This window comes from Cygnus olor, chromosome 23, assembly GCF_009769625.2.
Source record: "Cygnus olor isolate bCygOlo1 chromosome 23, bCygOlo1.pri.v2, whole genome shotgun sequence".
Lineage (NCBI taxonomy): Eukaryota > Metazoa > Chordata > Aves > Anseriformes > Anatidae > Cygnus > Cygnus olor.
In genome coordinates, this window is record NC_049191.1 from 6,696,206 (window position 1) to 6,765,779 (window position 69,574).

The following is a 69,574-nucleotide window of genomic DNA, read 5'->3' on the forward strand; positions in this document are numbered from 1 at the left end:
ACTCAGCTGTAAGCCCCTGAGATGTCTGGTTGGTGAGAAACTGTGGGCCAGATGTTACTGTGCTAGAAGAAGGTGGCCGAGACCTTGGGGGAACGATGGTCAGAAGGGGGACAGCCCCTCACGTGCATCTCCCCATCTCCGGGGGATTCCTGGGGTCACCCCAAAGCAGCACAGGACCCCGCTGGGCGCTGAGGTGGGGGACAGCCTCCCCCTGCTGGGAGGGGAAGCTCCAGTCCCAACCTCTGCCCCTCCGCTCTCTCCCACCCTCACACTGGGAGGTTTGGGGCTCTTTTGACTCGCACTGTGTTCATTCTGCAGGAACTGAGGGAGCCTTGAGGCTCCCCTGGGACTGGTGCGGGACCTCACGACGCCTGTGGCAGAGCACATCTGCCAGGAGCCCCGGTGGCTGGGATGCTGGTGGCAGCAGCGGGGACCTGAAGCACCCGCTGAGGTGATCAGGGGTGGGTTTCTCAGGACCCCTTTGATCTGGGACAGCCACAGCCCATGGGAAAAAGCAGAGGCTGGGAGCAGAGCAGGGCTGGGGGCTCGGGTGGGTGCCAGCCCCAGCCCCCCCAGCCAACCCCTCCGTCCTGGCGCTCGATTCCCTGCGCTGCTGGCGCTGGAGATGAAGGCTGGGAGGAGGGAGAGTCCCTCTTCACTCAGGTGCTGCAGAAACGTCTCCTTCGATGATATTTCACCTTACCTCTCCTTGCCACATCTGTCAACTTCTGCTAATTACCGAGTTTGCTATCACCCTCCACACTGATGTGAAGGGTAGGAAAAAGAGAAAAAGGAGGTTAAGGGATTCTACAATTATAAATGATGTCTGGCAGGCTAAGGTACCATATAATGCATTATAAGCACTTAAAAAGCTAACCCATTCTGTCTTCTTTCTTTGGCATAAATAATGGCTTTTTTATGAATAAATCATGCAGCCAAGGTCTCTGAAAATAGCAGGAACCTGGAGCAGAATGTCTCCATCCTCATTTTTGCTAGGACAGCAGAGAAGTCAGCAATCCACTCCATCACCGCTGATAAACTGGAGCGAGCGCAACTCCCAGTAATGAAATAGTGAGATAAAGTTTCGGGAGGGTGAGCGGGGCAGGGGGATTTTTCTGCCAAAGCACCGATCGCACCCGGGCTCCAAATGAAGCATAATGGACTCTTAGGAGATAAGCATTTTTTCCTGCCCCATGAATAAAGCAAGACCTCGTAACTCATAGGCAGGCAAAGCTGCCAGCAACTTAAAAGTGCTTCCTTCTGCTTCTGGTTTGTGTTTCCTTTTAATGAAGCTCCTCCGAGCCGAGGGGGGGCTTAGAAGTGGGGCTGGAAGCGCGCCCTGCCTTTGCGTGTGTGCAGTCCGGCTGGCGGCCGGCACCACCCGGCCCTCGGCACCACGGCTCGCAGCCGCAGCGGGGGGCTGCCAGCCTCGAGGGGGGCAGCAGTGCACAGGGGGTGCTGCATTCCCCCGGCTCTCTGGGGGTGGGCACGCAGGTGTCCCCCTTGCAAACCCTGCCCGGCTCCCTGGATGGGGACATCCCTCTCTGGCCACCTGCAGGGACGGGGGCATGGCACGGTGCTGGGGGGGATCTCGTGCCCCCCTCCTGAGCCCCAGCTCCGGGTGCCTGAGGCCCCGCAGCCCATGAGGAGCCCCCAGGCGGGGGGACAGCGGTGCGGGTCCTGCCCTGTGCCTGGAGGAAGGTGGCACGGTGGGGAGTGGGCACAACCCCCAGGATGCCAGGTGGGGTGGGGACATGGGTGTCACCCCTCGGCTCACACCCGGACAGGAGCAGACCACGCTCCCTTTGGGGACAGTTTTACTGCTGGCTTCACTGCCCCAGGACTGGGGGACGTGTGTGCAATCGAGTCCTTGCCATGCAGGGCAGGGCAGCTGGCCAGGAGGAGCAGTGAGAGGGGCTGGTGCTCGCCGTGCGGAGCAGGTTTGCTCCTACCGCAGGTGCTCTGCAGCTGCCAGGTGTGTTCGTGGCCAGGGGCTGTGCACCAGAGCTGCATGCACATAGGGGCTGAACACCTAGACACAAAGCTGTCTGCCAGGAGAGGCTCTGCCTCGAACACCTGGCTGTGGCCTCACAGCCCCCCGAGTGGTGGTGGGTTTGGGAAGGGCAACGCGCTGCCCCTGGACCAGGCACGTCACCAGCACTGCTCCCCAGCCCTGTGCAGGCAGCGCTCTGCGGCTCCACATTAAAGTCTGCGCCGCGGCACCAGCACAGGGCAGCCAGGAAGGCCACGAGCCCGCAGACTCACTGGCTATTAATCAGCCGGCCACAAGCCCCGAAGCCTTGCTCTCAGGACTGTGGATTAAATTACGGCGTGGTGAGGAGCCGGAGGGCACCGGCCCCGCTGCTGTGGGAGCTGGGGCTGTGCTCGGGGCAGCGCTGAGCAACACTGCCACAGCCAGCATGGGCTAAGCTGCCCTGAGAGGATTTGGGGTCGATGGAGGGAAAAAACAGTGGAAAAAAAACGGTTATGAAAATGCGTAGGGCCATACTGAGCAGGGACAAAGCCTGGCCTGTGTCCTTGGAGAGGGACGGGGACGCAGCACTGCACGCTCACACTCCCCAGGGGCCAGCAGAAGCCTGGCAGGGACAGCAAACGGGCACCGAACGGCCAGACCTGACCCGAAGGAGTCTAATGTCCCTGCATGGGTGTCCCCGGGGTGCCTGTGTCACTGCTGCTCCTGGCAGGCTGTGTCTGTCCCTGCACAGAGCTGAGGGGCCCTATCGAGCCCCCCCGGGACGAGCAGCACCCGCTCTCCAGGGTCAGGATCTGGTCTCAGGGGACACCTCACCGTGCCGCAGGCCCTGCACTGCAGGCACACAGCGCTGCCGGCACCGGGTGTCAGCCAGGCTCCGGATGGAGCTCGACGGGCTTCGAGCTGCCTCTGACCCCGCTGGGCTTTCCCAGCAGATCTCTCCCTCTCTCCCTTCTGGCCCTCACTGCGGGGGAATTCAGGTTTCCTGGGGACAGCCCAGCGGGAGGCTCCTCGCTCCTCCTCCGGGTCTCCCAGCCCACAGCTCGCTGTCAGCAGCGCTCGCGGCGTTCCCATGCCGAGGAGGCACAGGGGAGGCTGCAGCAGCGGAAGAAGCTCGCCTGCCCTCCCGCTGCCTCCTCCGTCCTGCCTGCGCACGCAGCCCCTGGGCCAGGTGGTTGGGTTGCTTCCTTGGGCATAATTCAGCAAAAGCAGCTTGTGATGTTTCTCCTTCTCCCTGGGGTGGGCTGCTCATTTTTGCCCCATAAGACAATGCCCTCTTTGAAAAACAAAGAAATTATAAAGTACATATGAACATATGGTAACATATATTCTAGGCTGCCTATGTGGCCAATTTTCTGTATGTTACCATATGGTGCCGCGTATTTAGCAAAAATATAACTTGACTGTTTCTCTTTCCATATGGGGATTCTTTTGCCTTAATTAATAACATTGAGCAAAAACTCTTTCTAAGGTTTCCAAGATTTCTGCAAGGGAATATCTTATGACAGACACATGCTCCTGAAGGCTTTCCTCCTCGTTTGTCTCTAGCCTTCTGTCCTCATCCTCTTCCACATGCTTCGAGGGCGGCTGTGGATACATCTGCCCACGGGATGCGGATCTGCGCCCAGCCTCGGCTCTGCCCTGTGTCCCGTGGGTGCCCGTGGGCACCGCTGTCCCCTCCCCAGGGCCTGGCACTCAGCCCCGGTGACAAAGCAGTGCCGTGCCTGGGTCCCCTGGCTTGCCCAGGGGCTCTGAGGAGCCGAGCTGACGACGCACAGGGGTAGCAGGGAGGCCGCTGGTGCAGCTGAGCGAGCATTCGTGGCCACGTGGAGACTGCTGTCTTCAAAGAGTAGGAAGCAGCACACTTCTGCAGCTCTCCAAGTAAGCCTCTCAAGTGCCAGTTATCTCATGCAATAGCAAAATGTGTCAAAGCATCCTCTCAGGACAAGCCTGCCGCCAGTGCTGGTGAGGAGGAACCAGTCCTGGCTCCACCGTGGCACCCCGGCTGCCATGAGGATGAAGACAAACCTCTCCCCGGAGCTGCCTCCCACCGGCTCACAGGGCCCTGAGGATGCTCTGCTCTGGTGCTCTCAGCCTGCCCCGACTTCCCTCCTCCTGGATCCACGAGGCCGATGTCCCCGTGCTGCTGCCTGGTGCCACCGGGCTGCGGGAATGGGACAGGGCCATGGAGACCCCTGGCTGGGCGTGAGGGAGGTGGGGGCACCCGGCCTCCCTGCCCCTTCCCTGCTCAGAGCCCAGCGCAGCCCCCGTGGAGGTGTTTTTGTGGCAAAAATGAAGGCTTTGGGGTCAGTGGGAAGCAGGACCTCCTCGCCGGGCTGCCCTGGGGCCCTGGCTCCTCACATCCCAGCACTCTGCCTGAGGAGGTCACCAGGGGCTCCTCCAACCCCTCCTGCCCCTGCCCCATACATTTCCCCTCCTGCTCCCCCACAGCGCTGTGGGATGCCCACAGGCCCACACGGAGGCCTCCTGGTGGGGATTATTTGTGAACCCCATGGAGGGCAGGGCCTGGGCAAGGATCACGGAAGGGCATCCTCTTCCCAGGCTGCAGGAGAGGCAGCTGTTCTTGTCTCTTCTCAGGCAGAAGGAAGGGCTCTCATGGACTTTGCGCTTCCTACAAGGTCTCAAAGGTCTCCCTGGGTAGCCGGGGAAGATGTGTGTGCAGTGGCCACATCAGTTGGTGGGTTAGCTCCTGGTCTCAGCCTTGCTTGCCATCCCCAGAGCTTTCCTCCTCATGACACTAGGCTTAAATCCCGCTCACACTTAAATCCCACCCAACTCACAGCCATCTGTCGTCCTCTTGGTGTCCACCCCAAGTCCATCCTGGCTGAGGGTCTCCACAGTGGTCCCTGCAGCCTGGGGAGTGAGCAGAGCTGTCAGAGCTGTGTTCCCAGGAGCCGTGGGCGCAGCACCCCACTGCCACGGCCGGGGGAGCAGGGCGCCGCCAGCACCTTGCCTGCAGCTGCTCCCAGCTCGGCACCGTGCAGCTGCTCACAGTCCTCCTCCACCATTTCCTCCCAAGCCTCAAAGCAAGACAGGGGGTGGGACATGTGCAGAGCATCTTCACAGCCAGATGGAAATTATCAATAGCCCGAGAGGGGACCGCTGCGTCCTGCCGGGGACTGCGCGTGGTCGGCGGCCCCTCCGTTTGCAGCAGGGCTTTGAGCTCCTGGGAAGGCACAGCCACAGTCAGGGCACCAGGGCATCATCGGCCAGCTTCCTAAATCTGTGTGGTAGCTGGCTGCATCCCCACATGCCATGGCAGAGGTACCAGTGGGACCCGGGGATGCCCCTGGGAGCAGCCTTGCAGGGAGGAAGCCACCGCCCAGAGGCCTTGGCTTCTGCACTGCCACTGAGTTTTGGTAAGGCACACACGGGGGTTTCCAGGGCCCTGGGAGAAAAGTGGAGGTTGGCCCAACATTTTAAAAGGGGAAACAGGACGACGCAGGTAATTACAGGTCTGTCATCCTGACATTGATCCCAGGCAAAATAAGGGGATGGCTGATATGGAATGCAATGAATAAAGAATCAGAAAGGGTGATATAATTAATGCCAATCAACAGGGATTTATGGAAAATAGATCCTGTCAAACCAATCTGATGTCTTTCTTCCTGTTTTTTGTGTTTTTTTTTTCTTTTTTTTTTTTTCTTTTTTAAGTGGGTTTACATGTTTCCCTGGTGAGGTAGTGGGGTTCGCTGAGGACACTGGTAACAGCAGCAGGGCACCTGGGCTACAGAAACATGGGGGGCTCAGGTGAGATGGTGCTGGACTGAAGCGCTCCCAGGTCGGGCAGACACCGCAGGCTGCTCGTGGTCCCACAGGGGACTCTTCTCCTCGGCAGGTCCCACCGGCTGTCAGCGTCCCAGCAGCGCCCGCTGTGGTCCAACCATGGTGTAAAGTCCGGGCAGGGACCCTGGGGCTGACAGCCCAAGCGTGAAGGTGCTGCTCGTGGTGGAGGTGCATCTTGGCTTTGTGTCTCTGGAGCAGCAGGAGCACCAGTGACACAGAGGAGCTGGTGCTGTGCCCCTGCCACGTGCTTCTGCTGGGCACCCTGGGGTCCCCATCCCTTGTGCACTAGTGGGAGAGTGGTGCTCGAGGGCAGCCTCGCCTCTCGCTGCACGCGGAGGTGCTGCAGCACTCCATGGGACACCACAGGAGCTCATGCTTGGGCATTCAGGCCTGGTGGCCTCTGGTTTGGATCAAATCCTTGGTTCAATCCTGATTGCTCAGGCCTCGGTTCTGCCCCTGGCTCCTGCAGACTGCTGAGCTCCCCCTGCCCAGCAGAGAGACCCGCACCAGCTGGCTCACGGCCATCACCACGTCCCCGCCAGGCCCTGCAACTTCTGCGGATGCCATCAGCAGGCACCTGGAGTTGTAGTGCAGGGTTCCTCATGGGGCACCCTGGGCAGCTTTGCCTCAAGCACAGTTTCCTATGGAAAGCTGTGAGAAGAACGCAGCCCCGTGTGCCCTCCAGATAACACCATGGGTCTGCTCCTTCGCGCCCCCCCCAGCCGTTCAGCCCCTTGTGACAAACAGGTCCCCAGGGTGGCACTGTGTGCTGTGCTGGAGCCGGGCAGCACAGGGACCCTCGTGCCACCAGCACCGCCTCGTCCTGCAGCTGCCCCAGGCACAGACCCCATGGGGCAAGCCCCTGTGTCCTCCTGCTGCTAGCTGGGGGAGGCCCTGTCCTCCACAAAGCCAAGGCAATCAGGGTCACCACTGATTGTGTTCTCTGATAGGAAAGTCTTTAGCCCTTAGCTGATACATAGCTGTGACCTGGGGACAACACCGGACCCACCAGAGCAGAGTGGAAGATGCTCGACCAGCAGCCGGTGGGGGTGGCTGAATGTCACCTGCCTCAGGGGCTCGGAGCAGTGGTCCAGGTGGCCTGGCCCATCCCTTGGTCTGCCAGGTGCTGCCCTCCCCGCACAGCCCATGGAGAAACCATCTGGAAATCTACCTGAGGGGAGGGCAGGAGGATGGGCACCGGCTTTTGGAGGGGACCTCTCCCTCAGCAGCAATGTTCTGCTTTGGGCCTCTGAGGACCCCTTAAATAGGTTTTAGCTTCTCCAGCCTGCTTGGAAGAGTGGCGGGGTGGCTCGGGTGGCTGAGTCCTGCTTTTGGGGACAGCTGAGGGGTCTGGCAGCAAAGACCCATCCCTGAACCGGGCCGCAACGCCCCAAGACCCTAAATCACTGCCTAAACCAGGAGCTGCAGCTGCTTGGGAAGTTTCAGGAAATTTTCCTGGGGCAGGAAATGAATTCACCCACCGAAGGGGAAGTTCCAGCCCAAACAGCCCAGGCAGCTGCACAGAAAGGGATTTCTGGGGCTGCGCCCAGGGAACCCCCCGTGGGGCAGCGGGTGCAGGGTGTGAGCATCCCCGTGCCCTGGGCAGGGCAGGGCTGGCTGTGACACTGCGAATGGCCACCAGCCTCAGAAAATATTGGCAAATTCAGTAAATGGATCTATTTACAGGCTGCCACGGAGTATCTCCAGAGGCTTCGGCCAGCGAGGACTGCCTGGACCCCCCCCACAGCCCAGCGGGGGGACAAGCCCTGCTTCCGCAGACATCACGGCTTCTCTGTGGGTGTCCCCAGGTCCCTCCAGTCCAGCACAGTCCCCGCCATCCCAGCCCAGACACACATAAGCACTGAAGCCAGCAGCCCAGCCTTGTAATATTTAAAACAATTTTATTCATGAAAATATGCTGTACAATGCACTATACACAGTTCTTTACATTGCCACATACACAAACTCTAATAGCACAACCAAGAAAGTTACCATTGCCTACGATAGATGCGTGGTGAGAGATGACGCCTGTCAGAGACCCTCCCCCCCAGTCTGTACAGTTATAAATACGAGGGAAAGGACGGACCGAAGCCGCCATATGAAGCAAACCAGTGGGCCCCCCCAGTGTCCCCTCGATGCTGGCTCCTGGCTCCGGGCAGGGCTGGGGCTCAGTGGGCGCTGGGCTGGGAGCAGCGGACGCTCCCTGCCCCATGGGCTGTCCTGTGGGGCAGGGATGGGGCTTGGAGGACAGGAGGGGCTGCCGGGGGGGGGCTGCAGCCGGGCGAGGTGGGAGGCGATGGGCTGGTGCTTGGGGAGCTGTTGGTGGAGATTCCAGAGCGAAACCCAGCCCCGATTTCCATCTGGCAGCAGCGCAGGCAGCAGGGTGCTGGGAGCATCCAGGCTCACCAGGGCTCTGCCAGCCCCACGGGCATCACCAGCTCCCCCCACGCTGTGGTCCAAGCACCCAGGTCCAGCCCATCCCCGTCCCCTCCACCCAGAGCCCCCCAGCTCCTGCCCACCCCTCCCCGGGGTGCTTTCTGGGGGGCCCACTCCCCGCCGCCCACTGTCCCTCACACTGCACCGCACGACGACTGTACACACGACGCTTACCAACACGACTCCACCGCACACACGACAACCCCACGGTCACGAACCACAAAGACAGCTTCGCAATGGGACCTGCCCCGGGGGTGCACGCCCGGGGCCACCGCGCCGCGGGGCAGGGGGAGGCGAGCGGGGCTGGGGCTGGGGGCTCTTCTCTTTCTGCTGGTGTGGACGGGGGTCCCTGGGCACGGGCATCCCCGTCTGCAAACGCCCGCGTGCCGGGTGCTGGTGAGCTGCTGGGTGTGCCCATCATGCAGACACCCCCCATTTCTCCCCTGCTTGGGGGGCACACGGGGCAGGACCCCCGCTCTCTCCCGTGGCAGCCCCAGTGCCTTCCCTGCCTCTCCTCACCAGCTCCTTCACACCCCCATGCAGAGCTGGGGGGCCGGGTACTATATAGCCATTTGCAATCGCAATCGGTTTCCGATGATTTAAATATGCCTGAAACAAGAGGTGGTGTATAAAATGAATGATCCTGACCCAAAGAATAATTCTTTTTAAAAAAGCATTCAAGAAAGATTATATATAATAGAATATATTAAATTCTGTACATGATCAAATAATGTAAACATAATTAATTAACCTGTAAGAATGTCTTTAGAGACTATGCCCGCCGTGTGCCCAGGGCGGAGGTGAGCGGTGGCATGTGGGGCTCCCCTGGCACACTCTGCCACAGACCTGGGGCCAGGATAGGAGCAGGGGGTGCCCACCCACGGGTCCCCCTGCCCCAGCTCCGAGCATCCGTGCTGTCCCTGTGGCTCGGTGGGACCCAGCACTGGCACCGCGGTGGGAAGGGAAGAGCCGGGCTGGGAAAACACGCTGGTTCCGCACAGCTGCCCTCGCTGCTTCCCAGGGGCAGAGCGTACAAGAGAGCCTGCAATGCCCAGGAGGAAGACAGATCCCACGGGCCAGAGCAGCGGCTCCCACCGCCCTCTCCTCCGAGCCCCTCCATCTCCTCTGGACTGTGCTCCTGCCTGGCTGCCCTGCTCCAGAAACCCCACTGTGCCCGGGCTCAGCAGGGCAGGACGCAGCGGTCCAAGGGCTCAGCCCTGCTCCATTTGAATTGTGGTCCCTGTCCCCACTGAGCACCAGCCCCTGGCAGACTGGTGCACCGGGGCTGACCTCTTGCTGACTCCTCCGGCCCCTCTGCCCAGACCAGCTCTCCACCATCTAGTTCCCGGGGACAGGAGCTCCTCCTGAAACCAGTAACAACCCCAGGAGCTCCTGTCCCAGCTGTGAGCCCCATGGCACCTCCCTGAGCTCTGCCTACGGGGCCAGCATTGTGGGTCACACTGGCCTGGGAACCTGGGGAGGGGAGGGCAGGGTGGGCACTGCTTTCCCCCTCTCACACACAGGCAGAAACACAGCCAGGGTGACCCACACCACAGCCCCCCCAACTTCTGCCCATAGCCCTGGCATCCAACACCGCAGCTGAGCCAAGACAGGACGTGCAATGGGCACAGCCCCTGCTGAGCACGCGCTGCCCCTGGCCTCCCTCCTCTCCCTAAGCTCGACCCTTCCTTCCAATGCAATAACTCAATGGCAAAAGAGTGCACGAAATCAAATAAATACGCCCCCCCCTCCCCGACCCTGTGACTCCCCCTGGCCTGCGCCGGCACAGGGCACGCGGCTAGCAGCACATACTCTGGCACGGCCACCACGGCACAGACCACACCAGTGACCGCAGTTCTGCAGCTCAGCTACGGCACTGCAGTGTGACCGTGGCACTGCAGCATGACTGTGGCATTGCAGCACGACAGCAGCACTGCAGCGTGGCCGTGGCACTACAGCACAACCATGGCATTGCAGCATGACCGTGGTACTGCAGCATGATCGTGGCACTGCAGCACCACCACAGCACTGCAGCATGACCACAGAGCTGCAGCGCAACCATGGCACTGCAGTGTGACCATGGCAATGCAGCATGGCCATGGCACTGCAGCACAACCACGGCATCACAGCGTGACCATGGCATTGCAGCATGACTGCGGCACTGCAGTGTAACTGTGGCACTACAGCATGACCTCTGGCTTGCACAGTGCACATGTGCTGCTGCAGCTTGCACACCCTTCCCTCCATCACCAACCCTTCGTGTTGCTCGGTAGACAAACCTGCCAGAAGCGCAGCAGCGGAGGGGGCCTGGGCACGCGGGTTGCACTCAGGTCCCCAGAAGGGTTTGGGGAGTGATGAACTCCCCGGCCTGGGGCAGGCTCCCTTCTCCTGACACTTCAACTCGGAGGACTTGCTTCCTAAGGTGGCTCTGAGAAAAGGGTCCCCTTCTGGAACATGACGCGCACGGAGCAGGTCCCTGCACCACCAGCTGTCCCTGCTCCACCACCCAGCCCCAGGACCTCCAGCACAGGGCCGAGCCAAGCCGGCACCGGCGTTCGGACCCCCTGGAGAGGGCTTCCCCCCCTGCTCCCCTGCCCGCCCTGGGACCGCCTGGCTCTACCACTCCTGCCTGCCCCGTGTCCCCTGGTGCCGCCATGCCCATCTGGGGCCGGGCCCTGCCCCATCTCAACGTTTGACCCTAGGGTTTGTGTTTCATCGCAAGTTTGACCCGATGGCTCTAGCCCATCTGAACAAATAAAGGCAGAAGAGAAAGGAAAAAAAAAAAAGTTTGTCTCGGCGTTCCCCTCGCGACGTCTCGGTGGCGGGCGCCTGGGTGGGCGTCACCCAGGCACCCAGCTCTGGTTCGTGGGCTGCGGGCCCCCGGGCAGCGCGGGCACGTTGAGCGCGTTCTGCGGCGGAAGCGCCGAGTCGAAGTTGAAGTCCATCTCATCGCTGTCCATGAAGTCATTCAGGATGATGGACTCCACGTCACACTCCAGGCTCCCATTGAACATGTCCAGGTCCAGGTCTGCTGGGAACCTGTCTTGGCCCAACACGGGGGGGTGGACGGCCCCCGGGTAGGGGCCCTGCAGCGAATCCAGCAAGCTCATGTGTGCCCCTTGGTTAGTAGCGTAGGAATGCAGGTGCCCGTGGTGCGGCATGGCCGTCATGCTGCACGTGTCACTGGGCAGGCTCATAAGGCTGACAGGATTGGCTAAGGCACTGGTGTTGACCGCAGGGTGGTGGCTGGCTGGTGACGGGTGGTACAAAGCGCTGCTCTTCATGAGCGAGGCCGAGTGGGCCGGGTAGGAGGACAAGCCCTGCTCCCCGCCGCCGCACAGCAGCGGGGTCTGTCTGTGGCCACGGGCCGGCACCATGGGGCCGGCCTGCGGCAGGGGCAGGTCCCCTGGGACCATGCTCTCCTTGTGCGTGTAGGAGATGGAGGAGAGCAGGTCCTGCAGCGAGGCGTTCCTGTAGGAGCTGACCGGCGAGAAGGTGGCTTGCTTGTTCTCCTGGATGGTCTGCATGGGCAGGCGGCGCATGAGGCTCATGGCCGGCTGGCTGTAGATGGTCCCGCAGTACGTGTTGGTGGCAGCCCCCATGCTGGAGCACTTGGAGTTGAAGGTGAAGCTGGAGCTCCGCTGCCGCAGGGCGGCCGGGGGCAGCTGCTGTGAAGGGCTCATGCTGTAGCCGTCCTGCAGGTCCTCCAGCAAGCTCTCCCCGAGGCTCTCGTTCAGGCTGATGGTGCCGGTCAGGTCGGTCAGCCGGGGCAGCTCCACAGAGCAGCGGGCGCTCAGGGAAGGAGACATGGTGCTGGAGGGGCTGGGGTACATCAGCGGGGAGGACGGCGTGCCATCGTCCTCCTCCAGCTCATCGGGTTCGTGGTTGGACATGATGGGCGAAAGGCGCCCGCTCAGCGTGCTGGCCGAGGAGTTGGCCCGCGTCCTGAAGTCCGCCCAGGCGTCGTACTCGTCGCTGGCGTGGGACGCGGGGCTCTCCGACCACTTGGCCTGCTGGGAGGACGGGCTGTCCTCCCCGCGCTCCTGCGTCACCTGCAGCTGCTTCTTCTTGCTGGCCTTCCCCTTGATGCGCAGGAACTTGCTGTTGTTGTCCATCGAGACCGCCCGCCGCCGGGGCGTCTTCCCCGTCTTGCCGCCCTCGGGGTTCAGCATCCACCAGGAGCTCTTGCCCGTGCCCTCGTTCTGCACGCGGATGAAGCGGGTGTGCAGGGAGAGGTTGTGCCGGATGGAGTTCTGCGGGGACAACAAGCAGAGGGGGCGGTCAGACATGGCTGGGGGCAAGGGCAGCTGGGGGTGGGGAACGTGGGCTCCATCCCCTGGGTCTGTCTGGGCCGGAGGGGCAGAGGCAGCTGCAGCAGGGGCAGATTCAGGTCCCGCACTGCACTGAAGCCAGTGAGGTCTGCATGGGGATCCCACTCTTCTCCATCCCTCCCATCCCCACCGCCCACGTGCCCAACAGAGCTCAGCAGCACTCCCAGCCCACGGGGAGCAGCAGCAGCAGCAGCCACCTGCTGTCCCCACCACCATGCACCCTGCAGCCTCACCAGCTCCATCAGCAGAGGGACACCCTCCACCTGCACGTCTTTGGGTGCCAGCCCCCTGCACCCTGCCCAAGGCCACTCCCAGCAGTGAGAGGCACTGGTGCTACAGCAAGGGGGCTCTGCAAGCCCAGCTTCATCCCCCCGGGGCTGGCAGGGAGTGCCGTCCCTGGGCACGCTCTGCCCGCATCTGCACCACGCGGGGTGACGGGTCGGGTGGTCCTGGGGAGCTGCCTTCCTAGTGCCGGGCAGGGGAGGAGAGGGGCCAAGGACATGTGCTGATCTTTGCAGCCCCCGGGGAGCCACTGCAGCTCCCTGCTTTCCCCAGGAGGATGGAGGGATGTGGAGGGGGAAGGAACCAAGGTGCTGGGGAGAAAGTTTGGTGCCGTCGCCAGCGTACAGTGGAATACTAATGAAGAGGCGAGTGAGCTCCAGCCTCATCTATCATATTATGTAATGGCTTACTTCTCTGCACTTCATTTATTTGGAGATTGCTCCCAGGCTGGCTCCTCGCCAGCAGCCACCAAATCCAAGTCTACAGAAATCAATCTCGCGCTGACTGATTAAGCCGTGTTTAGAACTAATTGCTCCTTCGTGTGTGGGGAGAATAAATTACGGGCTTTAATTTCACATCTTTAAAATGCAACTGCAGGTATGGGCTAGCCATTAACCCCTTCCTGCATGGCCCCACGCACAGCTGGGGAGGGGGCAGGCAGTGGCTGGGACAGCTCGGGGACAGGCTGGGAGCGGCGGTGTCTGCCCGCACCACCCACCAGCACCTCCAGCTGCAGCAAAGCGAGCGCAGCAGGGAGAGCCCCCCCTGCCCCCCCTGCCCCTCCCTGGGGACACCTGATGGCCCAAGCCCCCCTCCGTGTAACCGCACCGCAGTGCAAACTGCAGGGGAACGAGGCGGAGCACGTGGCTGTCACCAGGTTTGCAGAGCCAGCAGCCAGCTCTGCCCCGCAGTGCCACCTCGCACTCAGGTGTGGACACCCGGGGATGGGGACACCCGAGGATAGGGACACTCGGGGATGGGGACATGGGAGCAGGACCGGCTGGGTGCTCCCAGGGGTCCCAGCACGGCCCCGCTCCCGCCCTGCCAGGCAGGTGATGCAGCAGCCCTCGGCTGAGGGCAGCTGCCCTGCACAGAGCAGGGACAGGGGCCAATTTCTGGGGTCCTTGCCTTCTCCTCAGCTGGCTACGGGGGACAGTCAGCGTGGGGGGAGTCAGCGTGGTGGACTCCCCAGCTCCTGCCTGCCTCCCGCTCTCAGCTCGGGGCAGGACCTCCGGGGGCACCTGCACCACCCGTGCCCAGGCTGGCATCAGGCAGGGACCCGGCTGGACGGAGGAGGCTGGCGTGGGGAGAGGCGAGGCTGCTGCCTCTTCTGCAGCAGAGCTTCATTACGAGCCAAAAGACAGCAGCAATTAAGCGTGAGGCGCAGCGAGTCCGGCTCTCTCCTCATTAGCACCCCGACACGCCGGGCCCTGGGTGCAGGGCGCAGGGCAGGGGCAGGCAGGAGCTGATTAGCAGCGGTGGGCAGGGAGCTGCTGCACCCACGGGCAGGGAGCTGCTGCACCCACCCCGCTGCCCCCGCCACCCCACTGCCACCCACGGCACCCAGCCCCGGGCCTGATCGCCTGCCCCGAAACATGGGGCTCAGCGGGGCAGGGACGTGCAGGGGACATCGCAGCCTGCAGGGCTGGCAGCCTTCATGCCAGTACCTGCCTGGGGCATACTGGGGCTCTGGCAGGTTTTGGCAGGGTGCGGGGGTGCACGCAAAGGCCGATGCCATTCGCAGGGACCCCACTGTGCCTCCCGCACCGCTCTGCCCTGCTTTGTCCTGCAGTCCTGTATCACCTCTCTGTCCAGCCTGCGCCCCCTCCCTGTCCCCACATGTGCCCACCACACCCCAGACCATCCAACACCTCATGCCCCTTGCCAAGGCTCAGCATCCTGTCCCCCAACAGCCCCACGGCGGAGGGCAGGGACCCCCCAGCCCCACGATGGACAGCAGGTACCCCCCTCACAGCCTCACGGCGGACGACAGGGACCCCCCATCTCCAAAGCTCATCCGCAGCATGCCAGGGCTCCCCCCGGCCACAGCAGCCCACCACCATCTCGGGCAGCAGCCTGAAGGGGCAGGAGGTGCCCTGGGCTGTGCACCTCGCTGCCCAAACGCTGCAGGCAGCCCCAAGCCCTATGCACCCCGGGGGGGCGATGCCGGAGGCTTCCCCAGCGCCGCAGAGCCCCGAGCCCGGCTGCTCCCTGCGCCCTGGTCTGGGGCCGGGGGGGGGGGCGGGGGCTCCCTTGGAGCACCCTCGCCCCCTTCTCTGCCGAGCCTCATTGTCAGGGGAACAGGCAGTGTGAAATCGGTCTGATTAGCAATTAGTCCCATTGTAAAAGGATTAGCCAGACCCCATTGTTTGGATGAGTGACTCGACTGGCAATTTGCATCTGGCAGCGCTGGGAGCGTTTTCCCCGCGTCCTTTTGACCGGCCGGGGGCTGCCTGCGGGGGGCCGTGCCCGGCACTACCCGGGGGGCTGGGGGAGACCTGGGAGGGACTCCCCTTGCAAGGGCCCCCAGCACCCAGCTGCTCCCCACACCCCTGTGCCTGCCCTGCATCCCCTCCAGCCTTGGGGGGCTGCAAGCTTTGGGGTGCGGGGGGGTGGGAGGCTGACATCCCATTGGGGTGCACGGGGCATGGCACGAGTGCAACCCAAGCGAGAGCAGGAGTGCACAAGGCCCAGCTGGGCACAGGGCAGGCACCACCAGGCAGGGCCCATAGTGCCGAGGGTGCCACCCCGTGCCCCCATCCCCTGCCCCGCAGTGAGCCGCTGGAAGCCAGTGATCAGCACCTGGGAAACCCAGCGGAGACATCGGCTGCATTGCGGCACCCCGAGCCATGCCACGGCCGTGCCAAGCCCCTGGGAAGGGCTGAATCCGACGTCGTTTGGGGTGCCCACCCTGCAGGGCCCCAACTCGCTGATCCCCTGCTCCCCCCCCATCATGCCCACCCTGCCCCATCCCTGCCTCAACCCACCCGCAGCACACAGATTTTGGGCGCTTTCCCTGACGGAGAGCTGGGAAGCAGGCATCCAAGGGACCTCTCTGGAGCCACCTGCGAGTTTCTCTGCGCCAAGAGCTTAGGCAAACTGGGGCTCATCTGCGACATGCTCACGTGCCCTGTCCCTGCCACGTTCCCTGCTCCTGCGTGCTGTCCCCAGCACCATCCCTTGGCCTGCCACCCTTCCATCCATCAACTGGGGACATTCTGAGCAAAACCTCAAAAGCCCAACACCACAAAAACCCCAAATCCAGTCCCTGTCCTGCATGTCCTGCACCCTCCTGTGGCCCCACACGCTGGCCACATCTGCCCTGGCTGCAGCTGCAGCCCACTAATGAGCCCGGTGCCTGGCGGGGCCCCACACGCAGGCTAACGGGAGGAAGCAGTGTAGGGCCACTAACGAGCACTCTGCCGCCCGCTCTCCGGCAGCATGAGTGTGGCTCTGGGGGTTAATTGATGCTTATTTACTCCTCACACACAAAAATTGCCAGTATTGGAGGAAATATTTGCGGGGGCAGAGGCTGCCAACAGCCTTGATGGTGCCCTGTCCTGGGGGGATGCCACGCAGGGGTGACAGAGAGGCTGGAGGTGGCACAGGGCGCTCGCTGCCAGGTGACAGCAGCACAAGACATCGTCCTCACGCGGGCGACAGCACAGCCCACACGCACCAGCACTGAGATGCTGTTATTCCCAGGGCAGCCACCAACCTCCTGCCACCATCCCCTGGGGACAGCCAAGCCCCACTGCCTGCTGGCAACGTCACCGTGCCCCCCGCTGTCCCAGCGTGGGCACGGCCCCTGCGCTCAGCCCACCAGCCCTGGCACCGCCGCAGCGCATTCCGCGCACGGCCCACGCCTGCCTGGCGAGCAGATGGCAGCGGCACGGTGTGGCAGCGCCACGTGCCAGGGGGTGGCAGCGCCCCTGGTGCCCGCGGCACCTCCCGCCACCGAGCACTGCCAGGTGCCGGCAGGGAGCGGGGACGCCACCCCTGTCACCGCCGGTGGTGGCTCTGCGGCACCACGGGTGGGGGAACCCAAACTTTGCCTCCTGCCCAAGCTGCCAGCAGCACCGGCGGCAGGAGGGAGGCAGGAGCGGGGCGAGGTGAGGCAGAGAACGGAGCAGCTGGGGTGGGGATGCTTACGGGGGTCTCATGCCCCCGGTGCCACCCCAACCAACTCCTTGCAGGAGGCAGGGAGCCCAGTGGAGGCTTGCCCTCACCAGCCTGGACAGAGGCACTGCTCCCTTCTTCCATAATGAATTTTCCAGCCTCTGCCCCATTCTCCCAGTGTCCACCTGCTGGGAGCTGGCAGCCCCCCGGCTGGTGGGACGCAGCACAGCTGCCTGTGCCCCATGCTGCCCCATAGCAGCTGGCGCTACTGCCCCATAGCACCCCCTGCCAACTGCCCCATAGCCACACAGCCAGCCCCCGATGCTGCCCCACAGCACCTCAAGCTGTGCCCCACAGCTGTCTCTGCAGCACCCTACAGCCACCCCCCGCAATGCCCCATAACACCCCCATGGGGACCCAGCGCCCTCCCCAGCCCATCCTTCCCCCGAGCACCGCTCCTGCAGCCGGGCAGGGCAGGGGGGCCCAGGGGGGGCCGGGCGCCCCCGGGAAGGGCACTGGGGGGGCAGAGCGAGGCCGCCAGCCTCCCCGGGGAGCCCCACACCGTGCGGGGGCAGCCGCCCACCAGGGGGGTCTCGCCGGCGGCTGCCGAGCGGAGGCGAGCGAATTCGGGTCAGCGCACCGGCTGAGCAGAGCCGGGCTGACTGCTGCTAATTAAGCCAGGCGCCCATTAGAGGCGTGACGGGCCGCGGCCATCCCGAGCCCTCCGTCGCAGGTGGCTGGCACGCGAGGAGGCCGGCGGCAGCCTGGAGGCTGTCGGCACGGCCGGTGCTGGGCCTCGCCTGCCTCCTGTGTTACAGGCAGCGCGAGGCTGTCAGACGAAGCCCGGCCGGCATCTCGTTAGGGGCTGCTAACCACCCCTGGGGGGGGGCAGAGGGGCAGCTGGGGCTCGGGGAGGCCCCACGCAGGTGGGGCAGAGCTGGGCCAGGCCCAGCAGGGATCAGGTGCCAGGGGTCTGGCCCTGCCCAGCCCCACAGATTGGTGCTGCTGTGGGGCAAAGGCTGGCTCCGGGCCTGCCCCATGCTTTGGGGTGCAGGAGCGGGGCTGGGGGCCTGGGCAGAGCCCACGCACCCCATGCTGGGGTCACGGCGTTCCCCACACTGACCTCGCCGTTTCCCGGTGGACACCGGCACCGCGCCCCCTGCCAGGCCCTGCCAGCCCCACCCCAAGCCCCCAAAGCCAGGAGGAGGCCAGCTGCTCCCCCTGCCCCCCGTGTTGATCTCAGAGCGGGCCCTGCCCCACCTCTGCCCCACAGCCGTGGGTCTGAGCCCCAGCCCGGCCCCGCCATGCCCGCAGAGCTGCCCCATGGCCGGGCGCTCCCCCTCGGTGCCCCTGTGGGCCTAGCAGCAGGGCCTGAGCGTCGTGGCTGGCACTGTGCCTCCCTCCCCTCGTGGCCATGAGCAGCCCCAGCTATTTTCAAACCAGCAGGAAAAGGCACTGACACAAACCCAGCCACGGCCCCCGCCTGCCCCCCATTGCCCCCCGTGCCCAGCGTTTGCCCCACAGCCCCCAGCAGCAGCCTCCATGCGCCGCAGCCAACACGCAGTGCGGGGACAAGCTGGGCCCCTCAGGTGGGGGCCAGAGCCCCCAGGTGGGTGCCGAACCCCTGGACAAATGGCACACGGCTGCTCGGTTCGGCCCTCCCCACACACCGGGGCTGCCCGTAGGGGACATGGGGGTGGCAGGGGGCAGGTCAGCCTCTGCCAGCCTCATCCTCGGGAGGCTCCTCATGGCGGCAGCGGTTGCAGCAGGGGAGGCAGGCACGGGGCGGCCGCGCATCCCTCTCCCGGCCCTGGTTACCGCCGCTGCCAAACAGCTGGTTGCTACGAGTTGTGCAGTGGGAGTGTGTCCGTCGCCATGGCAGCCGATTTATTTTATTTTAGCCAGCTGCCATCGCTCCGTGCCCCCTCCAAAAAGCATCCTCCCCGTGCCCCCGCCTCGTCCCCACCGCTGAGAGCCCCCCACGGTGGGACAGCCTCTCCCCACTGCCCCTGAGGGCACAAGCACAGCACCAGCGTCCTCCCCGGTTGGGGACGAGGCTCAGGGGACGAGGCCAGGTGCATGGGGACAGCACCAGGTGATGCTGGAGGCAGCACCTGGGTGCCCAAACGTGGGGCTGGGGGTGCCTGGGGATGGGTGCGGGGGTGCCCTGGGGCTGGCGGCGCTGCCCAGGAGCTGCACGGGGCTGGGACAGGGAAGACCCAGCCTCAGCCAAAGCAGACACGAAGGAGGCTGAGCCCACGCTGGCTGCCACCCAAAGGGTCCAAGCAAGGAGGTTACCCCCTCCCCCCGGGCAGCTCCCGCAGCCCACCCCACAGTGTGCTCCACTCCTCCTTCGGCTAGCGCCTGGGGCTTCTCCCGGAACAGACCCAAAACCCACCAGGGCCTCCCCAGGGCCACCTCCTCCACCAGCCACAGCCTCTCCCAGGTGCTTTGAGGTCAGAAGGGGCCAAAATAGTCCCCATGCTGCTGGGACCACCCCCACACTGCCGGGCTCTGCTGGGGTGCACGCTGCGGGAGCAACCTGCGCCACTGCCATCCTGCGCTGCTGCGCTGCCTCCGATCCCCGAGCACCTCGGGGCCGCCCCACTTGCTCCCCAAGGGCTCATTAGATCACCGCAGGACAGACTTGGATAACGAACGTGGCACTCGCCTCCCAGGGCGGCTGGCACAGGGCTGGGTCCCCCAGGTGGGTCGCTGAGCCCTGGCTGTGGGTCCGTGCCCGCAGGATACAGCCCGGTGCCAGCCTCCAGCCCCATCAGTCCCACATCCCTGCCCCATAGCGCAGAGCCAAGGGAGGGAAGGGGGGAAGGCAGGGTGCTGGGAGAGGGCTGTGGGGCAGACGAGCCCCAGCCGTGTGCTGGTGCTGCCTGCCCCTGCCAGATGCTGCGACCTGGCGGCGGTGCCCAGCCCATGCCAGATCCCGCTGTTCGCCCCTGCTTCTGATGTGCCCCCATCCCACGATGATGCCATGGGGTGGGCAGGAGCAGCAGGGGTGGCTGCAGGTGATGGGGTGGGCACGGGGTCAGGCCACGCTCCCTTTGCAGCCCCCTGGCAGCGCTGCCCACCCAGCCCCACATGCAGCACTGAGCCAGCCCCAGAGCAAACCACGTCCTCCCACGGCGCCCCAAAAATTCCACGCGCTGGGAAATCCCACCAGCACCGCTCCCCAAGGGACCCAACACACAGAGCCGTGCTTTCACCCCGCAACAAGACTCCCCAGAGCTGGAGAAGCCCCGGTGCCTCCCTCCGGGGTCCCAAGGGCGCCGGCACCACCAGGGATGCCGTACACGGTGCCTGCCTCCCGCTGGAGGCAGGGAGGCTCCCAGCCCTCAGGAGCTGCTGCGTCCCCGCCAGCGCCCCAGCCCCGGCCTGCCCGGACCCCTCCATCGCGCCACACCGGCTGGGACGCCTTGGAAAGACCCTCTCCACCATCAGCCACTTATCCAGTAATACTCTAATTACACCCCAGAGTTGGCCACCAAAATAGCTGCAGTAAATCACACGGAGCTGCCATGTAATTTTTGCATGAAATTACAGTATTTTTTCCCCTGGGTTCAATTTCCTCCACACCAAGTTCTTACCGCAGCCAAATAATTAAAGCAGCCACGCTCCCTTTTCCTCAGGTACTGTTTCAACTCCCCACTGGCTGCCCCCCCAGCCAGGTACCAGGGCACAGCTGGCTGGGGACGGAGCTGCAAAACCCCACAAAAAAAACATTTTTGGGGTTCTCCCAAGGGAACCACAGGACCCAGCCATGCGGTGTTCCTGCTTTCTGGGCTGTGATCTACTCCAGAGCTGGACTGTGCCCAAAAGCAGCCCAGGAAGCTGGGCACGGGGCCATGCACCGGGGCACAGAAGTCCCCGAGGACCCACAGGAGGGAGTCTGCCCTGCTCTGGATCTGCCCGGCCTCACCACGGCCCCTTGGCCCCCTGGGACCCCCATGGTGGGGATGCTCAGAGCAGCAGCAAGTCCTTGCTCCTGTGGAACCAAACCCTCCTTCTTCTTCTTCATCAAAATGTCCTCCTGCTCCATCCCTGATGTCCTCCCTGCACCGTTCCCAACGTCCTGCTCCAACCCCGATGTCCTCCTTGCTCCATCCCAAATACCCTGCTCCATCCCCAATGTCTTCCTGCACCATCCCTGATGTCCTGGAGGCAAGGGGATGGTTTGGCCATGCCGGCAGGGATTGCCAGCAAGCTAGGAGCACTGGGAGCACTGGGAGCACTGGGATCACCATCACCGTCAGCCTGCGGCCGGCAGGGACCAGGCGGGTGGCTGGGGCCACGGGGACATCGCTGCCTTGGATCCCTCCTGGTGAAGCACGCTCTGTGCCCCAGCTTTATTCTGGTAAAACTGACCTGGTTGTTGAAGAGCCCAGAGCAGATATCTGTGCAAGTCTGAGCCCCGTAGGTGGGCAGGGGAGGGCTGGGGATGCCGAGCCTTTGGGCTAGAGGAGAGAACATTTGGCACGGGGCCTGGCTGCACGGCGCAGAAATGCGAAATGCTGCAAGAGGTCCCTATTTGACAAATGTCTGTGAAAATCATGCGCAGCTCCCAGCCAGTGGCGGTGCTGGGTCCCCCTGCTCTGTCCCCACGGCCCCCCTCCTGTCCCCGCTCCCTGCCCAGCTCCGCCTGCTGCAGGTCGCAGCCCCGGCACCCTGCGGGCTGGCTGCGGCCCCAGCCGGTGACAGGGCTCCAGAAAAGAGCAGCGGAAAAGCTGGAGGCAAAATGTCTCCAGCAGCCCCGCTGCAGCCGGCACCCCCAGCACGGCCCCATCTGCCCCGTTTCCCCCCCACCTGCACCAGCCTGCCCCCACATCAGCCCTGCCAGCCAGCCCCACGCCCACACCGGCACACGCAGCACCGCAGATACCCACCACCAAAAAAAATCCCAAACTGACGTCCCCCCAAACCTCCCTTTTTCCCATCACTACCCCCGGTGCATGGGATGTGGGGGGCACAAAGTCACGTGCCACCGACAGAGCCCACCCGGGACAGGCAGAATGGGGAGGGGAGGCAAAGCCGGCACGGGTGGGCTGTCACAGAGCGCGGTGCCGCAGGGACCCGAAGGACATCGAGCGTCTCCTAGCCGCACGCAGCCCCTGCTGGGAGAGGGGGCGACACCGGGGGGGTACCAGAGCCCCCTTGCTGCAAGCATCCTGCCGGGCCAAGACAGGCGACACGCTCGGTGGGTCAATGTCACCTCGGCGGGTCAAGGCCACCATGGGACCACGGGGCGCTGGGGACGCTGCGGCCCCGCCAGCCCTGGGGAGGAGGGAGGCCACCCCCGGTGCTGGGGATGTCACCGGCTGGCAGCGGGACGTCACCGCGTCACCCCACGCACGTGTGCCCCTGGTGAGACCCCCGCGTGGCACCCCCCCCACCACCACCACCACCATGCAGCCCCTCCCCACCCGGCCCCCCCCCTCGCCCACGTGCGCGTGCACAGGCGTGCAGCCGGCGGTGCGGTGCGGTGACTCAGCTGCCCCGCCGGCAGCAGCTTGCCTCGCACCTGCTAATTGCGGCCCCCCCCGCCGCCCCCCCCAGTTCCTCGCGCCGGGGTCTCGCCAGCCCGCGCTTACTCACAGTGAGGGGGGCCTCCCCCGTGCACATCAGCCGCCGAGCCCGGGGCAGGCGGGGGGCTCACGGCCCCCCACCCCCCCTGTGTCCCCATGAGAGCGGGGACCAGCGACATTTATTGTGCAGGTGCCCCGCATAAGGGGGGGGCAGCGCCACAGGCTCCGGTTTCCTCCCAGTACAACCAGCCTGGGGCTCTGGGGGGGGGGGGGGGTTGCCACTGGGGCTGGAGCTGCACCAGTGCCCTCCCTGAGGCTGCTGCTCCGGACCTGGCTGCAAGCAGGCGAACACCGGTGGTCACAAAAGGGAATTGCCATTGACCCAGACCCCTTTTTTCAGCCTCTTCTGGCTTTTCACCATTTAGGAACACCGACCCCACAAGCCCAGCAGTGATGGGATGAGACACGGGATAGGACACGGGGTGGGCACCACGTCCCCGAGCCGCCTCTCCCCTTCCAGCTCCAAGCCGCCGGGCTCCCAAGCACGAGGCAGAGCCGCTGCCGGGCCACGTGCCTCATCTTCCCCCGTGGGTCCCGAAAACACAACCCCGGGGCCTGCCAGCCTGTCCCCACCACATGGCCACGGCCACCCACGGGCCCCACGGCCACAGCCCGGTCACGGCCCTCGCCCCTCGGCCCTGGCCCCGCTTTGGGGCGGCCGCGCCGGGTGCTCCCCGCGCCCGCCCGGCTGCGGATGCTGGGTTACCCGGGCAACGGCTGATGACATCGCGGGATGCAGGGGAACTCTGCTCGAGGTGCTCGGGATGCCATCGCTGTTGCCAGGGAAACGGCGGGGCCGGCGACATCCCGCGGGTACCTGAGGGTGGCAGGGGAGTCCCCCTGCACGAAGCCCCCCGGCACCAGCGCATCCCGCAGCGCCCGGCCGGGGGCTTTGCTCCCCCCTCAGCACGCCCGGACTGATCCCAGCCACTGCTTTTCCCTCCCAGGGCTCAGAAGTGCCGGGAACACCCCGAGATTTCCCCAGATGCCCCAAACTTTCCCAGCTGTAAACCCCAGCTGCATGTCCCCGGCGGGGATGCGTCACCCCCCCAGGCAGGGTGTCACCCCCCAGGTGCTACAGGGTGACAAGAAATCCACGGGGAAGTCTCTGGGCTGCACTCGCTGCCACACAGGGACGCAGCAAAACAGAAGGGGCAGGGGAAGAGGTGTGCACAGCCCCTGCTCCCCCAGCGGAGCCCCCCAAATTCCCCTCCGGGGTGAACCAGCAACATCAGCAGCGCGAGCAGGATGCGGACACACCTGGGCAGGCGGCAGCATCCCCGCGGGATGCTGCAGAGCAACAGGAGCACAACAATCCCCCTCCTGCCACTCCCGCGGGAGCTCGGCAGCGCTACCTGCCACGGCAAGAATTGCATCAGCCGGAGCCCGCCCGAGCTGCTGGCCCTGTCCCAGCCCCACGGGGCCGCCCCGAGCCCCACCGTGGGTGCTGCAGTGGGGCCAGGTCCCCCTCGCCCAGGGCACCTGGAGAAGCCAGCGCCCTCGGGGCTGTTCCCGGTGCAGACGGGGCTCTGCAGAGCACAATACCCCAAAAACCTGCCCGGCCTCTGTTTGGCACAGCCCGCCTGCGAACCAGCACCAGGGGTGACAAAACGCCTGGCAAAGGGACGGGAGGAACCAGAACGGGGCCACGAGGGGCAAGCAGGCCCCGGGGTGCAGGGAGAGGCAGAACCATGCGGGTTTCAGCCCCATCCAGCCCTCGTGGTCGCTAATTTTGGTTTTAGGGTTCTGTGTGGTGGGGCAGGAGTGGGGTGAGTGCTGCAATAGGGCTTGGGGGGAGTTGTGGGGCCTGGGCTGGAGCTGGGGAGTGCAGGCTGGGGGCTGGAGAGGAGAGGGCAGTGAGGAGGAGGAAGACGAGGCTGGGATAAGGGGGGAAGCCCTGGGAACCACCCCAGCACTGCGGGGAGGCAGCTGCCACCAGGGCGATGCCACCCACTTTCTCCTGCCCAGCGCACACCAGGGATTGGCCAGGGGGAAACACAGGGACCCTGAACCCTGGGGGCTGGGGGGGAGCCCGGTGACATCCGTGCGTCTCCGGGGGGACCTGGCAGCCCTTCAGTCGGGCTCCATCCCCGCGGGGGCCCCCACCCGCTCCCACGCGCTGCCGGCCTCCCGGCTGCGTGACACCGAGCTCTAATTGAATTAGACGCTGCTGCCTGGGCAGAGCAGCCTGCAAACCATCCTCGAATTCCTGGGCACGGCGCCCGCTCGCTGTCTGCGAGCCGCCCCCCCACCCCCCCCCCTGCAGTGACCCAGAAGCGAGGAGCCTGCGGCCCCCCAGCGCGGGCGGGAGAAGGGGTCCGGCCGGCCTCAGGGGGCTCGTTAAGCAGACAATTAGCGTGGTCGGAGGGTGCAGCACCCGTGGCCCTGCCAGGGTCAGATGCGCGGGGCTGGCCGGCGAGGCAGCGCGTCCCCGCGCCAGCTTCCTCCACTACAGAATGTACCGAGGGCTGTGGCGGCCCCAGCCAGGGACACGATGTGCTCCCCGCTCCCGGCCCTGTTTTTCCTGGCCAGCCTCCTGCTCCGCTGCCGGCGGGGCGGCCAAGCGCCGGGGCTCAATGCAGCCTTTGTTCGCTCCGCCGTCGCCTCCTTTCACACCTCCGGCCCCCCGCCGCCTGCCCCCCGCCACCATCCCCGGCCGCTCCGTCCCTTTTCCGAGGCTCGGGGCGGAGGTGCTGCCGCCGGGGACGCTCAGCATCTCCGAAACCGCGGGCAGCACCGCGCCGTGCCGGAGCCCAGCAGCTGCAGCCCCAGACAGCCCCTGCTCCTGCCCACGGCCTCATCCTGCTCCAGGCCCCCTGGGTCCATCCAAAAGTCGCCCGCCCGCAGCGGGGCCCGGCGGGAGGCCGGGTGCACCCTGCGAGGCCCCAGACCCACGGAGGTGCGACGCAAGGTCATGCACAGCAGCTGGTGCAGCTCCACGCTCTCTGCACGCTTCCTAAAGTCAAATCAAAGCGTGGCCCCAAACCACCCACATCCCACCTAACCCCGCAGGGGCTGCCTCCTTTCTGCCCTTTGCCACTTTTCTCTCTCTCTCTCTCTCTTTTTTTTTTCTTTTTTTTTTTCAAATGGGCCAAATTTGACCCAAATTTGCTTTTCCTATTCGGAAAAGGCTCCCCACCAGCAAAGGGTCCCCAGCTGGCTCAAAACCCAGCTCCACGCCCCCATCCCTGTGTTTGCCAGCTGGGCACAGTGAGGCCAGGCACAAACCCCGTGGGATAAAGCCCAAACACGGGGGCACAGCTGCCCCACGGGCCCGGGGTGTGCAGAGGTGGTGAAGAGGACCCACACCCCTGGGAGCACCCCGGTGCACGCCGCCGCAGGAGGTACAAGGACACGCTCAGCTCACATCACAGCAAAACCTCCGTGGGCCCGGCACTGAGCATCCTCACCGAGCCTCGCAGTGGGGCAGACAGCCTGGAGGCATCCCTCCTGCCCCCCGAAGCCCCTCTCTCCCCATTTTGCTGCTGCCGCCCCCCTGGCAGGGGGGGGCTTTCCTGCAGCCGTCTGGCAGCTAAGCCCCTGTCGCCACGGGGGCATTAGCAGCAGCGCTGCAGGGAGCTCCCCGGGGAGGAGTAAGTGGATCAAAGGGTTTTAGCAGCAGACGGCTCCCAGACAGATCTGGATTGTCTTCAAGGCGGCCACTTGCGGCTACAAATGCACTTTCTGCCTGCAGCTCCCGAGCCAAAAGTTTCACACCGGCTTTATTTCATTTAACCCCTGGCGGCTCCCAGCCTCGCAGATGCTCGTGCCAGGAGCCCCCCCAGCCCTGCAGCCAAAATTCGGCCCCAGCCTCCCCCCAGGGTAAACCTGGCCCTGCAGGGGCGGCTCAGGGCACTCAGTGCTTGCGCCAAGACCCCCAAAGAGCCCAGTCCCTGTGCCGGTCACCCCGGGGACTGTCACCAGCACCGTGCCAAGAAGGAAGGTAGGGGAGGGGACAACCACGGGGACCTCTCCGGGATGGAGACAGCCTGGGGACATCGTTCCCACCTCACCGCCCTTCACAGCACCCCCTGGCCCCAGCCGGCGCTTGCCAGGAGGCGTGGGGGGAGCTGGGGCAGGGAGAGGCTTTGTTGGGAACGGCCATGAATTATTCAGAGCGCACCATAATTACAGGAGCCCCCTGGTCCTGCTCGCTCAGGCAGGCAGGAGCAGGATTCGTGCTGCGGGGAGGGCAGGGGGCAGGGGACAGCACCCGGGGCCCGAGGCCATCGCTGCCCCTCACCTCCCCATGGCAGCAGCAGCACCCCATGCTTCCCAGCCCTGCACCCCACGTTGCTTGGTGCCGCACCCCAGGCTTCCCACGGTGTGACCCACACCAGTTGGTGCAGGACCCACATCTCCCCAAACCCCCAAACCCAGACCCGCATCCCCCTGCCCTGCACCCTGCACTGGGGTGCCCAAATCCAGTCCCCCCTTCCTCTGAGACGCCACAAGCAGAAGTGGGACCAGGGCCAGACCACGTGCTGGGACACAGCCAGGACCGCACTGCGCACCCCGGGGACCCCCACATGCCTCTGTCCTCAGCCCCCCACCGCTGCCATCCCCCCCATGGCCCCACAACCAGCACAGGGCCCTGGGCAGCAGCTGCCCCACGCAGCCACTCCTCAATGGTGGGCTTGGGCTCCATCACAGAGCAAAAACAAGAGCGGGGCAGCCACGAAATAATGCAGGGGTGGTGAGCAGAGCCCAACGCCAGCATCCCCACGCTGCCTGGCCGAGAGAGCGGGGAGGACGCCTGAGGACACGGCGCCTGCATCGGGGCTGCATCGGCACAGGGCAGGGGACGCCCCTGCACGTGGGGTGACGGCAGCCTGGCCCCGTGGGGCTGGCCCCCCTCCAGGCAGCGCCGCAGGAGGGCTGGGGGCTGCCCCCACCGCGGGTCAGGGAGGGCGCATGGCGGGGCTGGGTTCGCCCCGAGCAGCCCCGGCTCTGACGCACCCGTCTGGCATCTTCTCATTACACTGAGGGCTTCTGTTCTGCTGCCCGCGTTTGCCACAGCGGTGGAAAAACTCTTCTGCAGGCCTGGCAGCGCGCCGTGAGAGCGCGGGGTGAGCTGGAGCGGCAGCAGCATCCCCACAGCACGGGGCCCCCCATGGTCTCCAAACATGTCGCACACACGGGGGCTGTGGGCAGGGGTGTTGGGGACCCTGTCACACCCTGGGGGTAGCACCGCACCCCCAGGCCCCTGGGCACGGTCCGGGCCAGGAGTGATGGGGCGCGGGATCCAGCAGGCACGGGGGGACAGGAGCTCGCCCCCAGCTGATGCACCCTGCAGTGATCCTGTGCAACCACAGCATCCCAGGCACGTCCTGAGGTCCCCACTGTCCCCTTCAGCACCCCCTGCACTGGGAGAACAGGGCTCAGGGCAGGCAGGAGCAGGTGGTGGGAGATGAGCTGCAGGTGTAGGGTGTGCTGGGTAGGGGTAGGAGAGTGGTGGGGTGCGGGTTCGGGGTGCCCAGTGAGCACAGGTGGGTTTCTGGGTGTGTGGGTTTAGGGAGTAGGCTGTACTGGGGGGTTCAAGGTACGGGTTGCACAAGGGGCGTGGGTACAGGTTTGCAAGGGGCAATGTCTGGTTGTGGGGCTGGGCAGGTGGGGTGCAGAGTGTGGGGTGCAGGGTTCTGGGTCCTGGGTTTGGGGTACAGGGTGCACAATGCAAGATGAAGGGTGCAGGATAGGGCTGCACGATGCAAGATGAAGCATGCAGGGTGCACGGAGCAGGGTTCGGGGTGCAGGGAGTGGGACTGCAGCTGCAGCCTCTGAGGTGCAGGATGCAGGGTTTGGGGTGCAGAATGTGGGACACAGGATAAAGCACGCGGGGTGCACAGTCTGGGGCACAGGCTTTGGGGCACAGGGTTCCAGTGCCACTTCACAGCCCTGAGGGCTCAGCTTCCCCGCCGTGCTGCTACAGCACCCGCTGCCCGTCGGCACCGCGGCAAAAAGCATCGGACGGGGCTGCTGCCGCGCTTCTCCCGTTTCTCTTAAAAGTCTACAAACCAGCAGGCAGCCGGCCACTGCCGTCCCCGTGCCACCCCGTGCCCCGCGGAACCGGCCGAGCCCACCTGCGCCGCCCGTGCCCAGGTCAACGCGGACGGGTCAGGCTCAGCTGTGATGTGTGCGTGTCCACGGCCTGGCATCCCACAAGAAACCTAACCGATGGGACCTGCAATTAATACCTGCAACATAATAGAGCTGATTACAATAATTGACGTGATAATTGTGTTACACCTAGGGAACGGGTATAAGCAGAAAGCCCTACAGAAGAGACTCTTTGTCTTTGCTTTTTTTTTTTTTTGTTTTCTTTCCAGCTCGCAGGTAATAGCCAGGAATGGGCAAACCCTGTTTTAATGGACTCTTAATAATGCTGTAATTTCCCTTTGCAGGGAAAGTTTTCCAAACAGTCAAAGATTCAAAACAAAGCAATGATTGTTCCTATTAGCATTAAATTCTACTCTGGGAGAGAGAATAAATCAAGCAAGGGGATTCAATTCAAAACAGAACTATAAAAAATCCAATAATGATTTTTTAATATTAATAAGAAAAATATATTGTTATGCACCCTTAGCATTTAAACTTCTAATCCAATCAGCGCAAAGTGCAGAGATAAATCATGGCAGCGGAGGAGAAGGGAACAACCATCAAGCAGGCAGCAATAAAACGCTGTCTTACATCCCTGGGACAGACATAGGTTTGACAGACTCAGGAAAAAAAAAAATAAAATCCAAATTTATGAGCCTGTCGCTGCTCGAGCCTGTTAATTCCCTGCCTGCTTCTCCGCACACGCCCTGCACCTGGGGCCGAAGCGCAGCACTGGCGGCCGGGGACGCGGCACCAAAAACACCCGGACCCGAGAGCAGCCGGGCGGCCCCGCACCAGGGATGCTCGAGGCCTCGACAGTGCAGCAGCAGCGGATGCTGGATGCAGCTGACGGTCCCCGCATGGCCCCGATCTGCACACGTGGACGTGTGGAAGTGCACTATCCCCCGTGGGGCTGGCCGTGCGCTGAGCCAGGATGTGTCCTGTCCAGGTCACAGCCCAGGAGCAGCCCCGGTGCCATCCTGCTTGAACTTATTACCAACAGCCCGCGACTCCCCGCCGACGCACCGAGCAATTCCCCCTGATTTATCGGCCCCGGCGGCCAGAGCACAGCCACGTGGGCCAGCACCGAGCCCTGGAGAGCGGCAGAACTCCGTGCAGCACACGGGAAACGCCGGATTTTGGCATTCCCGGCCCAGCAGGTCCCAGCTCCCCCTGGGTCCCCTCGGACCGTGCTCTGCCAAAAACCCGAAAGCAGCCACGTCCGGCAGCCGCGATCCCGGCCACGCGATGGCCAAGGACAAAAGGATCTCAGAGCCACGGGGAGCTCCGGGACAGCTCGCAAACTGCTGACAGCATGAATCGGGGCAAGGAGAGAGCGAGGGCGTTCGGGGACAGACGGACAGACAGGCTGCTCCCGCTCGGGAGCACCCCGAGCTTCCATTCGCACCGGCTCCTTGTGGCTGAGCCCCTGGCAGGGGAGGCTGAAGGGAGGCGAAGCGCTAATTGCAGCTCTCGTCTCGCTGGTACCCCGTGGGGGGTTTCTGCTCTGCTTTCCAATGCTCTGGTCAGGGGCTCGGGGAGCAGGTGCCAGCCTCGTCCCTGCGCTCCCTGCCCTGCCGCCAGTGACAGCTCGGCTCCCCAGCAGAGGAGCAGCCCCCTTGGCACTTTGTGATACATTTTAAGGTGAAATAATAATAAAAAAGATCTGAATTAAAAATCCCAGTGCCTCTTTCTCATGCTGCCCCACCACCAATGAGTTTCCAGCACCGCAGCACGCAGATCCCGCTGCGAACCAACTCGCGGCACCGGGCGCATCGGGCTCGGCGGCCGGCCCGGAGGCCCAGCCTCCACCACGAGGACACGCCACGAGCCTGGGGGGACCCCACAGATGGGGACGGTCACCAGCATCCTTGCACCACCCTGACGGCCTGGGGATACCCGGGACGGCACCGCTGGGTGCTCCCCTGCACCCACGTGCACCCGGGGCTGCAGCCACCTCCTCTGCTCGCAGGGCTGGAGCCAGGTTCCGGAGGCAGGGCGGAGGCTGCCCTGGGGGGCACGGGGGGGCCTGGCCATGCTCCAGGACAGGGCCACGCTCTCCAGGAGCCCCCGGCCTGGGGGCAGCGGTGAGGGGTGGGCGAGCTGGGGGGGGGACACAGTGGGGCTGAACTTTTGAACCAGCAGGCTGGAGATCAGTGCATTACCTTAACGCGAGTTAAAAATAACCGTCTCGTCTCTCGAAATGAGCCTGTCTGCAATTACAGCTTGGCATGTCTGCTCCGGAGCGTCCCCGGGCTGGCACTGCGCCAGGTGGCAGGCGGCTTCGAACAACCCTCGCCTTTCTTTTCTTTCTTCACCCCCCCCCCCCCCCATTTTTTTCTTCCCAGCAAACCAAAGGTGGCTTCTCGGCTCCCAGCTCAGCTCCCCACGCCCGCCGAGGCGCAGCCGTGACTTCAGAGAGCAGCCCGGCCTCCGCCACCCGGCAGCGAGGCCCCAACCCCTCCCTGTCCCCCGGGGACACGGGGACGCTCCCGACAACCCCAAATCCCAGGGGGCCGGGCTCCGGGGGTGCCCTCCCAGTCCTTCGCCACGCTGCCCTTGCACGCACGACGCGTGCCTGACTGCAACATGCAGGCATGCACGCACATGGGAGCGCACGTGGTGAGCCCTGTGCACGTGCACACGCGTGGCCAGGGGACAGCGGGGCTGCATGTGCACCACATGTGCACACACACGGGTGTGCAAGGGAGGGCGTGCAAGCTGAGCCCCTGCGTGTGTGCTCAAGCACGTGCAGATGCCGCGGGCTCCCCGCAGAATCGCTCACTGTGCCCTGGCCATGCTGGAGCCCAGGCAGCAAAACCAAGCACCCATCCTGCATCACTGCGTGTGTCCCCACTGCCAGCACCCCTGGGACACCTCCTCTGTCCCACAGCCCCGGGAGCTGCTGCGTCCCTCGCACAGTGGGAACAAAGCGCTGGAGGTGGCGGGGACTCTGGAAAAAGCCACCCCTACAGACCCCACTGCTCAGCCCCACTGTGGCCACCCCAAGGGCCCGGACACCCCGGGCCAGACCACAACTGGGGGCAGCTCGGGACACCCCGGGGCTGGGCAGGGAAGGGACCAGCCTGCTCCAGGGGTCCCCACCCGGCACCCACGCCACCGCCGCGCCCCCTCCCAGCGCTGGCCGCCTCCGCCCCCCCGGCGGGTGAAAGCAATCTTTGTGCCGTGCTTTCAGTTCTCCTTGCTGGCGGGCGGCCAAGGCAGCACATAATAATGAACAGATGCTGTCCAAAATGAGCTTCAGCGGCAGACAGGCAAGCCTCTCCGAGTGTCCTTCCGTAACCCAAAGTGCCTTTCACCTCGGCACTAATCAGGCACCTTCAGCAGGAGAGCAGAGCTGGCGTGCAGCGTCTGGCTAATTAAAAGTAATGCAGGCGGGGAGACCCCAGCAGAGCCGTGCCTGGCTCCCGAGCATCCCCATGGCCACGTGTGAGCCGAGGGAGGCAGCAGAACCAGGGGATGACAGCGGGGATGGAGAGGTCAGCGTGGGGCTGGGGGTGCCCCCGTGCATGGCAATAGGTGCGACACAGAGCCCTCCAGCCAAAAACTGCACCAAGGGATCGGGGCCAGCGCGCGAGTCCTGCCCCTGCCTCCACACACTGTAGGGAAGAGGCTGCCACGGAAATCCCCTGGGTTTTTAGCAAAGCGTCCAAAGCAAAGCTTTGGTGGCAGCACCCTGCCCAGGCCCCCCCAGGGCCGAGGAGCTCCCGCAGCTCCAGCCCGCTCCGCTGGGGCACGGCGTCCACACAAAATATTTACGAGGCCTTTTAAGTACAAAAGCCAAGCACCAGGAAATTCGTTTCCCAGCCCAGGAATCTGGCACTCACGTCACGGCACCAGGCTGCGGACGGTGAGCGGGAGGGAGGGATGCACGCAAGGACACGCACGTGGGGACGGACAGACGGACAGACAGACAGCGGGCGCCGGGCTGCAAGTGCTCGTCTACTCCACAGGATCTTAACTGTAGTTTATATTCCAGCGGTTATTAAAAATAAGGTGGGGGGGGGGAAAGCTAAGAGCGGAGCAAGCTGTTCATTTGGAGCCTTTCCCTTGGGTTTAATAAAGCCCCACTCACTGCTGTAGTATCATTTTTATGCTATCATAAAGCCGGACCATTTAGCAGGTTTGTGTTACTTCAGCAGTTAGCGCTGCATGAAAAGCGATTCCAGAAGAGAGGGGGAAAAAAATTAAAAAAAAAAATTAAGAAAGGGAAGGAAGATGAAAATCTCCAGAACGCGATAGAAGAGCAAGGTGCGAAGGAGAAGCAGATCCTGGGGGATCCCTCGTGGCCATGCCCCTGGCACGCACCATGGTGCACGGGAGCGTGTCACCGTGGCTCGGGACTGAGCGAGCCGCCGAGCTGGGGACAGGGACGGGCAAGGAGCCCCCGCTGCACCCCTGGGATGCCCAAAGGGTCTGGGGTCCCCCATCTGTCAGGGGGAGCCTGGCCCTGTCCCCACTGTGGGGGCTACAAGGGAGCTATGGGCGCTATGGAGAGGAAGGGACCAGGAGCCGAGGACCACGAGCCCCCTGCATGCCCTGACCCCACAGCACAGGGCCTCTGGGCCATCCTCACACCCAAACGCCTTTTCCACTCCTTTTTCTCCCCATTTCATACCCATTGTGCCCCACGATGGGGACAGCAGCACTGGGGGTCTCTGCAGAGGCCCCGTGCTCCCCCAGGCCACCAGGACCCCGTGTCCCCATGCCCCTGCCCGCCGTCACGCTGCAGCCCCAGCGCCGTACGGGAGGAGGAGGTGGAGGGGAGGGCTGGGAAATTAAGGTTTGCAGCGCTGTCAGAGCCGCATCAAACAGGCATCCACCAGCTGATTGCTTGATTGTTATATTTTGGATGTCAAACCGGAGCGAGCAGAACCTTTAAAATGCATCCGTGCCGCTGCCTTTTTGACGGAGGGTGTTGGTTTCCCATTAACAAGTGGAAAGCGTGAGCTGGAGCAGAAAACTTCAAGCGCTTTGGAATTGATAAAATAACAACTCCCTAATTAAGCAGAACTGTCAGTCACGGGCGCCTGCTGCCCTGCATCGGGAAGCAGCAGCAGCAGCTCCCGGTGCACGTGCCCGCGGCGCCAGCCCAGCCGCTGCGGAACCCGGAGCCCTGGGATCCTCCACGGGGCCGGAGCACCCCTGCCCCATAGGGCCCTGGTCCCGCTGCTGAGCACAGCCAAGCTTTTAGGTGCTGTGCCTCAGTTTACCTCACTGTAAAACCCCAAAACACGCCCTGCGCTGGCATCCTTCCCCTCCGAGGTACGGAACCAGCCTGGGGGAGCGCGGCCCCGATGGACACAGCAGACACCTCCGCTGGGTGCGGATGCAGCGTCCCCATGGCCGGCTGGATGTGGGATGGAGTCCTGGTGGCAGAGCCCAACCCAAGACCCCGCAGGGAAGCCAAGTCCTTGGCCTGCCTCTCCGACCTCCACGATCTGCTCTCCCCAGCATGGGGAGGCTGCGAAGGAGCTAATTAAAGAAGCAGCCCATTACCCGAGACCCCCCTCTGATGCCACTGTGCTCAGTAATGAAACGCTTTAAATCTGCGATGCTTCTCCCAGGCCTGGGGCAGGAGGGACGTGGCATCTCCAGGGGCTGTTTAATAAGCTTTGAGCAGCTCGTTACTACAAAATTGACTGCCCAGCGCTGCAGGTGCTCCTGCGGCTTCACCGAGCTGCCGGCCTGCCCTGGGCAGGACACAGCCAGCAGGGACACAGGTGCTTAACCCCCGGCACAACGGTGTCCAAGGCAGTGACAACCAAGTGAGGGGGTCCCTGCACACTGCTCCAGTGCCAGGACAAGGAAGGCAGCACCACAGAGCAGCGGGGGGCAGCAGGGGGACAGCGGCAGAGGCACCACAGAGCCGCTCTGGCTGGCGATGGGGCTCCTCAGGACGAGTTGGAGAGCGCCAGGTCCCCGTCCTGCAGAGCCACCCCAGCACACAGCTCCTCCCTTGGGCACATCACACACCGGGAGCACAGCCCCAGGTCCCCACACACGCCCAGCCCCAAGAGCCAAACCACCACCGTGCCCTGACACCACCACAGTTCTGCAGTGCGGGGCCGCCCATTCAGCCCCCCCGGCGCACCCACGCAGCCCCTTCGGCCGACGCAGCCCCCGCACTAAAGCCACGATGCCCCGCGCAGGACGAGCGGCTCGGTTGGCACCGGACATCAAACAGCCCAGCTGCCATCCCTGCCCCATGGGACAGGGTACACCAGGAAGGGCGCGGGGGGACAAGGGACAGAGCTGGGCGCCCGGCGTTGCTCCCACACGCTCCCTGCTGGAGGCTTCCCCAGGGGAGGCCGATGGCTGGGGTGCCGGCAGTGCTGGTGGGATGAGCGAGAGGACAGCCGGGTAACAGCTGGCAGGGGGTGAGGCCACACCACGAGGGTACTGCCTGCAAAGCCCGTCCTTGCTCAGAGGCCAAAAGTCAGAGCTAGTGCCGGTGGGCACGGGACGGGCAGCCCCGGACAGGCAGCCCCCACCGCCTCGCGCACCCACACCAACACACCCACGCAGCGCCACCGTCCCCTCGTGGCCCTGTCTGAGCCCCGGCACACCCAGAGAGGACACCGGTCACCCCTCTGTGGGTGGCTTGAGCCCCAGTGACAAAGGACAGGGAGGGCTTTGCCAGTCTCTGCTCGATGGCACTTCCCACCTCCCGTGTGCCAGCACCAGCCCCGAGAGGCACACGCGTCCCCGTCCCTATCCACGGCTCAGCACACAAACTTGTTGCCACACGCGGCCCCGTCCCCTCGTCCTGCTCCCTGCGCTGCCTTTTGGGGACACCCAGGGGACCCCCACATGCTCCACACCCCAGTGACCGAAGCTGCTGCCGGGAGCCCCCAGCACACCCAGCACTCCCAGCCACCAGCCCAGAGCCACAGCGAGCATCTCGCCGTGCCCCCTGGGCCCGCTCAGTGCGTGTCCCCGCGCTGTCCCCAATGGGTGGGAGCCCTGGGGACACCCAGCTCCCCCCACACGTGCCTGAGGCCATGCAGGTCTCGCCAGAGGCACAGGTTGGAGGAGACCCACAGGACCGGCGCCTGCTCCTGCCTCCTCCACAGGTCCCAACAGCGCAGGACAGGGACATCACTGCTCCGGGACGGGGACACGGCTGCTCCGGGACCGCTGCCCCTGCACACCCAGCACGAGCACAGCCTCCACCTGCACCACCAGCTCCCACAGCCCAGCTGCAGGTGGCACAGACAGACAGCATCCGGCCTCGCTGCCCCCAAAAGGGCCCTGTTTGCACCCAAAAGAGCCCCCCGAGCAGCCGAGCCAGGCTGGGCCACCTACAGGGGACGGGGGCACGCGGTGCCGGCACGAGGTCAGCCCACCAGCGCAGCAGGGCAGCATTAGAGCCCCCGAGCCTCGTTACACACTAATCACACTGGAGGTGACAGGGCTTAGGGGAGGGCTTAAGAGAAACCGTCTCCTTTTTACTGACACCATCTGGACACAGGCGATCTCTCCCCCTCTCCAGAGCGGAACCGGAGAGCGGCAGCGTGGCGGGGGGTGGGGGGTCAGGGCAGCCCCCCCAGCCTCCAGTGCCCTCGGCTGGCTCCGGTGTGGCACAGCCAGGGGAGGGAGGCTCGCACACGCCGACCGGAGCGGGGCCAGGGGACGTGAGCGTGGAGCCGCGGGGGCTGCGAGGGGCAGGGGACGCAGCCCCCGTGCAGCCACACTTGGGGTGCGTGGCAGCCTGGGGACACCTGCCCGGGGACACCAGGGGACCCTGCGTGCTGCACACCCCGGTGGGCTGGGAGCAGGCTGGGAGCCCCCAGCACCACCAGCGCTGCCGGCCACCATCCCAGAGCCGTCCCCCCCCGGAGCTCCCGGTGCAGGGGGACGGTGGGGTCGCCCCTCGCCCCGGTGCCGACGTCCCCTCGGCGGGGAGGAGCGGGGCGCCCCGGCTCTGTCCCGCCACCGGCCCGAGCGCAGCCGGCGAGGCGGCGACGAGGCGCACGGAGCCGGGCCACGCACCGCTCCCCTCCCCGCAACCCGACCGGCCGCGGGGCCACCGAGCACCGGCGGGGGGGTGGGGGGGCTCCGGGAGCGGGGCAAAGTCGGTCGGCGGGGCGGGGGGGGGGGGGGGGGGGCGCGGGTACCTTCCATCCGGCGGAGCTGTTGCTGTCTCCTTTATCCTTAAAGTAGGGGACGTATCGCACCATCCAGTCGTAGATCTGCGAGAGGGTGAGGCGCTTCTCCGGGGAGCTCTCGATGGCTTTGGTGATGAGGTCGGCGTACGAGAGGTTCCCCCAGGCGTTCCTGCGGGACGTCTTGGCCTTGCGGAGCTGTCCAACGTCCGCACCGGGCGGCGGCGGGGCGGCGGCGGCGGCTGCTGCTCTGCGCTCCGCCGGGGCCGCCGCCGCGTTCTCGGTGCCCTCGGCTCCGCCGGCCGCCAGCGTCGGGGGGGGCCCCGCCGCGGCCCCATCCTCGTCCTCCGCCGTGAAGTCGGGGTGCGGGAGCGGCCAGGTGCAGGAGCGGGGCCGGCTCTGCGGCTCGAAATCCGGGTCGATCTCCACCTGATGCGCCTGGAGCTTTTCTTCCATGGTCCCCCCCTCTCCACCTCCGGCGCTGCGCTCCCCCCACCCCCCGCCCCACCAGCAGTTACGGTCGGTTTCCACCCAAAAATTTAAAAAAAAAAATCTTTAAAAAAAATAAAAATTAAAAAAAATTAAAAAAAAAAAAAAAAAAAGAGGGAGAGGAGCGCGGAAAGGGCTCCGGGGCGGGGGGAGACGGGGACGGGGACGGGGGCGGGGGCGGGGGCACCGGTCCGGGTGCGGGAAGGCACCGAGTCCGTGCGGGCTCTACCGGGCGGCAGCGACCGGCTCGGCGCTGGGGAACGGGCGGTTAACGGGGGCGGCGGGCCGGGGGGGGCGCCGCATATTCCTCGGGGGCCGCCAGCCCGGGGCCAGACGGGGCTTCAACAGCCACGGGGCGGCTCCGGAGCGGCGCTTCCCGGGGCGGCTGCGGGCGCCGCCGCGTCCATCGGGTCAGGCGGCGGGGCCGGGCGAGGGCGGCGGCGGCGGCGGGCGGCGGCTCCGGTGTCCCCCCGCCCCCGGTCCCCGGTTCAGCGGCCGCGCACCGGCCGCGCACCTGCCCGCCGCCGCCGCCGCCGCGCTGCCGCCACGGGGCGGGCGGGCCACATGCTGGGGCGGCCCCGCTCGGTGCTCCGTGCCCGGCGCTCCGCTCCCGGAGCTCGGCGCTCAGCTCCGCCGCGAATGCGGGCGCCGCCGTGACACAGGGGGAGGGCCCGGGGGGGGGCGGGGGGAGGGCGGGGCGGGGCCGGCCCGGCTCCCTGTGCCCGCGCCCGTCCCTGCCCCGCCGCCGTCCCGGTGCCGCCCCCGCCCCCGCCCCCCCCCCGGCCCCACCGCCCCACGTGGTGCCCCCCGCCGCCCCCCCCCGCCCCGCCCCGCCCGCCCCCCATTGTTGCCCCGAGCCCGCCGCCGCCCCCTCATTGGCGGGAGGCGCCCCGCGGCCACGCCCCCCTCCCCCCCGCCCGCCCATTGGCGCGGCGCCGGCGGGACGCCGCCGGGGGTCGCCCCCCTGCCCGCCGCGCCCCGCCCCGCGGGTGACGTCACGGAGCCGGCCGCATCCGCGCGTCGCCCCGGGCAACGCAGCGAGGCCACGCCCCTTTACTACTGGCCACGCCCATTTACTACGGGACTCGCCCCCTCGCCCGCCGCGGCCACGCCCACGCCGGAGGGGACGGGGGAGACCCCCGCCGGCAGGCCGCGCCCCCGCGACCGCCAGGCCACGCCCCCGCGGGCTCCCCGCGGCCTGCGCGCAAGCCACGCCCCCCTGTTGAAGCCACGCCCACTGCGCGAAGCCACGCCGCGCGGGCCGGGTGGGCGCGCCACGTGCGGGGCCCGATCCTGAGCCGTGATCCCCGGGCCTTGATCCCCGGTCCCCCGCGCCCTGATCCCCGGGCCGGATCCTTGGTCCCTGATCCTCGGTCCTTGATCCCTGATCCCACCGAGCCCTGAGCCCCGATCCCCAGGTCTGATCCCCAACCCCAGATCCCTGAGCCCCCTGAGCCCCGATCCCCTCTCCCCACGCACTGCCCCCGACCCCCTCCTCCACCCACCCTTACCCGCGCGGGGCCTGGCGCTGCCCCTTCCCTCCCCCGCCCCTCTCTCCCTCCTCCCGCCCCGTCCCCAGCCCTCCCGCTGCCCCCGGCTCCCGCTCACGTTCCCCAGCAGCCCCGCGGTGCCCCCATCCCTGCGACCGCTCGGAGCTCTCCGGATGCCCTACCCCTCGCCTGGCACGGGCAGAGCCCTCTGTGGCTTCAGGACCGGGTGCTGCAGCGGCTGCTGGGCTGCCTCACCCCGTGCCTCAGTTTCCCCCCGGGAAGCAGTCCGGCAGGGACAAGGATGGATGCGCGCAGCTGGGGTGCGGGTGGCGGGCAGGTGCCGGGCGCCTTCGTGGCTCCTTGCGCCTCGAAGCCACCCGAGCTGCCCAGCGCTCCTGTTCCCGGCACGCCCGGGGTCCCAGCCGAGGCTCAGCAGCCCCCGGCCCCGAGGTGAGGGTGCCCAGGGTGCAGCCCCCTCGCTGCGGGGTGGAGGCGCAGTGCTGGGAGGGACAGGTCTGTGCCCCGGGCAGGGGCAGCGCGTCCGTCTGAGGCTGCTGGCACCAGTGGCAGCAGCGCAGGGCTGGCTTCCAGCATCACCTTCCCCAGCACCTGGTTAATTATCACTTAACCGCCTGGCACCAGGCGGGAGCATCTCTATTAAGCCGGCTGCACGCTGCCACCAGCCCGTTAAGCAGCAGGCCTCGCTGCTCGTGCATTGCTGTATGGCGAGAGGCAGCCTCGGGAGCAGGGATGGGAGCACCCGGTGCCACCATCCCGGTGACATCAGGGCTGGCAGCAGGGACATCCCGTGGGCATGCCCTGCTGCCTGGGGTGTTGGCACCGCGTGGCCTTGCTGGGGGAAGCAGGGGCGTGAGTGCTGGCATTTTGGGAGGCCCTCCCCAGCCCCGTCCCACGCCGGTAGGTGGAGGTTCCCAGCCCCGCTGGAGGTGGCAGCAGGGCCGGTTAGCTCAGGCTGTGCCAGCGTCTCCCCAGATTGCACAAGCGGCCGGTCCGGGATCACGCAAGCCTGTCACCCCGGCTGCCCTCCCATGTCCTAACCACGGGGGTGACAGCGCCCTGCGGCACCCTGCAGCGCCCCGTGGCACCACCTGGCACCGCCCCAGCTCCCGATGCAGCATGGTGGGACCGGGGCTGTCCCCGCCATCGGAGTCGGCTGTGTGTCCCCAGGGGCCATCCCCCCACCTGCCAAATCTGTTCCTTTCCCGGCAGCTTCCAGCAGCATTTGGGCAAACCCTTCCTGCTGGGGTGTGGTGCGCCCCCCAGCTCCTCTGGCTCCACCTTTCTCTGGGTGATGAAGATGATGATGACGATGATGATTGACGGTGATGATCATGTCGCTCAGCACCTTGGCTGATCCTGTGAAGCTGAGGCTCCAGGAGAGGTGCCCTGTGTTTCTCCATCCTCAGCAAGGAGTGGGAAGAACGAGGCTGAAAGGGGACACATAGCTCAGTGGGGACAGGGTGAGCAGAGCCAGCTCGGTGACCTCCTGCCCCGCACACGTGAGCTGCCCCTTGCAAGCGAAGGTGGCAGAAGGTGGCTGTAACTGCCCTGTGCCAGCACTGCCCCCAGAAAGCACCAACCAGGCCTGTGACAGCAGCCAGCGGAGGGACCCCCCAGTGGCGGGGGGCTGCGGGGTGCTCTGGGCCTGGGCTGCTGCAAGGCACCTGCGAAGCTGGGCTGAAACCACAGCACAAGGACCCCCGGGACCCCCGGGACCCCCAGGACCACGCTGAGCCCTGCAGCGTTTGTTCCCTGGGGACAAACCAGGGCAGCGGGGCTTGGGCACAGAGCCACCAACAGCTGAAGGGACAGGGGCCGTCCGCAAGGCAGATCAGGGTGTCTGCCCGTGCAAGCAGCCTGCCCTGTGCTGAAAGGCAAAGCCAGGCGTTCGGCATGCCCTGCGAAATGAAGGTTCGCCCGAATGCTGATCGGGGCCTTTGAAGAGCCGGGTGTGTGATGGGGAGCTGTCTCCTCGCCGCATCCCTACGTTGCGGCGCTAAAGGATCTCAGGCGGCGCATATTAAAAATGCTTTCACGGAACATAAACTGGGAGTTAAGCGAACGAAATGATAAAGTCAAAATGAAATATTTTTACTTTCCAGAAATGAGCTTGGTGTTTTGACATGATCGGAATAAACATTTTGACACTGCTGAAACAAGAAAGTCAAAGTGATTCTGCTAGACTTCTTCCTGGAGAAAATGGCAGCAAAATCGACAAGTTCCCAGGAAAAGGCTTGATTTCAATAAAAACCTGTTTTCTGATGGAAAACCCCTCCAGGTAGTGCCTTCCTGCAGCCTCGCTCAGGGCGTGGCGCTCCCGCAAGGCTCCCGGTCGCCTCCTGGGACGGGGGCCGGGGGTTCCTCGGGGCTGGGGTCCCACAGCCTCCTGAGGGCTCTGCCGGGGCCGGGGGCACCCTGGGGTGCAGGGCCTGTCCCTGTCCATACCCGTGTCCTCACCCATAACCACGTCGTACCAGGTGGTACCTACCTCTGGTCAGGGGGCACGTCAGTAACAAAAGTTTTCAGTGGAAAACCCAAATCTTCATTTTCAAAGGGCTGGAGCTTGGCTGAAAAACCAAGCGGACGGTTCAGGAGCGCGCTCGTGTAGCTGATAGCTCCATTTTTTTGTGAGTCACCAGCTGGGGAGAACGTTTCTTACCAGCCTATGGCGTTCGCTGTCGGCATTGAATTTTGCTCCAGAAAGGCGCTTAGGGAGCTCCCCGCTCTTTAATAATAGCAACACTTAATAACCATTTTCAGTGCTAATTCTCGGTACTAATTCCACGTGATTAGATGTATCTTTGCTCGATAGAGACCCGTGTTATGTCATGCAGCGAGTTCACAAACCCTCTAACCTCCCCTCCTGGCCCAGCTGCCGTGTCCCAGCACCGGGCAGCGAGAGCTCCCGGTACAGCGCACGGCTCCCCGGCCCCGCACCGGCACCGCCCGGATCTCCTGGCACAGCCTGGCGCTGCCAGCTCCCCGCCACATGCCACAGCCTCCTCAGGGGATCCCCATCTAAAGCAGGGACCATTTGGCAAGAGACCTCTGTGGGATGTGGCTGGCTCCCAGTGCTGGTTTCCCGCAGGTGAGGGCACAACGCCCTCATTTCTGTGCTCCCCGGTCGGGCTTTGCCCTGCTTCCAGGCACGAATGCATCCAAACCAGGGCCTGGGTACCCCTGAAGCTGCCAGCCCGATTCCTCAGGCTGAGATCAGCCACGGCTTCTTCCATAGCTTCAGCCCCTATTTGCATTTAGAGGCGAAAACATCCCTCTCAGAGGGTGCATGTTAATGCAGCATCCAGGAGTCCCTGCATGAGAGCTTCCTAGTTAGTCTCATCTGCCTGAGTGAGCTGAAAACTGCTAAACACACTGAGTGTGTCAGACCAGATATTATCAGAAATAAGACTACCTTTCGCTGGCACCCACGGCTTGGAGACACACAGCTACGAGCTATTTAAATCTTTTCCAGCTGTCTCCCATGCTTCCAGAGAGTCTCAGCCCTGATGGGCCGTTTAACCCTTCCCTTCCGCCAGGTGATGTGACTTTGGCTTGGTTCTCCTCTGCTGGCCCTCAGGAGCCATGGTGCTCCCCACGATGCGGGTCTCGGTGTCCCCGTGGAGTGGAGGAAGGGGGGACGTGCCTTCCCCCACCTGGCACGGGTCACTTCTGGTCCCCACCACCAGCCGGCAGCCGCCTTGCCCGGCTCCCCGAGCTCCAAGCAGGGAAGCTGCCCTCGGCCGGTGCCCAAGCCGTCCTCCACCACCTGCAGCCTCACTCGCACAGCCCCAGCTGGGGACGGTGCGGGGCAGGAGGCGTCCGGCTGCACCCCGTCCCCTCCAGCCCCAGACCTTGCCCTGTTCTTTGCTCTTCCGCCGATGACCCCGAGGCCTCCCGTGCTGGCACGCTGTGCCGCCCGTCCCCGCACTGCCCGGCCAGAACGGCTGACAAGGGCCATCTGCCTGGGCTCGGCGTCCAAGCCGAACGTGTCGGGCGGTTTTGAAGGTCACAGAGCAGGGACTGAACTGTATTTTCATACTTTTGTGTTTTCACACCAAGATACCGGCATCGCCAAGGCGGGGAGGAGGAGCATCTGTCTGCGGGAGGGGTGTGGGGGCTGCACACACGGCCCCCGCCTGTCCAAAGGGGAGGTGGGCAGGGTCCCAGGTGGAGACAGAAGGAGGTTGTTCCAGTTGGACGTCCCAGTGCAACCAGGCTGCAGGGAGATGGTGCAGGGACGAGCACGAGCACGGGTCTTATTTGCTCTGAGCATTTCTCTGCAGGGGTTTGCTGCAAGAGGGAAGTTACCTCCACCCAAGGCACAGCCCCTGGCTCCTACAGGGACCGTGGGCATCGTGGCCCCATCACAGCCCCAGGTCCCACATCGCAGAGAGCATCACTGCTGTGGATGCACGTGGGCATGGGGCTGGGCTGCTCTGGGAGCCCCGCGGGAGATTTGGCAGCACCCTGCACTGCCGGGTCTCTGCACTCTGCTCTCCTCCGTGCCCCCTCCAAACCCCGCCTTGGCTCCCTCCTGCCCCGGGCAGCCCAGCGGCGGGTGCGGGCAGGTCGGGACATGCAGGGGAGCCCAGCTGGAGGCAGAGGCAGCTGGCCAGGCTGCAGCCTCGGGCAAGCCTGTGGAGATGGGGCTGAGCTGGGGTGGCACAGGGGGCTGGGTGCTGGGAAGCTGGGTGCCCCGGGGCCTTGCCACACCTGGGCGAGATGAAGGGCTGCACGGCGAGGGGGGGACATGCACAGCTCGGTGCCTGACCTGGGAGATTTGTGGCTCTGCCCCTCCAGTTTGTGCTCACAGCTGGATGTCCCCAAAGTGGGGGCGTCCTCATAGACTCGGGAACCTCCTTCCCCTTCCAAACCCCAGCTGGGGTCAGGCATCCTGTCCTGTGGGAGCCCACCCGAGCCCCTTCCCCGCTACCTCCCACTCCAGGGGGTGGTGGTGCTGTGGGGGGCAAGCACCCAGCCGTGCCAGCCCCTTGCTGGGAAGCCCTGGGTGGGTGCTGGCTGCGCCCTGCAGGAAGGTGATGCTCGCCCCTGCCCCAGGCTCTTGGCCCCATGAAACCCTGGCTGCGAGCCCCAAAAGGGTGGCCAAAGGTTGGGGAGGCCAAAAATGTGCCTTCATTCCATGGAAAATTACAGATGCTTTTTTTTTTTTTTTTTCTGAAGGGCTTGGTGGTGTTTTCCCCGGCAGAGGCTGGCTGTTTGTGCTGGGGAGGGAGGCAGGTGCTGGTCAGAGGATATTTTTACCCGAGCACAGCGCTCGCTGCACGCCGTCCGACCGCCCCACGCTCCCGCTGACCCCGAGCAGAGGGCGGCTCAGGGAGGACGGCCAGTTCCCGGCCCCTGCCCGCAGGGAGGAAAACCCTTTCCAAGAGCGCCACAGGAACGCCCGGCTCCTCACGACGCCCCGGGGCTGCCGGTTCTGCCCTGCGGCTGCTCGGCCCCATCCCGGGGGTGACGGCTTCCAGCAGCAGGGCTGGGCTCCCCGCCCCGTGCGCTCACTCGCGGCGCCTCTCCAGCAGCTCGGCCAACAAACAGCGCGGGGCCCACCCTGCGCAGGGTGGATGCGGTCACCTGCTGCTGGCTTGCCTCGGAGACAGACAGGTCAATTGGTGCCGCCTGCATTTTGCTTCCAGTGCTCCCCAGCTGCGGCAGTGCCTCAGTTTCCCCTAAGCCTGGCGCAGCACGCGGGAGCTGAGCTGTGCGAGGGGCAGTGCACGAGGTGCTGCTCATGGACCAGGCACCTGCGAGACCTCGTCCTCAGCCCAGGCACGCTCCACACGTGCACAAGCACGTGCCGACTGACCCACAGCAGCACACGAGCCCCTCACAAACTCTGCACATCCTCAGCCCCCAGGCTCATGGAGAAGTCCTGGAGTCCCTCAGGATGAACTCAAGCCCAGGTTCTGCTCCCCACCCGTCCTGCCCCCGTGCTGCTGGACGATGCTGGTTGTACCTGGGGTTAGGGGCTGCAGCCAGGGACCCGGAGAGCTGGGACTGTCTTTTCCCAAATGGCGGTGGAAACACCAAATCCCTTGGTGGCTGGGCTTTATGTGCCGTGCCCCCAGGGCTTTGTCTTTCTGCGAGGCTCATTGCAAAGGCTGTGCTTCCCCACAAACACTCCTCTTGCCTATCATGGGTTCGGCTGGCTTTGGCAATGAGCTAGGGAGACCGTGTCAAAGCCTGTTCTTGTCAGCAAATGTGGACAAATTACCTAATCTTCTGCGGGCCTACAACAATATATATGTCTCGAGCCTCCGATGCACTGCAGACATGCCAATAGCTCTGCAATTAGCTGCTTAAATGCTGGACAATCTGCACAGCTCTTGAAGCACCAGCGAATACGGGATGGAGTATTTCAGTGCCAGGCAATCTGCACTCAAACACTGCGCGCACCACTGCCCCGCCACGAGCGGTAGGGACAGGGCTGCTGCACACAGACTGGTGAAGGAAGGCTTCGGCGATGGAAGCTGGCAGCAAAATCTTCACAAAGTGCACTGAAATTCTGCCCCAGCACCAAGTGCCCAGCAGAAGACCTGGCCCTGGATGGAGCGGGACAACAGCAGCGCTTGGTGCCTCGTCTGTGTCAGAAGATGTCAGGATGGGAGCCCACGGGCGCACCCTGGCCCATGAGCAGGGTTGACACGAGCCATGTCCTCGCTCTCGGGGAAGCCCACCAGCTCAGGCACGGGCAGCCCCCAGTCGGTGGCACGTCCCAAGAGGCTGGCCGGTCCATCAATGGAGATCTGACCATTTTTTCTTAGAAAAGACCCAGAAACACACGTTTCCCTATTTATTGTAACAGAATGCATCTGATAGTGCCAATGCAACCTCATTTATGGTTGCTTAACACAGCGGAGGAGGAACTCTGCACCGTGCAATTACTACCCTCTTGCAAGCTGTATCACACCTAAGTGATGTCCAAATGCAGCAGGACCTGCCCCGCTCCCAGGCGGTCCCAGCAGCTGGTGGGTACACCCAGAAATGGGAGCACTGGGAGCAGGGGGTGTCCCAGAGCTCCATCATGCTGAGCGTTACAGGCAGCACAGCGACCTAGGGGCCTGAAGGAGGTCAGTGGGAAAGCTCAGCAGATTTGGGCCTTCAGCACGGAGAATACCTGAGAGGAAGCCACCAAGGGGTTATGCCTGCTGAAGGTGGTGTTTAAATCTCTAGACAGGGCTACAGAGAACGGCAGTGCCACGTGTTTCACCCTGCAGGCACAGGGCGAGCGCTGCACAGATCCTAATCACCATCATTTCCCCCCACATGGGACAGACTTACAGGAACCCCACTTTGCACTGGCTTAGGGAGATGTTGCCACAGCTGCTCCGTAAGGATGGATATGGTGCGTTGGGGTGGGAGCACTTCATCCCCCAAAGCCACTTCCGCAGCCGGTGCACACCACCAGTCCTCTGCTCCCCCAAAGCACCCAGGGATCACGCCACATGCTTCCTTGGAGCTCGGGTCCATGGCCACCACGGACGTCCCAGGCTGACAGGCAGCAGCTCAGCGCGTTGAGCAGCATCCCTGCAGCAATGGGGTGTGCTGCCTGCCGGGGCAGGACGCGCTGGCCCCGTGCCCGGCGCAGGGCGGTGCTGCACTTTCTCCTTTCCACGGGGAGGCTGCAGCCAAGCCGACTTCCCCACCCTGAGCATCCCCACCCTGCCCGGCATCGCCTCCTCCCACCTCCCCGGGGAGCCCTCGGGAGGGGTGGCAGGCGCTGGGGCTTCGCTGCTGCCCCACAGGGGACGAATCCTCCCCCTGGGCCGCCGCCTCCTTTGGAAATGGTGGTGCTGCAGCACCAGCTTTGGCTGCTGGTTTGCCCAGCGAGCCCCCAGATGGTGATTTTGGTCCCCTCCCGCCTGGGTTTTCACCGATTGTCCTCAGATCTCCCGGGTAGCCCTCGGTGGCCACCCCCCTGCGTGCCCACCTCTGTCCGGATGGCCGAGGCCATGCCTGGAGATGCAGGACACGTGCTCGGGGTGCTTGGGAAGGAGGTTTGCTCCCCCTCTGCACAACACTCATTAGACTGCACCCAGAGACCTCACGCGTGTTGGGTCATGGTGGACATCACAAAACTGGAGGCAGTTCAGGGGCTGACACCAAGCAGCTCCAGGGGCTGCAGGGTGTTTGAGGAGAGGCGGAGGGAAGTGGGTTTGTTCAACCTGAGGACCAGAAAGCTCTGGGGAACTTCGAGGCCACCTGAGAGAAGGTCACTGAGGAGGCAGAGCCAGGCTCTGTGCAATAGCCCAGGGTAAGAGGATAAAAGAACAGGCACAAGCTGAACTGGGATCGGTTCGGACTGGATATAGGGGAACACTTTTTCATCACGGGGGACATCAAATGTCAGAGCAGGTTGCCCAGGGAGGTTGTGCAGTCTGTGTCCTTGGAGGCGTTCAAGACCTAAATAGTCTTGAAAAAAGTCCCTGAACAGCCTGGTCTGACCCTGCTTAGAGCAGAAGCTTGCATGGCAGACCTCCAGAGCCCCTTCCTCCCTGAATTTTCCTATCATGCTGTGTTGCTGCAGGTGGTGGGGTTTTCTTTTCCTGTACAGCTTTTCCCTTATTACCTCTTCTGTCTGAATTCCTTAAAAAGCCATTTTGCTGGTGAAGGAACATCTTGGGAATGGCTCTCTGCTTTCACTTCAGGAGCATTCAAGATTGTTTCCATTTTCTGGTGGCTTGGGGGACTTTTCACACCCGTGATTGATAGCAAGCCGCATACAGCCAGCCCTACGTGAGCACTGAAGTTGCAAAGCAAAGCAACTCCAACCCACAGAAATGTCACAAGTGAGATAGTCCTCGGCACAGTAACTGTGCCTTCTTATACATATTCAGGCTGCAGGGTATTTAATTACGAGATCCCGGATTATTAGCACGCGCTCCTGCCTTGTTTGGAGGAGGGATGATGCATCTGGAATGACAAAGCTGCTCAGCACCTTCTGTTCCCCAGTCTCCGTCAGTGAGTCACAGGCTCGTCCACGTCCACGTCCTGCACTGAGCAAGGCAGAAGGGGCCCGTGCTGCTCCTGGTGTGACTGAGACAGGAGGCACCAGACGTACATTAACCAGGGAAACCTTCAGACCTAGCAGTGTTACCTGTGTCCTCCTCCCTCCGACCATCTCACCTGCTCCACACATATGTCTCCCACTTGAAAGTTATCGTTTAATCCCAGGGGCAGGTCCTAGGAAGAAGAGAGGGATGGGGCAGGACGGCAGCAAGGCTCTGGCTATGTTGATGGGGAGATGCAGCCCCCAGGCTGCCTGCACCAGGACACAGCCAGAGGAGGGGGAGGTCACCAGCACCTGCCCAGGCTGGTGCTGAGCCCCTTGGGCAGAGACCAAACCCCCCCAGCAGCTGCAGCCTGGGCTGAGCGACCCTCTGCAGGCAGAGGGTTTTCCCCCCGCATGGGACTGTGCTCCCCGAGCAGCCCCGCCAGAGCAGGCAGGGAGCTGGGCTCCCTCCGCCGACAGCAGCTCCAAATCTGCTGGCACGCATCCATTGCAGAAAAAAAAAAATTAAAAAAAAAAGTGTCAGTGAAAACTTGTTCAGCCAAGCGGGCTTCCCTGGCACAGGGACCGGGGCTGGGCTGCTCCCCCCGTGCCACGGTGCCTGCCCCGTGCCAGGCAGGCAGGCACGGGCAGGGAGCGGGGCTGGCAGCAGGGATCAGCCCTGGAGGCTGCGCAGCTCCCACAGGGGACGGGGAGCAGGGGACCAGGCTGCCAGTGTTTGCTGGAGCTCAGCATCCTCCCAGCAGCAACGGTGGAGGGAGAGCAAGGACACAGCAAAGAGCTGGCATCCCCAGAGCTTTTCTGCCCACCCTGCTGCCTCCACCTGCTTGGTGCCCCCAGAGCCCCAGCCCCTGGGGGCTGCGTGGAGGACAGGAGGCTCCGCACCCAGGGATGAGCCTCGTGAGGGTGGTGCCAGCTCCATCACCGTGCTGCTCTGTGGGGCTCGGAGCCAGCCCAGCCCGTCAGGCTGCTCAGGGGGCTGGTTGTGACAGCAGCTGGGACTTCTCTTTGCAGGTGGGGGATCTCCTACCTGTTCCCAGCCTGGGGCCAGACATTTTTCCCCAGCAATGCTCCCACACAAGGTGCTTTCTGGGACGCTTTTCCCACACCCGTGCTTTTGTGCCCCAATACCCCCTACACCCAGCCCAGGTTTCATCCTGATGACTTCAGGCCATGCTTCACCCTCCTCCCCTGAGGGGTCTGTGAACTCCTGCCACCGGCTTCGCCAGCGGCTGGCCACAGAAGCAGCGAGCCTCCTGCCAGAGCCCTCAGCCCCCCTGTGCCCCAAGCTCCGTGACACCCGCCGGCTGCTGGCAAGGGGAGTGTCCTGCAGGGAGTGATAGCACAGGACCCCCCGCCTGCCCCCAGCACCTCCTGCCCACCCACACCCCCAGGCTGGTGCCCCTGCCCCAGGGCATCTCTCCAAGCAACCCGGGGTTGTGGGCATACCCCGAACCAGCTGAGCAGATGGGCTCAGGTGCGAGCAGCCAAGAGGCCATGCAAATACACGCCGTGTTTGGAGGACAGGGTTCCCGTCAGTGAGTCTCTGGCTGGCTGGCTATGCATGTTTTGTAGGCAGGGGAATGCTCAGCTGCTAATCCACGTAATCCTGCTGTAGGCTGGATTCGTTTTAAAAAATAAATAAGTTGCTGAGAGCAGTTTTTTTGTCCATCTGACTCAAGTGCTGGGCTCTGACAGGGAGAGGCAGAACCACAGGAGCCTTATTTACATTGATTTTGCCTGAATGTGCTGCTTGGATCAAGGAATTAGAGGACTACAAGGCAAGAGCAACCTGCAAATCAGGCGAGGGCATCCCAGTCGGCACACAGGGTGTAAAGGTCTGATTAGCCACTTGCGTGTACTTCCACCCCTGTTTAGTGCACCGATTTCGTGTTTAAATCCAGTGCCCAGACGTGCATACAAATGAAAAAGACTGCTGTGCCTAATTTTTGAGATTTTGGTCCAAGAGCCATGAGATGCTGGAACAGAACACCCAGCCCTATCCCCATGCAGGGGGGGCGCAGAGGAAGACCCCCTGCCAGGCTCCTTCCCAGCCGTGCTGCAGCCCTGGGGCCAGAAAATCCACCTGGTGCTGGAGCTGGGGCAGCGCTGGCAGGGGGTCCCTGGGTCAGGGAGGGTCCTGCCCACCCCAGTGGGTGGAGGGTGCTGAGCAGGGACCTGGAGCACAGCCACGGGCTGGTTGGTGACACGGCTTTGGTCAGCCTCTCCCCCCAGGAGCACCCATGCAGGGCAGCACAGTTCTTGTGTTACAGAATACAGTGAGAGGTCTCAAAGCAGCTCTTGCTTTGCTCCTAGGAGAGGGGCAGCTGCGACCCACGGCGCTGTGCGGGAGGAGCTGGGGCCTGAAGGGACTTGCAGCAGGCACCTGCGGGCAGGAGCCAAGTTTCTGTGCTGATCCCGGGGCCCGATGCACAGCTGCAGCTGCTCGCAGCCAGCGGAGACACGCACCCAGCCCGCTGAAACTGGCAGGAGGCAGCAGGCAGAGCGCCCCGCACACAAGTTTCCCCATGGTTGTCACAGGCAGAGACAAACCCGGCTGCCCTGCCTCGTGTCTCCAGGTTCCCGGGTAGGTGCCCGTGCCCGCGTCCACCCATCCCCAGTGTGGGAAATGCCTGACCCAGATTCGCTGCTCATTAGCAAGTCAAGTTCCTCACGAAAAGCAGGTTCTCAATGCCACATCTGACCATGAGTAACTCTGTGGGGTTGCACAACCTCTGCTTGTGCCATCTCGCTTCCCCTTCCACCCTGATGAAATCTGGGGCCTGGGCAGCACCCTCGTTCAGGGCTGGCAGGTCCCCGTGGCGCGTGGGTGATGCTGCACTGCAGACCCCTGCAGGACTGTGGCCACCAGGTTTCCCAGACCAGGAAAAGCTGTACCCTGGTTAGAACGCCTTCAGCCTGTAAAAGAAGGGGATCTGACCCTAAATTCTTCTACGCCTCAGCTAGAACCAGTTGGCAGACCTTGCCTGCTCTTTGCTCACAGGCCAACCCCTCGCCAAAGCCCACAGAAGAGCCCCAGGGCTGCGGGGTGCACGTGGGTGTTTGCACGTGGAGCGAGGCGTGAGGTGTGAAGGAGGATGCTAACCCTGCCCCTTCGGGAGTTTCCCTGACTTCTGGCCAAATAAAACCCCGCAGCACTCAGCCACGTCCGTGTCGGAGGTGAGAGTGTCTGTGCTTGCCTTGGGCTGCTGGCACCTACCAGAGATGTGCGAGGCACAGCCTGAGCTGCTCCCCATCTCCGGGTGGGGAGATGCAGCCACCAGGCACAGGGTTTGCTCCCCTCCTGCCCTCCTGGTGCACAGGGACCTCCAGAAACCCCAGGCTGTCGGTCTGCCTGCTCCTGACACCAAATCCACATCCCCTCAGCAGTGAAGCACTCGCTATTGCCACCAGGCAACAGTGCCACTAACAACCCCAGGAAACCTGTGCGCTGAGCCAGCAATATGCAGGTGCACAGCACATTGCAGCCTCTGCTGCACTTGTCCTCACTGCCCAGGGCGGCTGGCACACGTCAACACCAGGCTCTGAACGCCCCGAGCACGGCCGTGCCCCTCGTGGCACCCTGCAGCTCTCTGGGCTCCCGTGGTCCAGGTCTTCTGAGGGCAATGGGAGACACCGTGCTTGCCCACAGGGCCCCAGCTCAACTCTGAAGTTTGAGGGGACAGCCAGGGTAATGGCACAGTGTCCCATGGGGAGGCACACAAAGCAACATGCCCTCTGCTTGGATGCAGTGGGTGAAGGCAAGGTGCGGGCACCCCGTGAGCATCCCCCTGAGGCCCCCAGTCCTTGCCAAGCAGTGACAAGTGAAAAAGGTTTGTAAGACACCCAAGGGAAAGGCTTTTTGTAGGGCCCTTCTGGAGACAAAGCTGGAAAGAAGTGTCTGCTCAAGGTCTTGCAGCAAGGCGTGGCAGAGCACAGCAGCTGCTTTCTCCTTGCCTCTGCCAGACTGAAGCCGTGTCCGCGGGTGGACCAGCCCCACTCTTGTGCAGAACCATCCCACCACAGGGACATGGGTGCCCTAAGCCAGCCCAAACCCCCTAACCAGCCCCTGCCCTGCAGAAAGCACATCATCTGACCTCAAAAAGGTGGAGCACATTCTCAGAGCAGTTCTCACCCACCTCCAGGACCCCAAAATGCTGCAGGAGCCTCCCCGCTCACCGTGTTCGCTTTGCACCCCCGTGCCACCTCGCAGACAGGACACCTTGCCAGAGACATCCATCTCCTCGCACAGCAGCGCCTGTCGACCACAAACCTTTCACTGCCTGGTGATTTAGCTTCCCTTCTGCTTCAAATTAGGGAATAAAAAGCAAAAGTTTTAATGTAATGGAAGTCAGTGCATTGGCCTCGCAAGTTGTTAAAATTTAAAAAGGCAGCAATAAATCTGCTGAGCCGAGAAGAGCTCTCTCTCAAAAAAAGGAGAGATTTGTTTTCTCTTTATTATCTTCCAGGTGATTTTCAAGGCTTGCTGATATTTTATTTCTTGTTAATTGTTCTCCTGTTTGAAGGAAGGGCTCCCGAGCCACCTCCCAGCCCTGGCCCAGGCAGGAGCAGCAGCAGGCTACCGATGCCTAGCTGCCTTCCCCGGGGAGGCCGCACCGTGCTGCTCGGTCAGGTGCCTTCTCCTACCTTCTTCCTTTCCTCAGCTCAAACTGAAAGGTCCGAGGTCAGGCGTCTCTGCTGAGCACAGCTCTCCTGGCTGCTCTGAACCCCGACCTTTGCTGAGCTGCAGAGCAGCGCAGCGCTGCCGTCCTGCCCCAAACCTCGCCCCTCCTCAGCTGGAGATGGGGACAGCTGGTGGGAAGGGGCTCAGGCTCTGCTTGGGGTCTCACCCAAAGCTTCTGAGCAGCAGGAGGGAGCGACATGAGCTGGGAAGGGGAAGGCGATGCTGAAGGCTGTAGGCACATCTTTCCCCCCCGAGGAGTACCTCGTGCACCCAGCCGTGCTATTTACTGCTCCGGAGAGGTGATGGCAGAAGCTGGAGCATGATGCTCAGCAGCAAACCTGCAGAGACCACAGAAAGCAGGTTCAGGACCGGTCACCTCAGCCCTGGAGAAGGCAAAGGTCTGCAACGCAGACAGGGCTGCAAAGCAGGGAGCAGCCCTGAAGGGGTGCTGGGGAAGGCAAAGTGACACAAGGAGCTGCTCCCCACACACAGAGGGTTTTAAGTCCAATAATGGAAAGGAAATAGTGAAGCCTGCAGCACAAATCCTTTGTGGAACTCAAAGCTTTAGGAGGCAGGTACAGAAAACCAGAGTTTGAATCAGTCTGGGAGCACAATTTGGAGTTTTCTGGGGGAACTGGTCTAAAAGGCACAGGAAGGAAAGAGGAATTGTGTGGGTCGGGAGCTCAGGACTTTGGTGTCCCTCGTTCCAGCTGTATGGATGGAGAAGCAGTTGTTCACAGCACTACCCAAAACCAGCAGCTCCAGCTGGAGTGCACTGAGGTGAGGTCACCCCCAAACCTTCATCTTCCTGGAGCTGCCTGTGTGAAACCCTGACAAGCTGTTAAATAACAACACAAAGAATTAATCACAGCCCCAGGGATTTACGAGCACTCAGCTCACCACAAGCGCCAGAAGCTGCCAGCAGCCCTGGGTTTTCCACCCCAGAGAGCCCCAAGCACCAGCCCTGCACAGGTGAGTGTTACTGGAGATGCAGCGATGAGGCAGGAACAAGCAGCAAGCCTGGCACTCCAAGCACATGGCCCATTTCCACTCCAAAATTCCCCAAAAAAGCACCCTCTGTGCAGGAGTCACCTGGCAGAGCCCGCTTGGGTGCAGGCGCTGGGGACGTGGCTGAGCTCTTGCAGGGGAGGCTCCACGTGAGCCTTTCCAGAGGATACTGCCCACCAGCACCTACATCCCGGGGCCTTTCTGTAGATTCTGGACTGCTGCAGGCACAACCTCCCCTGCCCAGGGTACGGTCAGCGAGGGGCAGGACGGGGGGCAGAAGGTGCAGTCTGGCTGAGGCTGTGGGTTGTGGCCACCCGTTGGGCTGCAGGGGGCCTGGGCTACAGAAAAGCAGAGGTCAAGTTAGGGGTGGGCACGGCCAGAGGGAGAATCGGCGCTGGGGGGGCAGCTGGCCAGGCTGGCTGAAGGTCTTCATGCTCCTCCTGCTGCTGCTGCTCCCTGGGAAGTTCTTGTGGACGTCACTGAGCGGTGATGAACAAGGACATGGCGTAGGGCAGTCCTGAAACAGATCTGGGGAGGTCCGAATGGACAGGAGGCAGGGGACAGGGTGAGGAGGGGTGGGTGGGGAGGGCAGAAGGACAAACAAGCATGCAGGAGCGAGTGGAGCGGCGCAGGGGACAAAGCAGAGCCAGCTCTGGGTGGAGGAGGAAGATTTCCGATGCCCCATGAGGATCCCTCAGCCTGCGAGCAAACCAGGGCTGCCACAGCCCTGTACCCTGGGGACACCTTCAGAGAAGCAAACCCCAGAGCAGCAGCAGAGCAGGGAACAGGGGCAGCGATGTGTGCTGAGTTGTGGCTTCCACCAGCTGCCCTGATAGACCCGGCCAGATCCCACCGCCGGGCCGGTGCCCCCCACGAGGTGACCTTCTCACCATCGCGGGAGCTGTCAGCTCCTGGCCAACCCTGGGCATCTTCTGGGAGTCTTTACAAAGCCGGTCTGCAAAACTGGTGCAGAGGACCTGGCGCTGCATGCGGCTGAGATCAGGACTGGCCGTTTTAGGAGCAGCTGATGAGGGGAAACAAATGAACATCTTCTGGTGGGCCCCCGAGCCGGGCAGGCTGAGCAGTACCCATGTGTTTAGGACTTATTTCAGAACCATATCAGGAAGTTGTTGCATCCTGTCCCCATGGGACCTGACTCTCCCCTCGGTGTCCAGCCCCACATACCCCTTGCACCTGACCGGCTTTCCTCTGCCTGTACCCTCTGCCTCCCCCTGCAGATGGTGAGGAATTGGGTGTACATGGCAGTGCCTCTGAAGGACGGGATCTCAAGGCCTCCCCAAGTAGCAGCACATGCACTGATTCCAGAAGATGGCCAGAAATTCCCACTGGCTGCCTGGGATTAGCTCCTGCTCACCGCAGCACCACATCCCCTTGCGCCCCAGAAGCAGGTGGGGACCATGGCCACTGGTTGCTGGTTCCCCTGGCGGGCACCATCCCCTTCTCCTGCTCCGCCACCCACCTCCCAGAGGAGGAACCACGCAATGAGACCACTGCTGGCGGGGGATGCAGGCAGCAGCTTCCTTGCTCTGGGGCCCCTTGGGGGTCTCAGTTCGCAGGACACCCCCTGTGCGTGGAGCTCTCCATGTGCCCAGTCAGCTCCAGGGGCCAAGGCGCTCCTCTGCCCACGGCATTTAGGGAGAACCACCCGCTGCAGGGTGAACACTGAGGTCCCCGTATAGTCCTCATCCATCCCGTGTGGATGACAGACCAAGTCCTGCCAGGAAAGGGCCAGGACCAATGTGTGCTGTGACATTTTCAGTCTGTGCGTTAGCCAGGGTCTCCTAGTTTTCTTTCTTTACTTATTTTTTTGCTGCAAACCCAAGTGAGATTATATAAAGACCCTGGCAGGGCTGAGCATTCATCACATCCCAAAACGAACCAACCTAGATTTTTACATTTGTATGAAAAATTGATCAGCTCCTCGCTAATACCGCAAAGTTAGAATCTAAGACTGAAAAACGCACCACCCTTTATTTTACGGGGGTTATTTCCATTCACAAGCTGTGTCATTAAAAGCTTTAAAAGCTGACAGTGAGACCTGGTAGCTCCTCCGCAGATAACAGAGTCTGTGCTGCTTGGAGGCAGCTGCGCCTCTTAACCTGCCTTTCCCCCGTGATCTCACCGCGGTGTTATCTGAATTTCCCCCAGCCATTCAGTTATCTGATGAGAGAGTCCTGAAGCTGGTACCATTGACTTCTTAAATAATATCCAGAGCTGCTTATTGATTGTAATGTCCCCCCCACCCGCTGAAGGACTTGGGTGTAATCAGCGGCTCTGCTCAGTGTCACACGAGTGCTGCTGAGAGCCAGCGGCAGCTCCTGCCAGCCTTCTGGCTCAAGCATCTTGTCATCAGCCGTCTGCAGCCTGCGAGCATCCAGACGAAACCCTGCATCCATCCCTCTCCACCTGCAAGGCTTTCTCCTCCCTGCACAGGGGGGTGTGAGCTGAGGATGCAGGGCAGGAGGAAAGCCGGTCTGCTCACTGGCACGCCAGCCAGGACAATTAAATGCCACAGGTGATGTGCAGGGGTCCCACTGCCACCAGCTCCGGGCAGCCAGGGCTGAGGTCTGCAGAGCTGCCCAGATACACAAGCCTCCCTCCTTCACCCTGGGGCATCCCAGGCACCAGACTGCTCCTGTTACCCCATTATCTTTGGGCTCTCCCTTCTCACTGCCCTGTTTCTGGGCTGGGAGGAGGCGACGGTGAAAGCTGACATTGCCACGGAGTTACCTGACTCCAGAAACCAAAGCTTTAAGTACCAAATGTCACAATGCAATGTGAAGGTTTTGCCCACGTGTTTGCTCTGGGAGCGCAAGAGCCTGGGGGTGTGGGGGAGATGGCAGGCACAGCAGCAGGTTAGCTGGGACCAGCCTCCCCCGGCACGTAATGGAGTGGCACGAAGGCAAGTGAGCTAAATATTAAACCCTGGCAGATCAAGCCAGGAAAGGCTTGGAGGAGCAGCTTGCTAATGGTGTAAAAGCTGGTAATAAAAGCTTTTTCAAATACATCAGAAGCAAAGAGCCTGCCAAAAAGTCTGCTGGGCCAAGAGATGGTAAAGATGCAAGAGAAACACTCTGCGAGGAAAAGGTCACACGGATGAATTATCTGCATTATCGCTCACCGGGAGAGCTTCATGCGGTCCCTGCGCCAGAGCTGGTCTTTAGGGATGGGGTCTGGGAAGCATTTCAAACTGAAGCATCAGTCAGAAGCATCGACAGGAGCAGATCACCGGAACCAGGTGGATTTAACTCGGGAGATCTGAGGAATCCGGTCATGAGACCACTGAGCTGCTGAGCCCCAGTTATCCCTGGCAGCAAAGGCTGGGGAGCGCAGACGTGCCACCCCTGGAAGGGCCGGAGAGTTTGGGGCAGGCAGAGCCAAGCCCAGCTTTGTGCTGGATGGGGGCCACGAGCTTTGTGGGGAGGTGCAGCATCAGCTCGCTGTGCTTGCTCAAGCAAGCAAGTTTTCAATGCACAGAACTGGAAATCTGCTGTCAGCATTATAGGGCTCCCTTCTCATTGCCTATTTTTCATGTCCACCCCATGTCTTGCTCACAGACCTGTGTGCCCAGGGAGGTGGACAGCTGGCCAGCAGCCAGCGGCCAGCAGCCCTGCATCTGGGCTGGTCGTCAGCCTGCAGCCCCTGGGGGCAGCCCTGCCACCGCTGATCACCCTGTCCAGGATGTGTCCCTGTGACGAGTTGTGCCTGGTGCTGCTCGCCATCTCTCTCCTAGGGAGACCTCGGTGGCCAGGTGTCACACAGGCAGCCATGGTTTAAACAGATGATTCCAACAATTAGTAGCTAGGAAATAAAACTGCAGATGAAATTCAACACCAGTGAATATAAAGCAGTGTGCATTGGAAAGAACAAGGCTACATATGTCTGTGCAAGAATGGGCTCTAAATTTGCTCATGTTACTGAGGGAAGCGGGCTGAGAAACGCTGCAGAGTTTGAACCACCAGCTCAAAGCTCAGAGATGGACCAAAAGGCAAACCAAGGTAGAGGGGTGAAGAGCCCAACCCAACACACCACTTCACAGCCTTGGACTCCTGCAGCTGACGTGCACCAGGCATCCCTGCAATGGTGAGGGAAATGCAAATGAAGAAGGCACCAAAGGCAGACCTAAGGATTAGGGTATGAAATACCTTCCACGCAGGTGGAAGGAAGCCACGTCTCCTCCAGTGTGGGGCACGTGAGAACCAGGGGTTTGGCAGCGGTTAGTAAAACCATCAGCAGCACCAGGAGGGGGGGTCTTGGAGTGTCCCACATCACAGGGGCTGAGGCTACCCCACAGAAAGGTCAGGTTAAACCAAACCACCTGTAATCACCTTGAGATTCATGGCCACTGGTGCTGTGGAACTGAAAATGGTCTTTGGGCTCAGATTAGGAACCACAGAAGCAGAGGACCACAGACAGGTTTAGATGGGAAGAGTTGTCTGGGGGTCTCCAGTGCAGCCTCCTGCTCCACGCTAGAGCAGGTTGCTTGTGCCTGGTCCACTCAGTTTCTAAAAATCTCCAGAGGTGGAGTCTCCATCTCCTTGGTACCTCTGTTACAGGTCTGTACTGCTCTTGTGGTGAAGAATATTTTCCTCATGTCCCTTTTTGTAAATAGTGTCCAATGCCTCTGGCCCTTTCCCTGTACACATCTGAGGTGAGACTGGCTCCATCTCCTCTAAACCACTGTTTCCAGAAGTAGCAGAAGAAATTTGGCTCCCCACTCTTTAAAATCCCCTGTCCTCCCAGCAGAACAAGCCTGGTTCCCGCAGGTGAACATCATGTGCCTTCTGTTCCACCCCCTCACCATCCCAATTGCCTTCTTCACCCTGTTGACGTCTCTCTTGTACCGAGTGCCCAAAACAGTACCCCAGAAAACTCATCACCAGTGCCAGCAAAGGTCCACTCCACAAGATGGTCCAGATGCAACCATTGTTGCAGGAAGCCCAGAAAATTGCTGCTAGATGAGTGCAAAAGAAAAAGTTCCTGTTCACATTGCCGTTTCCCCAGGAACCCATCCCTGGCTGTAATTTTGCAAGCTTGGTAAGAGACCAAACACCTGCCCACAGAGTGAGGGTCTGCAGCTGGGGAGGATCCAAGATCTCCAGTCTTATTAGCTTGAGAGTTGGACAGGCTGCTGAGCAAATGGACGAGTCACTGGGGTTCTTTGTTCTTCAGGCTCGTTGTCTTGAGTGTTTCACAGGACATTGAGACAGCCCTGCCCCAAAAGGTTAGACGTGCACAGTGACATCCACAAGGGCTCTGTGAGCACACGGGTGAGGTTTGTTTGCACACTCCCATCCTCGGGGTAGCAGCAATATGGTTTTGAGATGGGGTCTATATCAGCATGCCTGCACTGAGCCATAAAATATTCCTGTGCACCTGGAGACAGCACGGGCTTACCCCAGTAAGTCTGGGAGCCCAGTGGAAAAGAGGCTCTGCTGTGCTCCTGTGGGCAGCTCTGGGGCTGCCAGAGGCTGGGGACATCCAGCGGGCTGGGGCCGGAGCAGAGGCCAGGACCATGGATGTAACCTGGAGAGCCAGGCCCAGGACCCAGGCTGCTCTGCCAAAGAGCTCGGCTGAAGGACAACGAGCCGGTGCTGAGAGGCGCCAGTGCAAACCACAAGAAAGCCAGGCTGGGCATCTTTGTAGCACTCTGAGCTTGACAATTAATGCACGCAAGCCACTGAATTATAGGCTGGAGACACTGGGAGCCGAAATGGCAGCTAACGAGTGTTGTTGATTGGCTTTCCGGAGGCCATGGAGACACAGACACTTATTCTTGGAGAGATGGATCCCAGAGGGACTATGGCGGACACCGGAGTCTCTCCGCAGCGCTCGCATCCTCTCTGTCCTGGCGCTGGCAGCAGGCACATCCCCCTCCATCGGCTGGGAGCGAGGAGAGGGCGTGGGGAGGAGGTGCAGGCAGCCCTCACCCCCACTTCTGCCTTCAGCCTCCAACAACCTGACCAACTTTGTTCCCTCCTTTCAGGCCAGGTGCCTCCATCCTAACGGCATTTCCCCTGGGAGGGACGGGGTGCAAGGTGCAGGTGCCAGTCCCATGGCTGTGAGTCTGGGAGTGCAGGTAGGTGAGGGGAGGTGGGGCTGCGGGCACTTCTTAAGGCAGGTTGGTGTTGCAGAGAAAGGACCACAGCATCAAGAATTCAAATGCAAGCATCAGATCGTCATTGCCGTGCAAACGCTCATGCATGTCAGTGCTTCCAGACACATGACCCAGCGCAGCAACATTTTTACAGTCAGCGCATGCTTCTCATCACACAACCAATTAATTGCTGGAACTATTTGAATCCTCAGTTTCAGAGGCCATGCTCTGCTGTCCTTCCTCTCATCTCCGCTCTGCCTTTTTCTTCCGTGCATGCAACTCCCTGGTTATTTCTGTGCTCGCGCTCGCCAAAAACCAGCCAGGCGTGCACCTGGCACCTCCTGCTGCAGGACAGCTCCAGCGCGGGCTGGAGCAGCCAAGGGCAACCAGATGGAAAATCGCTCCCCTGGCCCCACACCACCGCTTCAAGGTCAGGGCCCTGGCTCCAGGGTGACAGCAGCACCCTGGAAGCTTGCCCGGCGCTCCCGGGAGGAACAGGCTCGGGTGCTGGACCGGAGCAGACCCCGTGGGGCTGTCCTGCACTCAGGGGGGTCCTGCAGTGGCTGGGCGATGGGCCTGGGACCCTCACAAAGGATGAATAGGCACGTGTGTAGCAAAGCACTAATGTGACAAATGCAAAAAGCAAACACCCAAATCCCACCACTGAAGGGCGTGACTGGCCCTCTGAGAGCATTTCCAAATGGGATGCCACATTTCTTAACTCTTTGGGATGACCCAATACAAGGACTGCTTAGTGATGAGAAGGCTGATTTCCGAGGCTGGCAGAGGATCAGAGGCAGGGAGGAGGGCTGTGCTGCTGGCCCGGGGAGGAGGTGGCTCCGGGTCTGTTGTGCCCTTGGCCCTGACTGGGACTCAGACCCCATCCCAGCTTGGGGTGCAGCAGGGACCTTCCCTTTCCTGGCTCATCCGCGCCTGGCTCTGCCTCCCTGATTCCATCTTTGCAGTTGCTATTAAAAAAAGGCAGTTTGAAACGTGTGAAAGTGAAATGAGATTTTCTTTTCTGTTTCTTTTTTTTTTTTTTTTAATTTCCTGGAAATTCACATTCTGAGTAGGTGCAGATTTCCCCGGCACACCAGCAGAAAGCACAGATACAGGAGGCGAAATCCCTAAGGCTTCCCAGAGCTGAACCAAGGCAAGCAGCAGGGGGAGGCGAGCACAGACACCCCCAGCCCCTGCCCCTGCCCCTGCCCCTGCCCCGGCCATGGCCAGGGTCAGCACCCGGTTGCGGGGCTGAGCAGGGTCTGTGGGGCACCAGCCTCGGTCTGTGCAGGACAGGCCCCCCGGACACCCCTGGCCCCTGACATTCCTGGCAGTGACAGGGCTCTGCCAGACTCATCTCAGCCCTCTGCCTCCCAGCTCCTTCCACCCAGGTCAAAGGCATCTGCAAGAGAATTCGTGCCCTCGGCCGTGCACCCGTTCCAGTGGCTGCTCTAGTGGGTTTTGGCGAGTGGGACCTCAAAAGAAGGATGTGCGCTATGATGTGCACACACACGTGTGCCTGTGTGTGCTTGTGTTCTGCAAAGGTTGCAGAAAAGCATCCCACACAAAGCAAGAAGGTTATTCCCTGCTGAATGACGAACAAGGTGGCAATATTTGAGCACTATACAATTTAGTTAGATATGTTTACTCACTACACATTAGAAAACTGAAAAAATGCCCACTGCCTGGTCAGGGACCTCGTAATGCTCTCTTACTGCCCCTTCCCGAGCTTGCCATGCTACAAGCCACTAGCAAATTGCACAGTGATATTGTGGGTGAGGTTCATGCTCATGCTGGTGGGGATGGACCCCAGGACCCCAGTGCCCCACACATCCCCAAGAGGGTGCACTGCCCTGCACAGCCCACCCAGAGCCCGTGGTACTGGTGTCACTGGGTGTCCCTGAGAACCATGGGTTTGCCCCACAAATTTTACATTTGCCTAGTATCAAAACCTATATTTTCTCCAAAACAAACAAACAAACAAATATGGATGTGATTTTCTTTAATTTTTCATTTGTCGTTGTCAAAATTATAATTTACCTTTTTCTTTTCCCCATTTCAAGTTTTTTTAGCAGATTGCTATTGTCCATATCCTTTTGTCAGAGCCTAGTTACCCTTGGAAGAAGGACACTGACCTTGCTCCTTGTTTCCTTTTCTGTAATTTTCCCCTTGCTACCTAATTTTGCAAATCTCTGCACATTAGAAAAGGACTGTGGGAACAGAAAGAAGGTGAAAAACGAAAATAAACCCAGAGTCATTAAGAATTCTGGGACAAAAATTATTGGCATTCTTTCATTAGTGGGCAAATTAAACAAATAAGGAAGGTGGAAACAAAGGTAAACAACCCAAGTATCTCCCAGGTCACAACTGTTTTAACCCAAGAATTAAAAGACATTTTTCCTGCTGGAGAAGAACACAGAATGCAGACATTTGGGGCTTTTCTTCCCCAGTGCTATTGCTCTCCCCTCAATAAATTCCACACCCACGAGAGCTCAGTGCTGCCAGGTTCTTGCAGATGTCTCTGAAAGTCCCAGAGGATGCACTGACTTGCCGAGGGTGAGGATTTTAGAGGGATGCTGCAGGTGATGGAGGAGACACAGAAGGGCAAGGAGGGTATGAGCCTGTCCCACGCCTTGTCCCCGCAGCCAGCCCCAGCCAGCCCAGGGGCTCTGCCCTGTCCTGGCATCAGCCCTTTGGGGTGTCAGTGGGAAAAACTGGGAAAACCTCCAGCCGCGGGCACCAGCCAGAAGCAGTCCCAGCACCAACCCAAAGCCAGGACGGCCCTGCATGGGGTTCGTCAGCGCGGCCAGGAGCAGACTGGCTTGCAGAAGCCAACGGCAATGGCCGTGGTCAACGCAGAGACAGCTGGGCAGGGTCTGCAGAAGCTGCTCTGCTCAGGAGGATGTCACGGGGTGATCCTCGTCTACGGGGCAGGTGGGGCCCGCAGCAGCACCCCCTTTGTAACCCTTGTCTGACACTTCCATGGCGCGAGAGGGGACTCTCGTCCCTGCCTTCTGCCAGCCGCCTCCCCTGGCACATGACATCTCAGGGCAGGTATTAAATCCCATTTCTTCTCCATATCAGGAGAGCGTGTCTCTAAAGCAGAGTCTCTAAACTACTTTGGGGTAATGATTAGATTGCTTTGGGATGACAAAGTTCCCTGGAAAAGTTACAGGGACGGCTCTTTGGCACTTGGTCAAAGCTAAAAAGCACTGGATTCAGCAACGTGGACAAAGGAGAAAGATCCCGGCTAGCACGTATAAATCAGACACGATGGTTATTTCTAAGAAGATGTAATTCAGACAGCCTGACGTTACAGTATTTCTTGGGATAGGCTGACTGAAAGGAGTTCAGGAATCTGAAGTATGGGTGATGAGAAATTATCTTGGAAGCAGCATATTCACTTTATTGAGAATAGTGGTAAGATGCCCATAAATCTTTCTAAGAGCATTTCAGGTACTTTTATGACTCTTGCATGGGATTTATTGCATATTTTCAGGAAAAAAAATATAATTTAAAAGGACATTGTCAAGCACTTTTTATGGCTTTTATTTATTTTTTAATCTCCATTGTTTGCAAACCCTCCTCGGAGCTCGAAAACGCAATTCTGCCTTGTTACATCTATCAGACAATGAATTTTTCTTCCTCCCCGCTCTGCTGAGCCGAGGCGGAGGCAGCATGTCCCCTGTGATGGGTGCCCCTGCTGCCGAACATCCACAGCAGCACCGGGCCTGGGCAGCAGCCCTGGAAAACCCCGCGAGGAGCCCTTGGAAAATGGAGCAGATAAGGATTGCATGCAAATGGGGTGCTGCAGGGCATGATTTGGGGCTCAGCACCTCGGGAGGAGGGGGCTGCCTTCTGCGTGGTTCCTCCAGCACCACCTCTCAGCAGTGCTCGGATCAGACCCAGGCTGGATGCTCCTCAGCTCCAACCACAACTTTTTCCAAACCTGCAGCACTTCTGGCCAGAAACACAGCCCTGGAGCTTTGGCTACCGCAGCCTCCTCTGGAAAGCTGGAGTTTACTTAACCTTCCCTGGCTTTCCTCTCGTTAATTGCAGTGCTGCTCCTGACGCCAGCCACAGGGTGCTGGTGTCTCCCCTGCCCGACACCGCCTGGCAGCCACCCGGGGCCAGCCGGGCCCAATGCTGCCTGTGCTGGGGGGCTCCTTGTTCTGCTGGGAGGCACCAGCGAGTGCCACTTCCAGCCCGACCCTTCCCAGCAACACTCCCCGGAGGCTCCGCAGAGGGGAAAAAGTTAAACACATGAATCAGACAATTTGGCTCCCTTCGTCTCCTTTGACATCACCGCTGACCCCTCCAATTTTCTGATTTTTTTTTCTCGTTCTCTCTCCCATAAAATATTTTTCATTCAGTGGATGTTGTTCCTTTAAATACATTGTGAAAACTTATAAAACCATGTAGGAAACTAACAGCAGTTTTCTTAGAAAGAAGCTTGTGCCAGCAAAGCAGAAAAAAATCTTGCTCAAGTGATGCAGAGAAAAGGAAGGAATAAAGGAAGGAAGCCAGCCAGCAGGGAAGGCTGGTTTTCAAGCGTCCAGAACATTTGCTTTGCCAGAGACAATGTGTCCATGAACATCAGGATTTTCCAGGCTTGTTCCAGAGAGCCCTTGGTCACCACATGAAACCTAAATGACAAAAACGGGTTCTAAAAGACGTGAAAAAGACGTCACTGGCGTGGTCCAAGCAGAGCGCAACCTGGGAAGCCCCCATCCCACAGGCTGTCCTTAGAGCTGTGGGCAGGTGGCAGAGATGAGCCAGAGCACGGGGCCATGGGGAGGACCCCCTGGTGCACTGGTGCCTTTTTGGCCGCCCAGCCCATGAGGAGGCTGACTGCTCACAGCAGTGCCTGCGGCCTCGCCAAGGAGGATGCCTTGGTAGGGACTGTTCAGTCTCTGTGCCGGTCTCCAAAGCACCTCGAATGGTCGTGTTGGACCACAGCCCTCTTGCCAAACGGAGGGCAGGTGCTGCTATCACCACCTCCATCCCAGCCCTCCAGGGCTGGGTCTCAGAGGAATAAACTGCATGGAAGGAAGTGCCCAAACTCAGCTCAATGGTTTCTCCTTTCCCAGGGCACCTTTTCGGAGCTGCAGGCGTTCAGCCCGCTTGTGCCTACATGGAGAAGTGGCCCTGATCCACTTTCTTCATGATCCGTGTTCCTTAGCTTGCTCACGCTCAACTCCTCCTGGCAGAGGAGCCCAGGAACTGGTGGCATCCATCTCCCAGGCGAGGGAAGTGTCTCCTTGGAGTAAAATCACAGCAGCTAAAAAGCTTCCTCTGCAGATTCGTGAGTTTGTTTATTTCTGTTGCCTTTTATCTAGTAACTGATCTATTTTCTTGCATTTTCCACAGTGTCATTGGAAGCTGAAGCTCACAGTGGGCTCAGCAATTAGTGGTAGCACAGAAATATAAGGCAAAAACAAGTATTGCTAATGAGCTGACACATTAAACAATGAGTCACACTTCCATAAGGAGCCCAAATCGAGTTATAACCCTAAATAAACAAGCTGTGAGAAACAGTTTACAAAATATGAATGTGTTACTTATTTAACTGCTGTTGAGAAGCTGTGATCTGAACCCTGAGATGTATTTAAATATCTGAAACAAATATTCCATGTGCAGTTTATCAGAGCGGCGCAGTGAGGCTGGCACAGCCGGGCTGGCCAGGCCCTGTGGCCAGACGGGGTTTGGGTGAAAGGGGAGGTTTTGGGGTGGCTGCCTCCGTCCTGCACCTCCCCATCTCCGTGTCACCAGGCAGGGGCTATCCGGCACCAGGCAGGGACACGGCGAAGGCTGAGAGCTGAGAGGTGCTGCAGGTGGGAATTCCCCAAGATTCGGGAGATCTCAGGCACCTGCAGAAAGTCATCACAGGGTCTGGCTTTTGTTTTGGGACCAGAAGGCAAAACACGGGGCAAACGATTAGTCTTAAGCCAAATTAGTAACTTCCTGGTTTGTTTTTTTGTTTGTTTGATTTTTATTTCCTACAGCAATAGCAAAATGAAACATTCTGAGTTAACCTGAAATAAATCTCCACTGCAAATAAAGTGTATCTTTTCTCTTCTTGGTTTTCTCTTCACCCCCATGACATGGTCAGTTTTAGAAGAAAAACAGTCATAAAATCACAGAATGGTTTGGGTTGGAAGCGACCTTAAAGACCATCCAATTCCATCCCCCCTGCCATGAGCAGGGACACCTCCCGCCAGCCCAGGTGCCCCCAGCCCCATCCAGCCTGGCCTTGGGCACTGCCAGGGATGGGGCACCCACAGCTCCTCTGGGCAGCCTGTTCAGTGCCTCACCACCCTCACAGTAAAGAATTTCTTCCAAATATTCAATTTAAACCTACCCTCTTTCAGTTTAAAGCCATTCCTCCTTATCCCATCCCCACACCCCTGACACAGAGTCCCTCCCCAGCTCTCCTGCAGTCCCCTTTAGGCCCTGTCAGGCTGCTGTGAGGTCTCCCCAGAGCCTTCTCTTCTCCAGGCTGAACAACCCCAACTCCCTCAGCCTGTCTCCATAGCAGAGGTGCTCCAGCCTCTGAGCATCCTTGTGGTCTCCTCTGCGCTTGTTCTAACAGCTCCGTGTCCTCCTTGTGCTGGGGGCCTCAGAGCTGAGCGCAGGCTCCAGGTGGGGTCTCACAGAGCAGAGCAGAGTGGCACAATCCCCTCCCTGCCCTGCTGCCCATGCTGCTGTTGGTGCAGCCCAGCGCACGGCTGGCTTTCTGGGCTGCAGGCTCACATTGCTGGCTTATGTAGAGCTTCTTACCTCTCCGGCCTGCCCAGGCGCCCCTGGGTGTCATCCATCCCTTCCCTCTGGCATGTTGACTGCATGACACAGCTCAGTGTCATCAGCAAACCTGCTGAGGGTGCACTCAATTTCACTGTCTGTGTCACCAACAAAGATGTTAAATAGTGCTGGTCCCAGAACTTACCCCTGAGGAACACCACTAGTTACTGATCTCCACCTGGACATGCAGCAGTTGCCCACAACTCTTTTAGTGCGACCATCCAGCCAGTTCCTTACCCACCAAGTGTTCCATCCATCAAATCCATGGCTCTTCAATTTGGAGACAAAGGATATCAAGGGGGTCAGTGTCAAATGCTTTGCACATTCTGCACATACAAATTGGAAATCTTACATTTTCTTCCCCATGCCCCATTTTGCTTTTAGACAAAACGACTTGCCAAGGTGCAGCCACATATCAGAGCTTTCCCCCCAGAATGACACTGAGAATTTATTATCAGCAGAAACAGCCCATGCAGCCCTCGCACTGGGGGACCACAGGCTTTTGGTCACTCCCTGCTCAGCCATTACACTTTGTCATTGCCTTGATAAGAAGGGGTAAAACCCTCTTCTGCTACTGCTGAATCTCTGCACACTTAAGTTCCCAACGTGTGAGCTGTGTCAGCAGCTGTTTGCAAGCTCAGAAAACTTCATATAACAGTGCCTGGCTGCTACTTGTGGAGGAGAGAATCCCCTTGGACATCCTGTGCTCCATGACATGGCAAGGAGCAGGGACAGCAACCCCAAAGTCAGCTGCAGGTGAATCTCCTCCCAGCTGTGCGCAACCTTCCCTCTTCTCAGCATTACTGGACCGGCGTGGTTCCCCCGAGAGGGGACATCCGTGGCAGGTTTGCCAGCTTCATTAGCAGGCCCTTTATCTGCACGTCTCTCTCCACCTTTGCAGTGTGGCAGGGCCACCACAAGCAGGGGACCAAGAGGCTCCGTGCGGGAACCCCCCGGCTTTGTTCCTGCTCCCAGCCACACCGGCAGGACCTCACAAATGGGATTCAGGGGGGACTGGGCTCTGGCACCAGGAGAGCCCTGTCCCCTGGTCCTGCATGACAGGCGTGGGGTGGCTGGCAGAGCCCAGACAGGTCTGTGTCAGGCCTCCCCCTGCCCCAGGGCACACAAAAGGCTCAGGACCCGAGCAGGATGCCGTCCCCAGCATGGCTCGGATAGAAGCTGGCAGAGAGTTGTGTCGCCCTCCATCCACCTCTCCTGTTTAACGCCCCGGGAGGAGCTGGGGGCAGAGTGGTCTGGGAGGGAATGGAACCCAGAGCAGGGATGGTATGCAGAAAAGAGATGGTGTTTATCCCAAAGGGGACAGAGTACATCCTGGAGAGGTGTTTCCCCAGAGAGGTGTCGATGCAGGTCCCAGAGACTTTTGGGCTTTCCTGCAGCCACAGCAGTGCAACGCCGCCGTGCCCTGCAGGAGGGGCTCAGAAACGTGCTCAGCTTGGGCTGTTCCCGTGCCCTCCTGCCATGATCCCAAGGCATTCAGAGGTTTGGTCCTCCTGTGCCCCCTCCGCTGCCCTGAGGGTGACAGTAGTGAAAGTAGGGGGACAAATTCCTGGGCTGGCACAATGAAGAGGTTTTAGAGTATATTAGGAATAAAATAAACCCTAATAATGGCAAAGGGTGCTACTGTGTGGAGATGGCAAAATTGCTCATAACAAAAGGTAAGAAGCAGACGTGATCAATAAGTATTTCTGTTCTGTATATTTGGAAGGAAGCATTTGCAACATGCAAGGACAATGAAGTGCACTTCAGTCTCTTTGTATCCAAGGAGAACGTCAAATAACATCTACACAGGACAAACAGTTTTAAATCACCCTAAAAATAATTGTAACCTCAATGATCAGTCTAATTTCACATGCTAAGAGTCTAAAAAGGTCTGGCTGATAGTTTCTGCATTCCTCCAGTGTTGTTGTTAAATGATCCTGTGACCAGAGAAATGGGGTACATCATTTTGGTCAGGACCGGAGCCCAGACTCTGCCTGAGATGTCTCCAGACACACCAGAAGAGCACAGACTGGGCTCAACAGTGGCTGGAGAGAGGCTTGGCTGGGGTGAGCAGGACCATCTCACCGAAACTGGCATCTGGGAGGCTGAACTGCCCCTTGTGGACATCTGTCTCCTCTAGGCATTCGCCATTCCTCCACAAGGTACCTCCAGATGGGGGCTTGACACTGGATGCGGTGGGTCTGGACCTCAGGGACAACCCTACAAGCTTTCTGCAGAGCAGCCACGTCAGGGGGTTCGGGGGGAGGTCTGTGGGCACGGTACCAGCTGTGCTGCTGGCCGCTTTCCCCAACCATCGGGAGGTGGCTTTGGATCATCCTGTGCATGATCACTGGGGAATCCAGGCAGGGGAGGTGATGGGGAGCTGTGCCTAGCTCAGGGCTGCCCACCTGCTACAGCAGCGGGAGCCCCTCAGGTGGTCAGGACCCCTGCAGGGGGTGCACCCAAGGCCACTGCCCTCCTCCCTGGGAGCAGCGGGGCACCCAGGCCGTGCAGGACGGTGCAGGCTTGCGGCTCATCTCTCCCACCCGTGCAGGTCTGCAGCGAGGAGAACCAGCTCCAATGGGAGAGATGTCTGCCCGCTTCACACGGGAAGCTGAGAACAAGCTAATCCGTGTCCTAGAAATGCCCCTTTGTCTCCAATGTCTACAGAGGGGCCTGGGATGAGCAGCCCAAGAGACACACCTGCACAGGAGAAGTATGCTTGGCCATTTGAAGTCTCTCTCTCTCCACGTACCCAGGGACGTTGGAGAGGCTGAGCTGTGCCAGACCCAAGCTCCATCCAACCCCTGGACCATCTCCAACCAGGTCAGCAGCAGATGCTCAGAGATGCAACGCTGGCACTGAGCCATCCTTACCCACGGTATTTTTCCCAGCTTCTGACAGTAAATGATTCAGGGACTCCCAGCACCGCACGTAGCATTCGGGTCATTCCTGCAGGTCCTGCGGCAGTCATCAGTGGCCCGATTGTCCAGGAATTTGTCTAACCTGCCTTTCCAGACTTTTACACTTTCGGTCTTTGTGACATAGTGTGGCAGTGAGTTTCATGGCATAATTACACACCGCATGGAGAAGCGTTGCTGAGGCACATGCTGGAAGGCTGGATGTGGTTTTGGTGTCTGGGATTTCT

General features: G+C 61.6%; 1 protein-coding gene across 1 annotated transcript; it reads right to left on the bottom strand.

Annotated features, from left to right (window-relative positions):
• Nucleotides 1-10,236: 10,236 nt before the first annotated feature.
• On the bottom strand, nt 10,237-37,264 carry FOXO6 (forkhead box O6). The gene is made up of 2 exons (XM_040535035.1): nt 36,803-37,264; nt 10,237-12,489 (listed from the first exon to the last, which is right to left on the bottom strand). The coding sequence occupies exons 1-2, from the start codon at nt 37,244-37,246 to the stop codon at nt 11,077-11,079; spliced, it is 1,857 nt and encodes a 618-aa protein (XP_040390969.1). The 5' UTR covers nt 37,247-37,264; the 3' UTR covers nt 10,237-11,076.
• Nucleotides 37,265-69,574: the final 32,310 nt, after the last annotated feature.

Excerpts from the sequence above, each read along its gene's own strand:
- FOXO6 (XM_040535035.1), bottom strand. The coding sequence starts at position 37,246 with ATGGAAGAAAAGCTCCAGGCGCATCAGGTGGAGATCGACCCGGATTTC. Across the intron at positions 12,490-36,802 it reads ACAGCTCCGCCGGATGGAAG|AACTCCATCCGGCACAACCT; the intron begins GTACCCGCGCCC and ends TTGTCCCCGCAG.